This window comes from Pavona decussata, unplaced genomic scaffold (genome assembly GCF_977016875.1).
Source record: "Pavona decussata unplaced genomic scaffold, jaPavDecu1.1 SCAFFOLD_235, whole genome shotgun sequence".
NCBI lineage: Eukaryota > Metazoa > Cnidaria > Anthozoa > Scleractinia > Agariciidae > Pavona > Pavona decussata.
Genome location: NW_028145640.1, coordinates 197,203 through 252,251, shown reverse-complemented (window position 1 = coordinate 252,251; position 55,049 = coordinate 197,203). Strand labels below are relative to the sequence as shown.

The window sequence follows — 55,049 nt, the reverse complement described above, 5'->3', positions numbered from 1 at the left end:
GGAGGGAAGAAACTGACGATAACTTTAAGCGAGCGGAAACTGTTAAACAGCCTTTTTAGTAAGCTACAGCTGCTTCTATACGTTGTTTATTTAAAGACTTGTCTGAAAATTGTCGCTTTTAACCAAACGCTCGCGTAGGTATAATTATCAATAGTTAAAGCGACCCACGGGTTAAATTTGATGACGGTCTGACGATTGCGATTTCATATTAGAAAATATACAAAACTGTCCTAAACAGAAAACTCGTCGTTAAGACGCGAAACTTATTGCTTGTTTAGTACAGTTTACGTGATTCGTTATTTAAAGACGGGATATTCACCGTGCTTGAATAAAAAATCCATGGTTTTCTTACAATTGAAAACATCTTGTTGGAGACAAGTTTTCAAGCGCTTTGTAATTTGGATTCGGGCTACAACACAAAATGCCAAACGAAACCTTTTATCAGTGTCTTCTTTATTAGTTTAATTTGTCTTGTCATAACAGTTGTTTAATTTGCCTCAAATTATAACCACAGCCGTCTGAAGTTGAATGATTTAAGGCCAATTTCTGCCAAGTCGGTAGAAAGTTTACCGACGTGAATACAACACGAAATCCAAAACGCACTAGACGAATTATCTAACTTTTGAACAATTTCAACAGTCGAGAATAGAAATGAGTGAGAAAAATATAAACAGGAAGAATAAAATATTTCGTCTTAGCCACACGCCGGACGCACTGTAAAATCAACGTTCAAAACATTGTACTGAACTACAAAACGTGCACTTTGAATTCGCCGTACAAAAACTGAACAATTTGATGTAATTTTATACGGCAAACGACTGAATAGTCTTGAAGAGTAAAATGTATTTCGAATTGCAGTGTTTTTATAGTTTTACATGATTTCAAAGTTGGTTTTACAGCGCGTTGAATGTATGGCTAAGAGAAACTGTCTCAGCAGGAGAAACGAGCTGTTCGCGAATTATGTAAATGAGACAATTTCAAGTTTGATAAAAGTGAAGTTATATTTTTAGAGGCACTCTTTATCCCAAAGGCCCTGACATCAAAACTATTTAATAACGTTGATCACTTGAGGCGCCGTCCATACTAATGCGTTTTCCTTTAAAAACGGATACTTTTTGATACCGCGTTCTACACAAGTCCCAGTCGTTTTCATCGCTATCGAGCGTTTTAGTGTGGACAAGTGAAAACGATACCAAAATGCTAGTGTAGAGGAAAATATTCTGCTTTGCTGGAGATGAAACTGGAGACTTATGAAAACGCCTCAGTGTGGACGGGGCCTGAGCAGCTGTAAAATAAAAAGAAAATACGCATTACAAGTGGGTTGTGCTGTGCACGCACTGCGGACCTCTTTGTTTACGGATACTCCCTCACTCGCTCTTACATGCCTCGGCGACATAGTGAGTAGAACACTACGCAGTGCACTACCCACATCAACCGGGGGTGTGTTAAAATAGGAAAATAGCTAGCTAGAGCACAGTGCAGCATGATTGAGCATTTTATGGGCACTTGTGATGTCGACAGCAAATGAAACTGCAACTTCTCTCCCAACTAAACGCCCTTCCTTAATATACCTCACACAATCTTACTGCCTGGTGCAGCTTTCTACTTTATTTATTTCGACGGCGGACGACTTTTTAAGGACTTTAATTAACTACAACACTTAATATAGAATTAGAAGGAATTAGAACATTCGCAAAAAAATCTTTTACCCCTGGAAGTGTTCCACCTTTTTTTGCTACTGTTAGCATGGTCTTTTGCGTAACTCACCCAGTTGTCAGCATTGATGCCAGAAAGTTTCAGATCAAATGGATTGAATATAGCTCTTATTATCTTTGAAGGAGAGGAACCTCTCCGACAACCTCTCCGTGTTCTTTTCAGTAGTGATAGATAGAGACTTTAAGCATCGACGACGGGAACGGCAACGGCGACGTGAGATTGTGAGGGAAAACCCAAATGTCACATTGCGCATGTCTGGCGGGAAATATCTAGACGTTCCCGACGTGAGAAAGCTTCGTTTGGCGTTGCCTGAAAACGTGAGTAACATTTCACATATTTTACCTCCGTTTCGCCCTGAAAAAATGATATTTTTAATATTGCTAGTACGCGTTGAGTTTTTGTTTTATTCTTTCCGAAACTATAATAACTTCATCAGTCGGCTGTTTCAAAACAGAAAGCTAGTGAGACTAGTGACGATGCCTGCAAAATTAGAAATGACTTCCGAGTCTGACAGTAATTATCGTTGTTTCTCTCTAGCATCAGTGTAACATTACCTTTTCTTATTCAAAACAAGACACACTAGAACTTTTAATTTCCATTTAAGCTGGAGAAAAATAACCAGTCTATGTTGCTCCAAAACGGTGAGGGTAAAAGGCGGAAAGAGTTTGCGGAATGGAATGTGGAAAGACGTGCGGAATGGCATAATTATGCAAAATAAGAATTGCGGAATGACATAATTATGCGAGATACGATTTATGCATAATGACTCACAGAAATACATTAAACTGAAAAAGCGCGCCTTTTTTTGGGCGCCAATTTGCAAATACAGCCTTTTTGTAACCATTCAACCGAAGAATGCATCACAAAAACCCAAACGATGGTATCTTCGAATTCAAACTTTTTTCCTTCGATTCTCATCGCATAGCCGTTGATGCAACATAGCAGCTCGTGGACTTTTATCGTTCGCGAGTGAACACAAGATTTGTAATACATTTGCATTAAAGAGGTTTGTTTATTTACGTAACCTGGTTTCCATTCCACACGAGTCGTCCGCCGTTACGGGAGATGTATACAACTCAATCGAAGGCTGGTTAAACTTGACATGTTTCAAGCTTTCACAGCGCCTCGCAGGAAAAAGACGTGAGTAAAGAACCGCCTCTGTTTATTTTTGAAACGATTTATGTCACTTGTCGAGAATTTATCTGGTTATGACGAATGTGTTGTGGTTCGGTCATGCTCATTTCCGTTGTTTTACGTTTTATATTAATCAATTTATCATACACAGCCGAACACACACACACACACACGCAAAAAATAAATTAATAAATGAAAACGAAAATAAAAATTTAACCGCAATCTATACCGCAGAACTCTTTCCCCGTATTTTGACGTGTAGATTTCGGTTTTTTATTTTCGAAGGAAGGATCTTGATGTAACAAATTTTCAACTCCAACATTTTATAAGAAACTATATCTAAGCAATTCGGGAAAGATTTCCGTACATCTATGCACAACTGTCACACTAACCCACTTCCAAAAACGACGAGCGTGAAAACAGAGTGTGTGCCAAATGTATAGATAATTATGCATGGGGCTGTGCAGATATCTTGACGCAACTCGTACTAAAAATACTGTAAGAGACTAATGTCACTTGAAGCCTCGGTAATTAATACCATACCGTAATTCTTATCTACTTTCTTTTCTTTTTCCTTTTTTTTTTATTTTAAAAAATCGATATAAGCTTGTATTGTACTGGTTATCCCATAACATGAAATCCCGGTTTTAAGTCCCCCTCCCCTGCTAATAAATCGCCTCGATTTTTGGGCCATCTATTTGTAAACGAAAATTTTATTCCGTGATAAACCCCTACCACTCTTCCACCTATAGTTCCATCTTTGATCTTTATATAAACACGTAACACCCCTTCCCCCCTTGCCCCTAAAAAAGCCGTTGACATTTCCTTTTTACGTATCCCCACCCGTAACCGGAATTTTACGGTATTATGGTCTGTGCCTCATTACAAGAGCCTGCGAAGTTTTCCTAGACTCAACCTATTGTTGACTTTTTTGGTTTTCCTTGTTTTATCTGATTGGTGAGTATCACAGGTCTCGCAGAGGTAAACCCATAAATGATTGGATTGCTCAGTAGCTCAACAACAGTAACTCAAGTAGCTCTACAAACATGTAATCTAACCACACTTACACCCCAGCGGAGGGGGGGGGGGGGGGACTCTTACATAAAACTGAAGGGACAAGCCGTTAAAATTGAACAAAAGACGAATAGAGATGGTAGGCTTCTTCAAAATCTATATAATTATCCACATCCTTGATCCACATCCATACATCAAATGCTCCTGTACTGCTCTCAAACCCCGAGCTGCTTTGACCTTCTGTGTACCTTCTTTTGAGGACCGTGAAGAATAGACTCCAGCAATAACAAAACATCATTCTAAGGTACGTTCCCTTACTTGAATTTCGCCTAACCTCTGATTGTTTCTCTTGCCAGTTCAGATTCAGAGAGCTAGCGACTTCCGCATGTAACCAAGCTTTGTCACCAGGGGCCCGTTTCTCGAAAGACCCGGTAACTTACCGGGCCCGATAAGTAATTTTGGTGACAAATGTTTCTTAACAGAAGTCAATTTTTGTCAGCTTTGAAAACTAAATTTTAAAATCATGTTATTCTACGAAAACATTGGCCAAGTACCATGTCTGTAATTGTTCTGTAATCGGCGAAAAACGGGCCCAGTAAGTTACCGGGCTTTCGAGAAACAGGCCCCAGGAATTTCTCAACAATTCAACCGCCAGGCCAACCTTAGGGGGGGGGGGGGGGGGTAAAATTTTCAAACTGTCATTGTAGTGGGGGGTAAAACTTTTGTTTGAAAGATTTTTTGGGGGGTAAAGTTTTCATACACTCGATTTTTTTGCCCCACTATAAGCTAGCATAATGTTGAAACACCTACTTAGATATCCACTTCAAAGATCAGAATAAACAATGTTTGGGGTAACACGTTTTATACTTTGAAAATAAAATACAATGTGACTGGATTGTTCAGCCATTGTGATGGATGATAGCTGTTACAGTGGTGAAGAAGCTTTCTCTATCTTAGGAATATTTTGGGATGTTATCAGTATGATTTATTTGCAAGTTCTTCTAACTGTAAAGTATACACGCTGAAGGTGATTCCATCACTTATAAGTCAGAGGGACATGCACTATTCATGGTTAAAAATGGGCATGGGTGTTATTTCAACACGTTGCAACAGTTATTGCAGTTCCCCTCCCCCTACCCCTCTCTTCTCCAAAGTGGACTGAATTTCATGTTTCCTCTCTAAAACCGAGATTTTACGGTTTTGGATAACCAGTACAATACAAGAAAGTAGGCTTCAAGTGACATTAGTCTCTTACAGTATTTTTAGTACGAGTTGCGTCAAGATATCTGCACAGCCCCATGCATAATTATCTATACATTTGGCACACACTCTGTTCTCACGCTCGTCGTGTTAGTGTGACAGTTGTGCATGGATAAATAATGTATGGGGCTGTGCGGAAATATTTCCCGAATTGCTTAGATATTGTTTCTGATAAAATATTGGAGTTGAAAATTTTATTTGTTTCATCAAGATCCTTCCTTCGAAAATAAAAAACCGAAATCTACACGTCAAAATACGGGGAAAGAGTTCTGCGGTATAGATTGCGGTTAAATTTTTATTTTCGTTTTTATTTATTTATTTATTTATTTATTTATTTATTTGCGTGTGTGTGTGTTTGGCTGTGTATGATAAATTGATTAATATAAAACGTAAAACAACGGAAATGAGCATGACCGAACCACAACACATTATTAGTCGAAATATTAGCCACTAATAAATCTGCCCTTTGCCGTAGTGCCAGCCTTGCATTCAGTTTTGTATTTTCACAACACATTCGTCATAACCAGATAAATCCTCGACAAGTGACATAAATCGTTTCAAAAATAAACAGAGGCGGTTCTTTACTCACGTCTTTTTCCTGCGAGGCGCTGTGAAAGCTTGAAACATGTCAAGTTTAACCAGCCTTCGATTGAGTTGTATACATCTCCCGTAACGGCGGACGACTCGTGTGGAATGGAAACCAGGTTACGTAAATAAACAAACCTCTTTAATGCAAATGTATTACAAATCTTGTGTTCACTCGCGAACGATAAAAGTCCACGAGCTGCTATGTTGCATCAACGGCTATGCGATGAGAATCGAAGGAAAAAAGTTTGAATTCGAAGATACCATCGTTTGGGTTTTTGTGATGCATTCTTCGGTTGAATGGTTACAAAAAGGCTGTATTTGCAAATTGACGCCCAAAAAAAAGGCGCGCTTTTTCAGTTTAATGTATTTCTGTGAGTCATTATGCATAAATCGTATCTCGCATAATTATGTCATTCCGCAATTCTTATTTTGCATAATTATGCCATTCCGCACGTCTTTCCACATTCCATTCCGCAAACTCTTTCTGCCTTTTACCCTCACCGGCTCCAAAATAGCATCCAAACCACAAACCACTGTGTCATATCGTAGGTTTGAGTTCAAATTTTTAGATGTAAAGATAGCGAAATTCTCACGCGTCCTCGCACTGCTAAAGCGTTTCTTGAAATCCCAACCTTCGATGCAGAACATTTGAAGTAAATTAATGTTAATCTAGTTGCTATTTCTAGTTATATCGGTGATTTTTATTACGACCTAAAAATATATCAAATAATCTGAATTGTTTACATCGGAATTCTGCAACTCCGACAAACACGTGCTTGTTTAGGCTGTTTACAGCAGTAAAAATTCTTCATCGGTTATTTCATTATTAAAATCGATTTCTGACTTCTTTTAACGAAGACTCGATGGGTGCTTTCAATTCGACGAAAATTTCGAAAATTTCGGGTGGGAATCGAATGGAACAGCATCTTTTCCGGAAAAGATTTTCGAAAATGTAGGACAACCTTTTTGAACAGCTGTTCCAGAAAAGTGGAAACCGACCGAGATTAAGCCCGTTCCATTCGAGACCGAAATTTCCGAAAATTCAAATCGAAAAGTTTTGGTGAATGGAAAGCGCCCATCCTATTTAATTCTCTTCGAGGGAAGTTGTCGTCGTATTGCGCCTGCTTAACTGCCTCCAATTTCGCGACGCAACCGCGTCCTTCCTCGGTTTCTCCGTCGCCGTTGCCGTTCCCGTCGTCGATGCTTAAAGTCTCTAGTGTCTATAACAATACCCGAACCGGCTACACGCAAGCTTTTTTATGCGAAATCTTCGTCCACTTCGATTCTCAGACCGTCAGTTCCTTAACAACATGGCTATCAAGTTTACTGTTGGAACCCCAAACACCCTCGGAAAAGTGTGGAATATTGATATTGAAATAGAATATCGGAAACTATTAGCGACCTGTTTCAAAACCCTGAACGGAACAAGGGAATTATCACAGAGAGCTTGTAAGACAATTAAAAATTAGCGACCCGCGACACCCACGCGTGTGTCTGAGAAAAATAAAGACACATGACTAGAAATGACCCGTTTGTCTCCTTTTGTCCCTTTTGGCGTGGTTTTGACCTTTCAGGCCTGGTTATGGCCTTTCAGGCCTGTGTTTGGCCTGGTTATGGCCCGTCTGATCTTCTTTTATTTATGAAGGAGAACGCTTAGTAATCCCGCCTTCATCAATTTTCTATAAAACAGACGCGTTACTTTCTGAAGTTTAGTTTCCTGCCAGAACGCGTGCTGTTCAAACCAAAGACGACGAGCACAAACTATACCTTATACCTACAACAAGGTGCTGGAAATTATGAAGACAGTGAAGAAAGCGATTTCTCCCAAGAAAGCGAAGTCTCTAGTCAAGGAACGGAGTCCTCCCAGGAAGAAGAAACAGAAAACTTAGAGCCGTGGTCACGCATTTTTGATGAAGCCGAGTAACGCCACAAGATCCAACTGGACGCTTTGATCAATCAATACCAAGAAAACGGAGATTCAGAAAACGTGGCTCGTAGTAAAGCCGTAAACGCTCTCGTTCCTGTTTACAGAAAAGAGCTAAGAAAAGTACTCTTAGAGAATCTACAGTGGATGCGTGCAATGAAAAATGATCCCACCTTCAAAAAAGTGACGGAAACACAAAAAGAGCTTAAAGACACAGAAGGATTCGATTGGTTGGAATCGACGGAACTTGCTATCGATAAGCGAAAATTCTTACTCAATCGATTGTACGAAAAGTAGCCCATTCCACAAGATCAAGACTAAACTTGCTATGAATGTTATGGAATTTTTTTTTGATGGCCTTTCTGGTCTGTGTTTGGCCCTTCTGACACTATATAACCTGACTATTTGCGAAAAAGATGTCAAATGTGTTCAGTCGCCAAACTGTCAACATGGTTTACAAGAGAGTTTGCAGAAACTGTCCGATTCCATCGTGCGGGGCGAAGTACCTTTTCATATTAGCTAACCATCTCGCGGATGTTCATCAGTTAGACCACATACAGCGAAGACAGTATTTACAAGAGGCGAAACTGCAACCTAAAGTTAAAGCCGTAGTTTACGAAAGTAGAGCGGATAATTCCGGAAAAAATCACCATCACAATCCAGAACAGACACAAGAAACGGTGTACGAACTGTCAAGACATCGGAGACTGAATGAGGCCTCTTTTAAAGCAAAAACTAAAAGACCGACTATAAAGAACAAGGCAAACCGCAAGAAACAAAGAAAGTCGAACTCTTGCTCTTTGCTTAGAGGCCATAGGAAAATTGTGTAGACACGGAAGGAATATTTATTATTCCTCGAAATAAAACGAAAAAAAACGGATTTGTAATAGTCAGTCAAATGATTCATTTTCATTCCTTTTCCTTTCAAATCGCTGTGTATTTGACTCTTTTTGTCATTGTTTTTTAATAAAGTTTTTAAAACGGTATCTCTTGTCTGGTTCTATTGCTAACAATTATAAGCCGCGTGTTTCCATTGATCCTTGTTAAGTTATATGAAATTGATTATAAACAAATGCGTTAAGATACTCCCTTGGGGTTTTTCAGCAGAACTGAACTTATTTATATGCAACTTTAGGCTTGCGAACTAGCATAATTAACTGACTAACGGTGCGTGACTGTAATGGTTTTTTATTTTCTCGAGATTGATAGGAGAAAAAAAGACACACAAAGATAGGTTTACGCATCAACGGTTTATTAGGACTCAGAAAATGAGCTTAACACTGATATAACATCAAATTGTTTTTCAAGAAAACTGTCAGCATGAGTATCGCAAATCAAGTAAAACGCATCTTTTTTCCTTATGACTGCTCTATAACCCCATTTTGTCTTTGCAGTTTTGGTCGTGAACTTGTCTTGGGAATCTCGATGGTTAGTTTCGGAGGGTTTCTTCGTTCGACTAAGAATTCGCTGAGAGCGTCTTTGAAAGGGGTTCTCCTTTTATAGCAATGGCGACTTTTTGTGGTTCTCCTTGTTTTCTTGCTTGGATAGGGGATACCAGGCGTGCGTTTCTCAAAACTCCCGAGAACTTCTCGGGCCCGAAAAGCTCCCCGTAAAGCTCCCGAAAACGCTCTCTTGTGTTTCTCAAAGCGCACGAAATTTTCGGGCCCGAGAAAAGTCACGTAATTTTCCCCGATAATTTTCGGGTGCTAGAAAGCTCCCGAAATGCGTTTTCGGGAATGCTTTTTTCAGTTAAATGGTTGTATTGCGTTACTATTATCAAGGAAAAAGTTATCCAAAACGAGAGTTTGAGTTAATTGACAGATACTGGGCTAGACTCAAGCTAAAAATGTTTAAAAACCAAGAGAAAATTTCTGAAAATCTCACAGGTTTACATGCGTTAGTACACGCAAGAACTTCGTATAGATGAACTTAAAGATTCTGTTGATTCCAGTAAATTTACGAAGGTAACTCTTATAAATCAGGTATTTTCAGTTGAAGTTTCAAAGAATGACGACTGACAAGGCAAAAGAAGTGAAATTCGTACTTAAAAAACTTGACAGTTTGATAGTTTCCTCAGTGGTTCGCATATTGCCGAGTTTGATAGTGTGGTTAAATTTTATATTTTAAGTGTATAACGGTCAATTAATTCTGTCTCTTTTAACGTAAATCGGTTGAGAAGAAGCTCAACTTCAAAGCCTACAAATGTAGTCAAATGTTTTCAAACTGAAATTGGCCTATTTACTCGCCGAGATTGCGTAAACTGTAACTGATTCATGCTTTAAGAATTATTAAAGCCCAACTTAAGCTTATTTTATTGTAAAATAGAAAGCTTTCACTAAGGATATAAGTCTTCATACAGTGGACAACGTTGTCCTAAGGTTTGTGTTGACTTAAAACATCTCGATCGCTTTAATCACGAACCGCAACCGAAGGCCTCATTCAAACAGTTATTACCACTCCCCGTTTGTGCATGCATCTATGGTGCATGGTAAGTAAGCGCTAGCTTAAAAGACACAGGCTACTGAAATTAATCCTCAGTGACTTATATCTAGACTTAAGCATCTCTTAATTTATCATTTCATCCTCAGGTAATGTAGAAAAAGTATTCGCCAAATAGATTGTACAGCAACTTCGTAAAAGAAAATCAAAAACAAAACCTAAAAAGACATGAAAGATACCCACCTTGTCTGATTCTGGAAAACTTTCATCGGACAACGCTAAGCTGCAAATGTGATAAGCCATTTTCTTGCAGTACAACTTAATTCCTATATAATTATCAGTCTCCACCTCGAAATTTCGAGTTCATGGTAATTCTGTGTCCGAGGACACTAAAACTTGCTCAAAACCAAAACATTCCTTGTATTGACTTGTTTTTATTTTGGGGGGATTTTCGAGCAACGTTTTCAGTTCATTCAAACGAGTAGCCAATAGTATCATGGAAACTTTGACAAGTCTTGACGGTTTGACAGATATATGGAAACATTGACGAACTGCAACAACGGTGAATTTGAAAGGTCAAGATAAAGATAGAAACCAAACAGTCTTCACGTTGTGAACCAGTTAGCTCAGTAGTATCTGCGCTGAAATCTGTTTTTAGGAACAGCATTTACTCGTAAATTTATTTTACAAATACGGTTACAGTTTTCCGCTGGAAAAAACTAAAATTGTACTATAAAAAAAAACCGTGTTCTAAAATAATCTTTCCAGCTCTAACACGAAAAGATTCCCGAAAATATCGGGAGATAATTCGGGACACTTTCGGGTGCTCTGAGAAACACTTCTTGGGACCCGAGAAAAACACCCGAAAAGCGCCCCGAAATGTTTTCGGGCCCGAAAAGTTCTCGGGAGTTTTGAGAAACGCACGCCAGGTCTTGTAAAACATTTCTCGCCAGGGTCATTATCACCAGGTCCTTTCCTCTCAAGTGAGAAATCATCTAGGCCACATTGCTCTCTTGTGAATCTTTTAAGCAGAAGGACTCCTAATTTCTTCACCAAACCTTGCATTTGCAACCACAGTGTATCTTCCACGCCTTTCTCTTTTTGATTAAATAACAATTTCTCGAATTGAACGACCAGAAGTTGGACCGCCTTCCAGCAACACACAGCTGTGCTCAACACGCGGCTGCTGCGTGCATCGTGGTGCAGTAATAATGAATGAACGGTTAGATTCCAGCTTAAAAGTCCAGCGTGTTCCTTCCATCGCTTTAAACCTTCAGTAACAGCTTCCAGATTACGTTCGGGAAATAGAATCAGGGTAGAAATTTCTTGAGACACGCTTTCTACATCGTACCACGCTTTTATGAGGGAGTTCCATGAAGAAGTAATCATTGCATTTTTGATAGCGTTTAGGTCAAAGTAAGCCATCTCGAGAGAACGTTTGAAATAAACCGAACGAGAACGAAGCAAATATAGCTTGAGATCGAATAGTGAAATGACACGATCAACGAGAGCTCGCTTTTATTGTGAAAACATAATAGATTTTCATGATCCAATCAGGATGGATATAGAGCGGGCAAGCCTAGGCATGTCTATTGTTTTCTTTGTATTAGAGTGACGCTCATTAGTAAACCTAATCCAAATTAGTATGCTGTGACGCCATTGACAAGGCACCCAATCAACCTAATCCATAGGCACCTAATCCACCTAATCCTAAACGGGGGTTAATTTTTAACATCTATCACTACTGTTTTCACTTTCCAAATACCGTAGTCGGTGAGGCGTTTCCATAGGACAGGACAGCATCGTGCTCGAGTAAACGATGAAGGCAGTCTTCAAAAAAGTTCTTGAGCAAACCACAGCTTGCATTTAGGTTACGAATTGTGAGTAACTAATTCGAGAAAAATAAATTCTAAAAGTAATAAAAAACTAATCTTAGTGGAGCGCTAGCAAATGCTGCCTGCTAGGCGCTCATGCATAATAGACATGAATAATAGGCCAGTTTCATGATGGCGTCATTTTACTACAACTACCAGAATTCATTTCGTTTTCCTTTTCAAAAGTAAATTTTGTAATCCCAGTGGACAGCAAAGAACAATAGCTCTAATTAGCATTAGAAAAGAAAAACCAGAAGGATTCTGGTAGTTGTAGTAAAATGACGCCATAATGAAAATGTCCTATTGATTATTTTTAAGCCTTCTGCCAGCTGACGATATACAGGCTCTCTGGGATGCGTCCGGGTTCTATCCGTCGTATGTGGCCCAGCCATCTCACACGACGGGAGCACAGGAGAGCAAACATGTTGGGGATGTCTTCACGATCCAGCACCTTTGTGTTGGTCACCCTGTCCTGCCACCGAATGTGCAACATGCAGATCAGACACCGAAGATGGAAAGTGTTCAGCCTCTTCTCGTTGCTTGCGTATTTACTCCATGCTTCGCTACCGTACAAAAGAAAGCTGAGAACTCAGGCGTGGTAGACGCGTAGTTTGGCGGTTCACTGCCTGGTGGTTGTTGCGCCAACCCCCTGATTCAATAGGGCCATGAAAGACGCTGTCTTGGCAATTCTGACCTTCACCTCTGCATCAAGGTTCAGAGTGCTGGAGATGGTGGGGCCAAGGTAGGTGAAGTTGTCCACCACGTCAAGGGGATGACCGTTGATGATGATTTGTCTGGCAAGGAGTCGGTGCTTGAGCCAGGATGTTTATCTTTCTCAGACTGATGGTCGGCCCGAACTCCCTGCAGCCGTCGGACAGGTGGTCTACCAGACGCTGAAGAGTGACATAAGTGCTGCATCAAAGCTGTTATCCAAAGACTTTGGCCTTGGAACGGTGTCGTGCGATGTTGAAGAGATTCTCCTCGATTCTTGTGTCTAGCCAGATACTCCATGCCCTGCTGCAGCCCGCTGCCCACTGGGGAATCTTAAGACGTTCCACCGTTGAAACAAACTGTACTGGGCATATCTTCATGAAAGTATGTGACAATGCTCAGCAATGTTGGTGGGCAGCCAATCTTCTACAGCGGTTTTTAAAGTCCACCCGGGCTCATAAGATCGAAAACCTTCGTCAAGTCTAGAAATGCGATGTAGAGGGTCACCATCCACTTCTGCTGGTGCTGACGTAGGGAGAAACTCATACCCATTGTTAATCTGCCTGATCGTAACACACATTGTGACTCTGGGACTAAACGATTTGTGGATTCTGCTACGTTCACTCCTATTCTGGAAAGCACGCAGATAGATAATTATATATTGATGATAGATGATTATATATTGTAATTTCCTTTTGTTGTAAACCATTGAAATAGTGCATAATAATAAAAACCTTAAAACCTTGATAAGGTTCAGTTTCTAAAGAAATTGTGGTGCTGCGTCGGTGGGGGAGTGGAAGCGAATGTTTTGTTTTATTAAGAAAGTTCATAAGGTAATTTGGCCACCGTAAAGAGATTCGAGTGCTCAAGATTCGGGGCAGTGTCACCTATTTATAGTGTCACTTTGCATGACCAAAAACATATTTGTAGCAATGGAAACATTGAAATAATGATTCAGTTTTGTTAACAACAACTCTGCAAGGAGACAGAAACTGGTATATATTATATTTGGCTACGGATGTCCAGGATTGACATGGATTGCAACTTAAAAAAATCTGCCAATTTGGATAAGTTTCTCCTGTTTATTTTGGAGAAATCGCCATAAACCTGATGAGTTCGTTCTTCCCTGGAGAAATCCCATAATATTTTCTTCTCGGTGCTCTAACAGCAGATATCTGAGAAAAGGCACCCAGTCTGAAGTTAGAGATACCGTGCAAATGTGCGCACTTGCGCCATGTTTGCTGCAGCCATTGTTGAGAGCCCGGTCATTCGAAAGCTAATTAACGCTAACCCATGAGTAAAAGTTTGCCTTTCTCTTGCTGAAAAGCGCTTCTACTGAACACTAGACTTCGTGACGGTATTCAAAAGCATCCAATTTTTCTATTTTGGAAATGCTGGCCTGATTCTTTGAGTTTTCTTTGGCAATTTTGATGACCAAGACGAAAACTTGTCTGCTCGCCCATCCCCCCCGCCAACCACTACAAAAAAACAAAACAAACAACAAAATGAACAAACAAACAATGAAAAGAATACCGGTGTTATCAACTAATAGATCATCACTCTTTCCCAGGGTCTCTCCTCTTCTCCTTTGTACGAGAAGAGGAGAGACCCTGGCGACGAGGTTGATAGATCGCATGTACAAAACTTCAGGAAATCGCTGTCATCGCCTGCGTAGCTTTGGGGATGTTGCGCTTACGAGAAAAGAAGCCGCAAGGGGAATGGGGAAAAGGCGATAGCGGTTCCGTCACCAAAACTTCGCATTCGCGCCCGCGTACAATACCGTCAGCTACGCAGGCTTCTGGTGATAAAAATTTACCTTGACAATAATGATGGATCAGATAGTTAACTCTACAGTGTATGTTAAAGTGCTTAATTTTAAGTGAACCAATGAATTTCCCACTGACGGTTAGCCCTGGTAAGGAAATCAGGGAGATCGCACGACGCAAAGGAAAAAACACATCCGACCTCGGCGGGTATCGAACCCACGACCACCGGATTTGATCGTCCGACTGAGCTACGAAGCCAGAAGGTAGCAAGTATAAGTCGTGGGTGATTATGGTGCTAACTGCGGCAATGTGAATGTGAAGGATACAAATGAATATTGTGCCGCAAGTACATTCGTTTGTACTTTCCTCTTTGACAATAGAACGACAGAGCAAGAGCCACGAAGGCCTCCCGATATTACCAATAATACAGTTGCGAAAGGGAAGAAGATTTTGCAAGGCTTTGCACACTTGTTTTCCTAACAAAATATCTTTATTTTTAATTATTTACAAAACGTCATAAAATAAATATACTATTTACAAACCATTCTCTACATCCAAATGTAGCGATGTTGTTTTAAGTATCACGCAAAGGAAGGCGTCGACTTAAATCATTTCACAATCCAGGATTCTCTTGAAGGTAATATTTTTAATATTTTTTTATATATATATTTGCCTCAGCTCAAGAAAGTTCCAATTGCGCGTAAAAAGCAGAAAAAGACAGTAACAGAAAGTTAATTACTACAACTATATAAAAGAAGGCTTGATATGTTCTAAAGGACAATGATGCATGCTTGATGATTGAAATAGCCTGTTCACAGCCTGCTATTTCCTTAAGAGATCACTTAGCTTCCCACGTAGTCGATTTTAGGTAGTCGCATTATCCTCCTTCCCACAAACAATAACAACAACAACTGCGTGGGAAGCTACTTGATCTCTTAGAAGAAAACTTATATCCCATAATAAATCGACTTTGTTGCTGTCGCCATCCTCATTCCGTCCGTCCGTCCGTCCGTCCGTCCGTCCGTCTTTGCTGAATGTGTAACGCGAGCTGCCAGTTGTCGAAACTGCCACCACCTACAAACGACAGAAATGCAAGTCAATAAATTTGGCGTCTGTTTTACTTCTTTGCTTGGAAGTAAGATGCCAGAGGATCGTCGGACTGCCTGAAAGCCCTTAAGAAAACTAAGCCACTGAAGTGCATAGATAACACGTCTCGGAAAGCAAACTGTGCAGATTTGACAACTGAACATGTGATTTGTGGATTCTGCTACGTTCACTCTTATTCCGTAGGGAAAGCATGCAATTATCAAACATCTGTCTAATAACACTGACAGATAAGGGAGTTAGTTTCTAAAGAAATTGTGGTTCTGCAGTGGGGGAGTGGAAACGAAGGAGTGGGCGTGATGGTGCTATTCTGGATCGGACCTATCCTCGGAGACCCAAAGGCAGATAGTTGAGTCAAATGTCTGCCCCACAACAAAAGAATCCTTTTAACGTAGATGTGACAGCTAGACAAGTGCTACTTACTGCGCTGTAATTGCAGTGGATGCCGTGGAAGGACTACGACACTGTACATCCGGGGTCAAACCAGTTTGCCTTTTGTTAGAACAGTAAGTGTGCTGCTGGCTAGAGACCTACAACAAATCACGTCAAGTTACTCAATCAATTCTCCTTCTTATAACGTGTAGTAACAGTCAACACAAAACCCACCAGATCGCTCAAATTCGCCATTTTGAGCCGCAGAAACGACAATACACAATAACTGAGGTAGGTTTACGTTTATTATGAGCTTTGAAATAGACATTGCTCTATATAAAATTTACGATATTAAGACTCTTCAATATTCCGATACATTTCTTTATATTTCGAACATACAAACAGACACGCCGCTTGTGCGGATCCCTGTGAGTAAAGTTCTAAAAACGTCAAACCTAGCATATACAATGCTGTTAGTACAGGGACAAATTTCGCCAAAAATATCGCTTTCTATGTGCCTATTGGCTGTTTTAGGTTCGCAAGGTATTGTGGGAAAATGTACAGCTGCTATCTTTTTTCCGCACAGTGGATTTCTTGATTGTACCAGTCTCAGAATCATTTTGGAGTAACTCGAAGTTCTTCAACACTATGTTTGGCTAAGTGGATGAAAAGTGATGGCGAATTGCAGTCATTTACCTTACAATCACGGAATTTCATGCCACGTTTTGTTCCACTTCCAAATGGCGCATTATACGTGACAAAGGATACATGGGAAGTTTCATTTTGGTTTTTGACCTCTTTTGTTAAAAATGGTGAAATAAGACCTTCACCTAGCCACAAAATAATTATAGAACAACGAGAGGAAAGAAATGAACTCAATTCTTGATGAACAACTCGTGATCTGTTCTAGCGCATTTTGGAAACAAAAATGCGAGAACTTGAAAAACGTTAGCCGACATTTTTCAAGTTTCAATCCATACCGGCCTACTCTTTCTCTGGCTAAAGGCACTTACATGTATAATCGACAGTTTTAGTGCATAGGGGTGATACTTTATAACGAAGCTAGAAAATTATTATTTTTTTGTTTCTGTTGACACACAAATAATTTTTGGTTTTTAAATGACATCAAATTCGCGTGATACTTCCCCTTTAATCAGGCTATGCAAAACAATATAAACCTACCCAAGAGCATAATTAGGAACATCTGGAGAGAAGAGTAGGAACAGTTCATGTGTTGCATTTCTTATTGCATAACACTTGTGGTCACTACTGCACATGTAAGTTTCCATGGCTTGATGAGGGAGACTGTCGTGCAAGTCACATGAAGGCTCACCTAAAAGGAACCACAGTTATGCTTAGCATGATTCTTTACCTTCTAGGTCTGTAACAACTTAACCTGCCATGTCCAGTAAGTCAACTTTGCTTAACAAGGGTGACACTTAACAGTCTGTTATGACTGACCAACCTTTGGCCCTTAGATTCCGGATCAAATTGTAATTTGGAAATGTTGGTTTTTGAGGAGAGGGGAAAACCGAAGTACCTGGAGATAAACCTCTTGGAACAAGGACAAGGACCAACAATAAACTCAACCCACATGCTTCCCTGCTTACCACCAATTTCCAATGTTTCTCACACATCCAGCAATGAACTCAGGACAAACAGTGTTGATTGCCCCCTCCCCCCCACGCACTACTTTGTTCTTCAAACAACTACTTTGCTACTTTGCTCTTCAAACGCTAACCCTATTTCAGACCAAAATATACAATTTTCCGGGACCTTTTTCCAGACCTAGCGTCTAAAATTCACCCCCCCCCCCCCTATGGAAGAGGGGGGGGGGGGGCATATGGGGATGGGCCATACCTTGAACAGATGTGGCTGACTCCTGGGGTGGAAACAATGTTCCTACTACTGACTTGTAAAATGCCACCAAGATGGACTTTCTCTTAGCTGTGGATACTCCACCTCCTGTAGAAAAAAAAAAGCAATTATTGGGTGAACTTCATATGTTCCTTCTGGTCGTCAATAACATTAGACTACAAACATTCACATATTTTTCTTCGGCATAGTAAAGTGAGCGAAAACTGTGTGAGCGCATGAGAAAATTGCCTCTTCCCTCCACAAGGAAGGTAATATTTCTGCACTTACTCACTATGGGACTGTTCATAGACTAGAATGACATTCTCTTCTTCTAGGAAGATACAGGCTTGTACAGTGAAAAAATAAATTTTTCATAGACTTTGGTTATTCCCCTAAGCCTCATTACCAAGTTAATATCTTAACATTATATATCTAAATTGGTCTACAGCTGTATTTTGTGCAAATTTTGCTCAAGTTCCAACAATGCAGTTGCCATATTAAAGGAGAAGGATCTCCTTGTTTTAGTATCATATCTGCAATGACAATGATGGTGAGTGATGTTGCACTCTATCTCCAGACATATTTCCAAAAAAGTAAAAAGCTGACGACACAAACATCTCAATATAATTTATTACGACTACTTAACCCTTTAAAACCTAGTGGTGATCAACATCTATTTTCTCCTAACAATGTTGCTGCTTGATTAAACATTTAAGTCAGGAGAATAAAGGAAATAATCACCAAAGATGAAACGCTTTAATTTTTAGACAAAATCTCCCAACTAGTAGCATAAGAAATATAAGGAGGGCAGTGAGGAGAATATACAGGTTGATATGTTGATATTGGGGCTGAAAGAGTGAAAGCTGTTTCACTGTACCTGATGAGCTGCTCTGGTCTACACCAGTCATCACTCCTGATGGATGCACACTTGACAAGCACTTCCTTTCATCTGTATTCACCAACAAAAACCTTCAACAAAATCACAATCCGATTATCATGCAATGCTAGCCACTGAACTGAACATACACTGTATATGCCTGGCAACTTTTTGAGTTTACATTTCAACCTTGGCGTTTGAGGACTTCTACTGATTTCAACAACGATACAAATTGTATGAACAACTGGGTCAATAAAGTAGTGAGCTGTATTTCCCTAAGTCTGCTGTCAGGCTATCAGAGAATCTTAGAAACAGACAACTGAGTGATCTGAAGTCAATGATGATGCTCCTGTTGATCATCTATCAGTGAACACAAAGTTGGAGTGTTGCAACATACCCTAAGATTCCACTATCAAGAACCATGTCAGCAGGAAGATTTCTTGGGTGTGACCTGCGGCTGGATTTCAGTGTGTCTACTGCAAGTCTCCAGTACTGATCCAAGAACTACACAGAGAAAAAATGCATCATTTTCAAGTGGCACAGTCAGCACTTAGAATTGACACCATGTTTAGTGCTGCTCACTAAAATTAATTAAAAATTTTGAATCAAATGTCCATTTCAACCACAGAGACATAAAAAATTCATTCACAAAGCAAAGATGTGACTTTAACCATACAGATGCCCAAAAAAAAAAACACCTAAAACTGTTTTAAAGTTGAAAAAGAAATTCGTATTGGATTGCATGCCTGTCATACTCCTTCCCCAATTAACTGATGTGTGTGTGTGAGGTTGGGGGGGGGGGGGGGGATGGTGAGACTACTCTTCAGAGGGGCTTCTATCTAAACTTTGGCAGTATGTTTATTGCGAACTCCATGGCAACGGCTATTTTATCTGACATGCAGTAGAATCCTTGCTTTATTCAGCTGCCCACATGTGTTGAATGAACACAGTTTGGAGGGGCTTATATTCGAAGTTTTGGAATGTGTTGAATAGAAACTCTATGTAATGGGCTGCTTTACCTGGTATTCAGTAACATTATTTGCTTAACTCAGTCGTGCTTGTGTGGTATATCAAAGATGCCAACGACTAGTACCACAATGGTTGAAACAGCTTGTCCTAGTAAGCCGAAACGTCACAAAAAGATGGTGTGACTTTGTTTTGTGCCTTTTCCGTTACGTATACTTGATACCATGTGGAAGTTGTCTTAACAATGATGATATTTTTAACTGAGCACAACTAGGAGGCATGGGGTAGGCGCAGAATAAATTGTTTTTTAGGGCTAGAAGCATTGTTCTGTTGTTTGTTCTTTTCTCCTCTCCACCAACCATGTAAGATGTTGCAAACGGTGCAGGTCTCCCCAGAGCTGTAGCCTAAAGTATTGTACCTTAGTCTCAGTGTCCTGGAGTGATGGCCTAGGCCCACATATTACACACACCTCCACACCTTCAATGAGCTGCAAAAAAATAAAAGACAGTGCATTAATTAACAAAATAAGACAAACTGTTACCTGTATAATTTACTAGATCATATTTTCATGTAGCAGTACAATTTTATATTCAAAGGCCACTTCTATGAAACACAGTTAATTCAAGATGCATGTAACTTTGCCAATTACACAAACACATTTGGAATCATGTTTGAAGAAATTTCAAAAAACTGAAAACAAAGTTCAACAACAACATAACTACACTAGAACATGGACACTCAGGTAGAGTCCCTAAAAAACATTTGTTGTTTTTTGCTGTTTTTAATGAGTGGATATAGATACCTGGTTTGAAATCAAACAAAAAGTACATTAACTTACTTGGAATGTTAGAAGCCTGTGAGGAACCTGAAAAAAGATGAAAGTATTACAAAATGCCCTGAATTCAATTCTAAAATGTTCAACTTGAAGACAATGTTGGTTGCAAGTTGCTATACGTTTACTAGGTATCAAATCACGTGCTGGTTATCTTACCAGGCAAGAACTTTTAGATGAGGTGAACTTTTATATAAAATGTGCAGTAGTTATAGAGAAAACAATTTTGCCCAAAGCCATTATACACTCAGGTAACATTGCCGGGTTCAGTGTAAAGTTTAGTCCAAGCACCTGGCACTTAGTTAACAAAATGCCGAGACCTTTCAATGGAAAAGATTTTCAAGAAATAGTCTTGAACAGGTTCGGCAATGGTGGATTTTTGTATCAGACTGAGTGGGAGAAATTTCTCCTATATGGACCTCTGGTACTTATTTGAAGTCACATGTACTGTCGAGTTTGATGTACATGTATATGAGTAATGTATTTAAAAGGCAGTGTAAAACTGTAAATGAATGAGCTCAAGTAAAGGGACATTTATATTGTTTTTGTATTTTTCATTTTTTACAATGCTTCTGTAAAAATTTTGGTCTGGATTGGGCCTGCAAATACATAATTGATACATCAGAGTATGTACAGACAGAGTCAGACTATTGGATGCTTTTTAACAATTTTATATATTTTGACTCAAGGATGATGCCTCCTAATACAGAAGTACTTTTTTGAGAGGTTTATGACTACATGTATGTGGAAAGAGAAAACCTTAGCAAGGGCTTTTGGAATCCAAAAAGAAAATTGAGGGTAACCACACATTTTTCAGAGATAATTAATCAACAATGATTATAAAGAGCTTTAAATTACATAAGAATGTATGGCATTTTCTTCCAAATTTAAGCTTCATTATCTTCAAAAAATGGGTAGTTACCTGTACCTCCAATTTTTTTGGGTTTCCAATTATGCTTGCTAAGATCTGGTTTTGCCACGTTGTCATAAACTGTGCAAAGGCACCTTAGTTTGTACTACTAGGCACCATCCTTCACGAAACCTGTACTTCTTGGAACTATCCTCAACTACACAGAACATATGTGATGTAGCAAAAGGATTCACCATCCTTAAGTATTTGAAAAGACAAACAAAAGGTGATGATAGTGGCATTTAATTTTACTGTGATATTTTGCCTGTCTATGTATTAGCAAATCATTCTTGTTAAGTATTTCAGTGACTGAAACAACTTCATAGAATAACGCTATGAGTGATAATTTATTGATCATTACCTTTGGACTACCATAAGGAAGATACACTGGGATATCTCGCGAAGAACAAGGTGGCAATGATCTAACAAGAAATGATAACAGCACTGTTTCCAGGCCTGTTAACTCCCACCTAAGAGACAACAGGAAATAGAAGTCACATTTTAAGGACAGTGCCTACTAATACCACAGTATTTTGCGGGGTTAATGACTATGTGGGAAAAGCAGATCTTAGCAAGGGCTATTGGAATCCAAAAAGAAATTGGGGGTAACCACGCATTTTTTAGAGATAATTAAGCAACAATTATTCTATAAAGCCGTAAAATACAAAGCGACGTATGGCATTTTTTTTTCCAAATTGAAGCTTTATTCTCTCTGAAAAATGCATGGTTACCCCCAATTTTCATTTTGGATACCAAGAGCACTTGCTGATTTCTACTTTCTCCACTTTTAAACCGTGCAAAAATATTCCTGTATAATTTACTGAGGACTATCCATAGGAAACCCGAGTATCGCATCGAATCACAAGATGCACAGAATGCATGTGCACAGAACGTATGCGCAGTAGCAAAAGTAGGCACTGTCCTTAAAACAACATACAGTAGCCATTGTTAGAAATTTTGCTTGTCCAGAGATTGCTAAATTACTGATTATTATCAATACGCCTTTGTGCAGAAGATAATCTAATCATTGTTTGTAGCCTGTGTAACAGCACTAGCATATCTTTTTTGTTCATAATCTTTCAACAATTGAAGCGTTTTTGAAAAGACCATCTGAAGTGTGTTTTGCCTTGAAATTGAAATAACCCAAAAGAAGGTCTATTTGGGCTTAAAGCCTGATTGTCATGTGACAAACGTTGTTGCATATTTACATGTACACTACAGTACAGCTGTAAGAGTTTATATAGTAAGCTAGACTGGACATCCATGTTGCTTACCAACGTTCTGTTGCCACAGCCACTTTGCCCATCACAAGCAGACATCCAAACTCACTATTAACTGCTGTTGCAAAGGCATCAAGAAATTCCTGTAAACAAAGAAAAATGCTGTATAATTTGTGTGGTTTTCAATTGAGTGTTGAAAGTGATTCACATTTGCTTTGGTTTCGCTTTACTAAGCGCTGTGATTGGTTGGCAAATCTCACGCCACTTTCTCGAAACATTTAAATAATAGTTACATTATAGACATAAATGAAAACTTTCCATTGAAAATTTTCCTACCAAAAACAAATTTAAACCATAACATAAGGGAAGGCAGGGAGCAGGGATGGTGCAGTGGTGAGAGCACTTGCCTTCCACCAATATCGCCGGGTTCAACTTCTGGACTTGGTGTCATATGTGGGTTGACTTTGTTGTGAATTATCGTCCTTGGCTCCGAGTGGTTTTTCTCAGAATGCTCCAGTTTTACCCTCCCATCAAAAACTAACACTTCTAAATTCAAATTCAATCTGGAAAATGTCCCTATGATGCAATTAGTGCTCTGCACCAAATATATTGATACTTAAATAAAGTGATTTATTTTTATTTATTTTTCATTCTATGTAATAGGTTTTAAAGGACTGAACCTGCAGAAAGGACACATCAGGGCAAAGAATGACATCAACTGCTTGAGCTATGTTTCCTGTTAAATCTGTGCCTTCCAGAAGGCTGTCAATCAAACTGTAACAACACTGAAAAAAAAAGGACGAAACAACAAGATATACCCAGACACTTGTGAACATATTATTACAATGCATCACATCTATCCTAGATTTCCATGTTGAGTAATTTGTACCTATTTTTTTAAAAGGAGAAATTATTGTGCAGTTGTAGGTGCTCATCAGTGACCAGTTGCTTAAGGTCTGGTTCCTATTACACTTAATATCAAAGAACAAACTCTCTTGTCTTCTCCCATACTTTTCTTATAAAAGTACTAGGTAAATGTTTTTTAAAATATCAAGAAAATTCACCTTGGGTGATCATATCCTTAATTCTCATGACCTTATTGGTTGAACAAGCATTGATATTACAAGGAGAAATTTGATGCTGATGTCCAGAAACATTTGCTACTTGCCCTGGCAAAATCAGTCACACCCTTCACTGTGATTGGTCAATGAAAACAGCTTGATGTCAAGTACTAACAAGAGGTCGATTAAATCACAAATCTCACGTTTACTCACCCGCAGCTCCCTTTTGAGGAGTTCTACATTCCTGATAGATGTGAGCTCATCTATTCCTAATAATAAAACCTGACAGAATGAAATAATGCTGGTCAACAGTTATATTCCTCCAATCCTGTCATTGATCAGCCTTTCTTGCTGCTGTACAGTATAATCTTGATATAACATAAACTTAGACACCACGTGACTCTGGAGAGAAGCCAAAAGCTATACTTGGTAATTTAGAGGTTTTTGTTTATAAAAGTTACAGCATTTTTATAGTTATACAGTCATGTACACGTTTTGGATAAAACTTCATCTATCTTCAGTAAAGAAAACCTGCTGGTGGGTGTGAAATAAATACAGTACAAGGAGTATACAATGAAGCTAATTACAGTGTAACAATAAGCATAGAGGGAACAAGTGATTACAAAGGGACAAGAAAAGTAAAAATATAGCTGATTTTGGCATAAGAACAGAAGAAAAAATACATGCTGAGCGTACACTGTATGTCGTTACTAGCGCGATGAAAATTTGGTAATTCAGGTTTTCCAGTACAGAATATTTACAGATCAGGAATACATTTAACTTTACATTTCTCTAATGTGGAAACATGTATCATTAAAATCCAGCAACTGTAAACATGTCGGGATTCCTGAGTTTCCATCCATCCAGCCAAGAATGCAAGAACACGGACAATGGCACCAACCAATGAGAAACACATCAATAGTTAAATAACATTTGTTAGCATTTAACAGCAAAATTTCTATAAGGATTTAAAAAATTGAGGAATTCTATTCTAAACAGACTTAAACATAATACTCACCATGGAATTAAAGACAAATTCCAACAGTCTGTTTAGATGCAAGTCGCTTGCGCTGTCATCAGAAGTAACTATTATTAAGGTGATCCTGCAAATAATTGTAACTATGTAATGCAAGTCATCTGCTGGACATGCAGCAAATGAGAGTGACCATGAAAAAAGTAACACCACATTTTTCAACAACCTTCGTTTATACTTTCTATGAAAGGCCCAAATATGCTATTTGGTGGAAAACTATTTTAACCTGGATGAGGTTGCCATGCATACTCTGTGTGTACAGTCAACTCTCACCTTGCGAACACATCGCTATGACGGACACTCCGATAATATGGAGAACAGCTAAATCCCCAGTAAAATAAATTAGAGACGTTAATTTGACTGAAATCAACTTCCGCTTTCATGGACTCGCCTTATGAAAGACACTAACTTGCAGTCCCAAGGGTGTCTGTAATAAAGGGATTTGACAGTACAAGCATTTAAATTAGACAGCTCAGTAACATGTTATGTAAGAATTACTTCTCATTGAAGACCTTCCAGACAACTTTGGCATCCTCTGTTACGGTGTTTAGTAGAGATACATCTTGGTTGTTTGCGAACATGCAGACGCCATTGAGTGAACCAATCACAGGGAAAGGTAACTATTAACGAACAACAAAATCTTGTCACTTATTGCTGTCTTAGCCTAGTCACTAATTAAAATTAATTAAAATCAGTGCTTAAGATATGCAGTGTCCCAAACATTACACGAAAGCTAACCATCCAAATTCAGTGCTTAACCCTAACAACTAAAATCATATTAATGTGCCAACCAGAGGTGTATTCATTTGGCTTTTGAAGCAAGTTCTGATCTCTTGTTTCAATGGTGGGAACATTTGAGTAACAAAAACAATCTTTGTTAACAGTTAATAAATTAATAATAATAATAATAATAATAATAATAATAATAATAATAATAATTTAATAATAACATTACATGAGATTTGTTATACACTGTTACAGTAGCTATAGCGCAAGTATCCATCCAATGATCAAATGTACTGAAACATGTCGACTAATTAAAAACTTGGTACATGGTTAAACAAAGCCACATATTTCACACTTAACCAGGTGAGCAGTTAGATCGTTATCCTTTTACATACAATGTTTTGATCTAATTTTTCCATGCAATCAAAATTTCGAGATGACTTGCGCATACAATTTGCAGAATTTGGCACTAAAAGTTAAGCAACAGACGGCATCCATGGCATTTGAAGACTGCAGGGGCCATGCACAAGTTACTTTTGTACAAGTTATAAGTTCAGGTTACTGTGTTACTGATATACGAAAAAAGAAAAACTAAACTGCCCCCACACTAGTACTGTTCAATGTCTTTAATACGTGTTACTGAAACTTTGTGGAACTTGATTTGATCATTTCCAGGACAACAATTTAGAACTTTGCCGCTAGTATTTACAGAAAATATTATTACAATCAAGTTATTTAATTCAAAGCAGTTCACCTGCGGTAGATTCCCCTTAGTGCGAGTGAAAAGTGGAATTCCACCTTCCGTTGTCAAACAAACCAAATAGGCCGCCATATTGAACTCCCTCCACGCGCATGCGTCCAGGCTTCGAAAGAATGGTGTCAACTAAAACAAAGATGGCGGAGAGTTGTAGCTTATGTTATGTCTAGCATGAAATTTGCCAAATGGCTACGAGATTGGCGTGTAAGGTGTTGTACGGAGGTGTGGTGACTGTTAGCTGTTTCTGCTATATTAACTGTATCTTGGAACATGTGGTGGAATGTACCGTGGTACGTAAACTAGTCTCTAGACTGTTCAAATTCATTCTCGACTGTTAATTATTTTTAAGCTAAGGTTCCGGGTGATGACCCGAGCTACTACTCATATGTAGTCGATTGCGATATAAAATATTAGACTGTGTGTCGCCAGCGTGTTAAACTTGCATAACGAAACTAGAGGACTCAATGCGGTTTTAAAAGAAATTCTGATAGCAATGATCGATCGATGATCATATCATGATTCTTTGGAAATAATTTGCATATGCGACATTACGCTAGTCAATATCTTTTTAGATATCGGGTACCCTAACTATCTACTTTGGTAAAAAAAAAACTAAGGTCAGATATAAGATTCGAAAATACAGTGGTAAATGCACCAACATTTTCACTCACCGCGTCCATGTTGAGGTATAAATTCCACGATTTCGAGATAGCGATCGTAACTCTTAATTGGAATTGCAAGACCAAGGCATTTGTTTTGTTAAGGTGGCCACTCAAATTGCAAATTCCTTGCTCTTATCTCCAATTTCATCTCCGCGTACAAAAGATCAGGAAACTTCATATTTGGAATTTGATCTCTGACCCCATTTTTCTAATTTCTTTTGAAAACATTGTTATTTATTTTGAAGCAACATTGCTATTAGCTCAATATAACTTAAAACACTTACGTTAACGAGGTTTCTTGATTAATAACTGTATACTGAGAGTTTGACACCCTAAGGACATCCATTGTGTGGGTTCAGAATGTATTAATTATTATTATTATGCAATGCTTTTATTTATATGTACTTTAAATTCAATTTTCAATAAACAAAGGTTTGTTTGTTTTGCTCTTTCCGCAAAGCTGAGTTAGAGCATTTTACCAGAAATTAATGCTCTATTTTAAACCTGTTAGTGGGAGGGAAGTATTGTTCAATTTGAAGCCACCTGGAGGGGCTTATCAAAGGGTGGAGACTAAAATTTTCGAGAAATTGCATCACTGGTTACTTGAAGATGTCTGCTTTTGTCTGTCTAATTGAATGAAACCATTGAATACAAGTTTGGTTTAATCAACAGAGTTGATATGGTAATTTGGCTGCTGTAAAAGAGATGATTCACTCTGAGGAAGACTAACACTTGAAACCTTAGCATTCCAATCTTTTTATAGTAGCCAAATTAACTTTAGTTATCAACTCTGTTGAAAATACAGCACAGCAGTCTTCAGAAACTAACCCCCTTATCCATTGAATACGCAAACTGACAGAAAATTTAATAGTGAAGAAGTCTTCCCTAGTTGGATACTTTATCACTGAGCTCTCGATGAGACTATAAGCTCTCATATTTTCTTTGAGGTCTAAGTGTCATTACGAGGTATATGTGTTTTTGAGGCTGAATTCATATGTTTTTGTCCCAGTGCAGCTGTTTGGGCCTTCTATGATCCCTACTTTCAATGTGAAAAAGGATGGAGATCTAATAATCACAGAGCATTTAAGTGCACAGCTGAGGACTATAAAAAAGTAAGTAGTATACACACATACACAATGAAGATGTAGACAAAATTTACTTTAGAGTCTGCATGTACATCAGTACAACGAGAACTTTTTTCAGTCAAAAATAGTAAATGCGTGCATCAAAGGTACATATTAAGCATTTTTGCACAATGCTAGTTTTCTCAAAATGTTTTTAACTATAACAGGGAAAATAACAGTAGAATATAGTAGCAATAGTTAAGAATGCAAAAGTGTAGCGAGGGGAGATGGCAAACAAACAGACAAACAAAAAACAACAGCAACAAAATAATAGAGAGACCACTTGGGGTTGACCACTTTAGATTCCTGGTCAGAGGTTAGCATTTCTGGATTGTTAACTGAAGGTAGAAAAATTGCTATGCAGCTGCTGACATACAGATATTTTGAGACAGCTGACAATGCATTTACCCACTAGTCCATTCTTGTTATCTGCACTTAATATTATGATACTTGATAGATCAAGATTAAATGTTAACGGTTGTTTCATTAAATTCTAATGTATGGGGTAATTATACATGTTTCACCAATAAAGATCAGGTTTTTGCCCCTTCAGACATTTTACAAAATGGATTAAAGAATTTATTGCTGCATGTCGATGCTCTTTCATTGTTCATAGAATTTTAACTATTATTTACAATCACTGCTTATATTTTTTACAGAGGTGATGTTGTTATAGTGCGATCTCCAGAGGACCCAAAATGCTTTCTGTGTAAGAGGATTGCTGCAATGGTTGGTAAACTCTTTGTCAAATTTTCCATTTACTGCTAATGACCATAGGCAGTACCTGTCTAAAAGCTAAGTTGAACTTCATGGTTGTTTTGTTTGGTAAAATATCTGATAGTATAACCCAAATGCTTCTACCTGTACAAACCTCACTCTTTTTTTACCAATAAGATATGCCATTTGTCCGTGAAGGTTTACAGGGTGTATAATTATGATAATTGGAATGCATAATTTGAGTTGAGTGCATTGTTAATGCCCCACCCATTGTTCTCCAGTTGTGTTGCCTAGCAACCAAAGGTGGCCATCTAACATCAATAAATTAGTTCAACATAGTTTTCTAATGCTCACAACATACTCTTTACATAGCTTAATGACATAACATTTACATAAATATTGTGCATAGTGTCTGATAATTATTTTTGCAAGGGAAGCTAGCTTCCTATGATTTCATTGAGTGGCTGCATAACACATGGAAGTCTGTCCTCCAAAATGTATGTGTATAAATGCCTTCCCAAATTGTGAGGCCTATTGTGGGTAGACGGACAAGTAGTAATTGTTGTAGACCACGGAAGTGAGAACCGAAAGATTGAGCTTTTGTCAAGTACAGTTGAACCTCTCCACAACGGCCACCTTGGACAGAAGAAAGTGGCCGTTGTGGAGAGGTGGCCGTTATGGGGAGGTAGGGTAGTAATATGACACCTTTTTTTTCGGGAAGTACAACATGTTTATTGTGCCAAGTTCATGCTTACTGTAGCCTATAGTGGCAATCCAATCTTAAATAATATATATAGATAAAATACAAAATAAAACGTAAATAATGTTTTGAATCAAAATGTTAACAAGACGAAACGAACAAGGTTCGCAACATTCGCTACTATTATTGTAGACAATTTATGCTTACTGCAGCATATAAATGGAACACAATCAAAATACGTATATCATTAAAATTGATACAGAAACGTAATGTTCCGAAGACAAATGTTGATTACTGCATCAGCTTATAAAAAAAAGTTTTTACAAAAAAGAACTGTACTGGCCATTGTCGAGGGGTTATTTTGGCAGTTGAGGACGCGCTTTAGTGGCCGTTGCCGTTGTAGAGAGGTGGCCGGTGTAGAGAGGTTTAAACAAGAGCTAATGTATGGACTGTCCACCAGGACCAAAAAATGTGGCCGTTGTAGAGAGGTGGCCGTTGTGGAGAGGTGGTCGTTAGTGGAGGTTCGACTGTACAGTATGTGCATGCACAAACTGCACACTGTGCACCACCTGAGCTTTAATGCTTTGCTTTCTCGGTCACTAATTATCACTTATTATAATTATTGTTATCACTAATTATGTATTTCTATTGTTTTTATTTATTTCTGTATTTCAATCTCCATTAAGGAAAATGCTGTCTGGAGAGTAGCAAACCTTCACTCCCCCTCTCCCTCCCCCTCATTCAATGTTGCTTGAAAGACTGGACTTTGGGATGACCCAGCCTCTTTTACAGTGGTGGACCAACCTTGATGAGGGGGGAGGGGGGTGTGGGGGGACTGAGTTGTTGATTTATCACCACAGCAGTCAAATTGGCAGTCGACTAAAAGGTTCTTAACAGTTTTGTCTACAATTGTAGGTGTCCCCAATTAGCGGAGGGTCTAACCCTTGGCTGTAATCTTTGCGTGATAATAAAGTTAAATGTACATTGTATCTATGTTATGTTAACATATGAATGCATATCAGAAATTAACTTCAGTTAAGGATAACTCAACATGTGCATCTAATTGTATTCTCGTGTGTCTGTCCCTTGTGGTAACCTTTTATTTCAAGTGTTTTTTTTTTTTAATTTTGTTTTATCAGAGTGGGGAAAGAGTCATAACTGGCACAGATGAGCAGGATTTCAAAGTATGTTTTTACATTTTTGCCATCATACAATTGTCATAGTTTCACTATACATTAATGTGGTGCATGGGTACCTCCTCAACTAGTGGGATTAATTTTTCGGGTACCTCCCAGCACCTGGATAATGCCTTGTTATTGGTATACATTGTTTGCAGTTGTCCCTCATATTGTAGATAGATGCTGTGATGTAAAGACATGTACACTACATGTACGCTGTACACATACAGTTGTGTGTACAGAGTACGCAGAGGTCAAATGACTGACTTAATAATTACAATATCTGTTTATCCAGTTTGAACACAACTCATTAAACTGTCCTATACTTACCGTATTCATTCGATTAACCGCCCTGGGTGCTTATTTAATTTTGGGCGCTGATTCGAGGTGGGCAACTTATTCAAGGGTGGTTGCTTTTAATTTTCCCAACATTTTCAGCAAGCGAGGACATTTTGAGAGAATTGCAAAACAAGGCATAACAAGTTTATTTCGCTTCAACAAGACAAAACAAAGTGCAAAAGCTATCATAAAGAAGGCACAAACAATATAAAAGTTCATTGACCACGGTATCTATGCAAAATGAACTTTGGAACACAACTGATGCTCCTCTTACTTCGCGATCGGATAGCGCTATTACAGAAATGTTTTTTTGTATTGGGAGGGGGGTGGGGTGGGCGCTTATAAACTTTTAGGGCTTTCAGGGTGGGCGGTTATTCGAGGTGGGCGCTTAATCAAATAAATATGGTATTGTCAGTATTACCTTTTCATGTGGTAAAACATTTGAGGGGCCTTCCTGTACATATGTGGGATTTTAGATCATTTTTGCATTCATTTGCTTCATTTTTTTGTATTACTTTGTTTCACACTTCGTTCTCAAAACATACATGTGTAGCTCCCTATTTTTTCTGCATCTAGTGAAAATTCCATGGACGAGGGGAGGTTTTTCTCCATTGCATCTCATGCAGCTTTCCGGGCTGCTTCAGTGTGGCCCTTCATAATTGTTTTTGTTCCCCCAAATTCCCATTCAAAGTGATCGAAAATGGGTAAAAAAAGAAGGAGCAAAGTTTTGGGCAAGCCACATGTGAAAAGTGTAAAAACTGAGAAAAAAATTCAATAACGTCAACAAATGACCTCAAATTTGACATGAAGTAGAATTATGCTGTCAGTTCTAAATCATGTCAACCTTTTTCATTTACAGTGTAACGAACTCAACCGGGGCCACCCAACATTGATCAGTCAATCACAGGTCATGTTTACAACTAAGAAGTCTGGCTTTGGTAATTTGTAAACCAATCAAAAACGAGAACATTTCTTTAAATTTCAAAGTGTCCCTTTTTTCGGTGGCCCTGGTTGAGTTTGTTGCACTGTAAGTAATACTGTTGGACTTTATAATACCCTTAAATGCATTTTCTTTTTTCAATGCAAGATTCCAAAAGGACATGTTTGGCTTCTTGGTGACAATCCAGAATGTTCAAAAGATTCCAGACATTTTGGAGCAGTTCCTTATGGGCTCATCCAAGGACGAGCGTGCTTTAAGGTTAGCATAGTCGGTTGTATATTTCCCTTGTACCACTGTTCTTGACCGATATCTTGCTATTAAGAGTTAAAACAAAATTTTAACACAAATGTTGTTTGTTCAACAAATGGTAAGGTAAAGTCAAGCTTTAAACCCAATGGTAAGTGGCCAGGAGCTTAACCAGGTTTCTGTAGCAATAGACAGCTACACTGTAGAAGTAGTGCTCCTTTCCTCTGGATGAGATACTGGTCCATCACAGGGTTATCCCTGCCATTATCCACGGTGAAATGTAGAAAATACGAAAGGTCTGTAAAAGATAAGATTTTATTTTGAGAGCTCAGAGCTGATAAGCTTCTGTTTTACGTAAAGTGAAGTCTGTGGAGACTGATTGGCCCTGTGTGTCTGTACATGTATTTACCATTTGAATGCATGTCACCCAGATAACCGATTCACCCGATGGTTCCTGAACCTTTTTTGTGGGGGAGATAACTGTACTTATAGGGTTCTAGCTTCAGAGTCTGCAAAACCCCTAAGCACGACCATTCAAATCAAAAGTCTAGTAACCAGAATGCTCTCATGTTTACCATTCAATGTATTTCAGAATTTGAATATATCTTTCTTTTTATTTTGTTTCAATCTTGTGTGCCTTCGCGAGTGCACACAGAATTGTTAACGCCTAGGGTATGTGCTTAATTTCAGGTTTGGCCTCTTGCTGAGTTTGGAAAAATACAAAACCCATTCGACATTAGGTGACACTTGAAGGGAGAGAAGATTTCAACTGTACAAGATATGCTGCATGGACAGCAGGATGGATGTTAAGTTTGAGCTCACTTTGGGAAATCCCCAGAATACAGACATCTTGTTGTTATAGACAGTTTTTTTTATCAAACATTTACTAAATTTAATCACAAAAATCTTTTTTGTGGTTGCTATGGTGTCCACTGAGTAATAATGACATTTTATTCTACTAAACTTTACATTTTAAAACAAGTCTGACAGGCAGTCAAACAGTTTGTTCCTGTGAGTGCAGAGCAATGAGGTGGCTGTATTTAATAGCCACAGGTGTCTATGAAGTGCCGGTGGGTTTCGATTGTACCAGAGTAGTTGCTTGTGGTTCTTCAAAACATCAAAGAAGTTGTTAGCAGTACTGTTCAAAGAAAGTGCATGCATACAGCAACTGCGCATTATTGCTGCACAATGCACGTACCCTACATGAACATAGTCCATGCATCGTAGTCAAGTCATGAGTTTGTTCTCTCCCAATTTCATAGACATTATTTTTATGTAAAAGAAATTAATTAACTTGCTGATTGTGCACTGCAGAACCGTTTTTCAACTGACACCATCCTGCTTGTGGACTTACTGCTGGTTTTCATCAGATTACAGTGGAACACTGACTTATGGCCACCTCATTAATGTGGCCTCTTTTTTGTGCCCCAAACGAATTGAAATTCAAGTCATTTCCTTAGTTTAACAACATTGTTAATCCGACCACCCCGTTATTGCAAACACACTTTCACAGCCCGAAGGTGGTTGTATTAACGAGGTTCCACAGTATTACATCTTATTTGTGGTATTGTGTTTTTTGTTTGTAGATTTTAATCTTCATAGCTCCAACCAGAAACTGTGAGAACCACAGTATCATAGATAATGTGCTTTTCCCTGCTGTTTCTAATCCATAATTCAACCATGCATTCAGTCAAGTTTTCTTTCCTTTGGTAGTTAGTGCTGTTGTGAGAACACATCAGAGTAAATTCACTCAATAGCAAACGTTTGGTTACATATACATACCAGGGATGCCAACCTTGGGAAATATGAGATCTGGAGATTTTCTTTTGAGCCACCCATCTATCATCAACCTACTACTCCTCCCCCCCCCCAAAGGCCCAAGTTAACCCCACCCCCCTTTCCTTTAGTTTTTGTAAATGTCTGTGATGGATTGGGTGAAAGATGTACAGAAATCAACCAAGGAGCTGTAACATGCATTTGGAACTTTAGGGAAATTCTGTGGATTTTGAGAAAAACGGAGGTTAAGATTTTCGTTTATTTTAAAGGAAAGATCAACAGTCCCTTCTATCTGGGAGATTTGGTAACCTACGTATATGGGAGATCAGAGAGATGATCATCCCATATCCGGTAGAGTTGGCACATCTGACATAGAGCAGTAATGAAGTAACACTGTGGTTACTTCCACGTCAGGACGACTGTATTGTTACACGTATGATTGACGTAATTCATTTAAATGGAAATGCTAAAAATGTAGAGTATTTGTCCTAAAAAAGAAAAAAAATAACAATGTATTGTATATATGAATCACATAAATAAGTATACAGTCATCTGTTTTATATAAAGCTAAGTACAGTAAATTTGTAATAAATAATAAAAGACAAGAAGGGCCTGACTGCTTTTACGCCCTTTTAGTTGCTGGTCTGAAGTGCACCCAGCTACCTCAAGCTTTTTACAGGCACTGCAATGTATGGCAGTTTTTCCTTAAATTGAAGCTTCATTATCTCTGAAAAATGCATGGTTACCCCTAATTTTCTTTTGGGATGCCAAGAGCACTTGCTAAGTTCTGCTTTCTCCGTATAGTTTTAAACCGCGCAAAAATATTCCTCTATAAGGGTCTATAAGTGAGCACTACCTATAGGATGCCCAAGTATCTTGAGATGCACAGAACGTATGTGCAGTTACAAAAGTAGGCACCGTCCTTAAACAGTCAAATATCCCGACTGAAAAGAGGTAGGTCAGATGGCTTTTCACAAGTTTATCTAAGGAGTTGGATGGAGTGAAACTTGAACCTGGGAACTATGGAATACAATACAAGTTAGGCAGCCTTACAACTTGCCCACCTGCCAATAATAATTATTTATGATTGAACCTCAACCTTCGTTGTGCATGCAAGCGTTTTTTTTTTCCTGCATAATAACTGATCTGACTGTTTAATCAAGGAATAATACATCATCTGCTTCTAGGAACCCCTTTTTATCCTTGAGTAGTTATCCTAGGAGTTATTGGTCAGGGCCCAGTTGTTCAAAGCACGATTAAGTGTTAACAGGAACTTTGATTCAAGTTTGATTACTTGGTTGTTGGTTCTGGACTTCTCGTCCCCACTCCCAGGGTTTTTCTCCGGTGCTCCGGTTCATCCTGACCTCGGAGGGTAGACCTAGGGGCAGTTAGTGGGGCCGAAGACAAAGTCAAAATGGGCGGGAAAAAAGTACGAAAGCACTTGCTCGTCGAATTTTTTCCCGCCCGTTTTGACTTCATTTTGAGCCCCACTATCTGCCCCTGGGTCTCCGAGGATGGCTCCTGTTCTGTTCCCTCCACAAAAACCAATACTGTATTCCGAAATTCCAATTCGACCTGGAAACAGTGGAGAGAAAAGCCGTTCTGTGGATTCCACTGAAATTCCAATTTAATTATTATTTCATTTTATTTTATTTATTATTGAATCAAATGTCAAAGAGAGCACTAGCTGTATTGGGTTAGGTAGACGGTGTAGCTTGCAGTAACAACGGAAAATTTTAGACGTGCGGATTTTAATTTATATAGGGAATTTTAAAATAGGATTAAGGGTGTGAGGATTTTACTGTGTATATATTTTTGATTTTTTATATATTTTTTTATTCTTATTACTTTGCACGACCGCACAAACTGCAGAGCTTTAATTTTAATCGTGCTGAAATAAAGTCAATAAAGGCTGTATGTCTGTCTTGCGTTGCACATGGGGCGAAAAAAGAGCGGGGCGCGGCCCGGGGGGTGGGGGCTGGGGGGAGGCAAAAGGAAACCGGTATCGCAATGCATTGTTTTCTTGACTCGTGCCCAAAGTGGCCCAGAGTGAAGTTGACGATGGGAGCAGTGTGAGGTATATTTGTATCGCGATTTGTACTTGTTTCTGAAGGCGGGACATGTGGCATTTTGTTGGTGATTTATAGAGACACTCATTACTACCGATGGTGAGTTTAGTGTCAGCTCTTTGTCATTGCGTTGTTTACTTTTAATCTTAGCTGGGTTTCCGCGCGCGAAATGTGGGACTCATGATCAACTCGGCGAAATGAACAAGGTACCTTTCAGTCTTTCGGGACGCAGAAATATCCCGAATTTTACAACTGTTTTGGATGTTCTGTCTGCATTTTGACAGCTTCTAAGCGTTCGTGAAAAAAACAGAACGTTAGTTCGGCTCTTCACGCGGAGAATTGTGAGACAATTTGGTGTTCACTTGAAGTGCGCATGCTCTACTCGTTTTAGGGCACGTAAGCTTTCGTAAGCTAAGGTTATTTTTTCGTTCAAGGGACTTGAAGTGAAGAAACGCTTGTCTTTGCAGAAGAAAGGAGAGAAAAAGGAAAGACTGAAGGATGCTGCAAGTCAACGGCGCTAAAGATGAGGTGAGAACTGGATCGATGTTTGGTCATTTCGCTCCTCCATAAACTCGCACAAATCAATAATTATCCGTTCGTGAATTTAACTTGACTGTAAGTCAATAATTAGTCTTACTTATGTGTGAAACACAATTAATTTTTAAACATTTTACTGCTTTTTATTTAACATTGTGCAATGAACAGTGTAAAACTCGCGTTTTGATTGCTGGAGCGGAGTTTGTTATTGGAGTAAAGGGATGGTAATTAGGGGAGGGTCCCAATCACGAATCACGAGCCAATTTTTACTCAAATCACGATTCACGTGTGTATTTTATGGCATTTCACGAATTACGTATTTTATGTAAACAGCACAGAAAATGGGCATCGCAAGTTACTCGGAAATGTCTCAGAAGTAAATCATGGTTTCCTCAAGCAGTGCAGTAGTGCACAAGGTCTGTCCTGTTTTAAAACGACAGGGATGACATTTTCAAAAATGCAAGGGAAATCGTTGTGATTAATTTTCAACAACAGGCTTTTCAATTTATGGTTATCGCCCTACCTTATTTAATGATGACAACGCTCTATTCACAATGTAATCGCCCTTCATAATCGCATTTCCATATATTGGGCAGTGGTTCTGTCCTCAGTTAAAAGGTCTCTACACTGCTGCCATATGCCTCATGCACTTGTGCAACTGTAATTTCAAGGCTTTTTCCCAAGCCTTTGTTTAGCGCTATATCTCAGTTTGAGGCCATTTATGGTGCTCTGCTGAGGTGGGCACATTAAATTTTTCTTTGTGAATGAACTGGCCAGAAGATTGTTCAGATTCTGTGGTAAGGAAAAAGGACACAAAAATTCAAACTCTTTTTACAGGGTCGTCGCTGTTTGCTGCTCGTAATTGTCAAATCATGCCAGTTTTGAGGTACACGTGGAGTTAACAATTAGCCAATAATTTTTGTGACATACTGTACATGTATTTAATTGTAAAATATTGTAAAATACTGCAAAAATGATTTATCGGTGTCTCTGTTAACTGGTAATACCAGCCTACATGTATTACTGGAAAGTAATGTATGCAATAAGTTTATTGATATACAAGCCACTATAAGATTTTCAGTTTTCGCGAAAATTTTCTCATGATACACGAATCATGGGCCACAAGACAAGAAGATCACGTATCTTGCTAGGCTATCAATTCGCTGATCATGACTACAATTGAGCTCTTTTCACGTGCTTTTATTTTAGCTCAAATTACCATGCATAACCCCTTTACCACCCTGTAACGACACAAATGATGTCATAAATAATGGCGTCATTTGTGCATCTTTACAGGGTGGTAAAGGGGTTATAATGTGTTATTGGTGTGACTGGCACGCATGATCAGTCCAGCCAGTGTCTGGTCAGCAATGTTTTGCAAACTTTTTTGGCGAATACCGGACAAACAAGGAAAATTTTTGCGGGAAAACAAAACTGTCCAATGAAAAATTGGACAAAGACCGTTGCAAGTGACCTTAACCAGGTTAAGAAAAGCTAGAACTTTGTTATGATGTTAAAAGGAAAAAGAACCAAGGAAGAAATATTTGTTCAAATACGTCGCCAATAGAAATCTGGTAATGGCAAGTAGTAAATCACAAATTGCATTAAAGCGAGTGACGTGCTGTAATATTTTGGGGTCAGAAATTCGTTCTGGAATAAAGGTTATTTTTGAAAATATTTTTAATGAAATTCTTTTGAATCACAATTGTATGTGTGTAGTAGTCTAAAACTTTGCTTGAAAGCTTTTGACTTGGCTCAGTCAACATGATGCATGCTCACCAAATGTCTTCAAATGTCTCTGTTATCATTAAAACAAAAAGGTTTTATTTTGTCAGGGGTCTGTACTCTGATAACGCACACTGTCGCATTTGTTGTGCGAATAATATCACAACTAGTTCAAGAACTAAACAACAGAACTTTTAATTTTTTTTTTTTTATTATTTAAACACGCTTTATTTAAATACGCAAATACACTAATACACTTAGGTTGCTTACACTTATATAAATTACTTACACTTATACAGTATCTGAATTTTACAAAGTACTTTTCTGCTAAGTTAAAAGAGAAAAAAAAGACAACTAAGTAATAGAGAAAAAGAAAAGAAGAGACAAAAAAAAAATATTAAGATAACAAAAGAAGTTAAACGAAAAAAACTACAAAATCGAGCCTCTGCATTAGCTAAAAAAATGTGAGTTACGAAAAAAAAAATGCATCGCATCATCCATTTTGATTGAGAGCAGAAATTCCATTTAAGCACATTTTTCTAATTTCCATTGAATAGTAAGTTTGTTTACAAGTTCATCTAAAGACAATTCTTTCTGAAGGTGTTTAGAGGAGTAGATATATTGTTTGACACTTTGTACACCGTTTTTTCACATTTGGGCCAAAATTGAAAGCGTTCAAAGCTTTAGTAATGAAATCCCATTCAAGGCTATGAAAAGCCTTTTCGAAGTCTATAAAGAGAAGCAATCCCGAGGTCTTTTTAGCATCTAGATATTCCATTATATCACTTAAAAGTCTTATGTTTTGGCCTATGTATCTTCCCTTGACAAATCCGGTTTGATCTGAATTAATTAATTTTGGAAGGTATTTTTCTATTCTTTTTGCCAAAGCTTTAGTCAAAATTTTATAATCGATGTTAAGTAAAGATATTGGACGCCAATTAGAGAGTTCAGTCAGGTCGCCGTCGGCTTTTGGTATTAAAGTTATTATTCCTCTCCTTTGGGAAATAGATAGGGACCCGCTTTGAAAGGCTGCATTATAAGAATTTAGCAGATCTCTCCAAATGAGATCATAAAAGGACTCATAAAATTCTTTAGTGAATCCATCTTCACCTGGAGTTTTGTTGTCCGAGAAAGAGCTCACCGCCTCTTTTAATTCCTCATATGTAAAATCATGTTCTAATGAATCTCGTTCCTCAATATTCAATTGAGGGATTTCAATACCCTCGACAAATGACTCAAAACTCTCGTTTTCACCTTGAAGTTCGCTATTAAGATTTTTTTTGGATGTATACATATTACTATAAAACTTTTCAGGTTCTTTCTCAATCTGTTTTGGATCTGTTATCGTATCTCCATCCTCTAATTTCACCTAGCGTATAAGTTTTTTTTCATAGTTCGTCTTCTCCAAGTTGAAAAAATATTTTGTCGGTTTTTGTCCCTGTTCAAGCCATTTTGCTTTGGATCTAAAAATAGCTTCCTTTCCTCTATTTTCATATATCTTTTTCAATTCTTCTTTGGCGGCTTCGTACTCTACAAGAACATTTTGGTCTAAGGTTTCAAAATTCGTATTGCAAATTTTATTGTCAAGATCTTGTAATTCCTTTTGAAGTGTTAATTCATGTTTTTTAAGTTTGTATCTTTTTTCTTTAGAATATCTAATTGCTTTCATACGCATTTCCATTTTGATTAATTCCCACAATAATTGTTTATCTTTAAGGTCGGCGTATTTCTCATGTATTTGAGGATAATAGAATGCAATCTGTTCTTTAAAATCATCATCTTCTAGGAGAGAGTTATTGAATTTCCACGTGCCCGGGCCTCTCTTAAGTTCACTTCTTATGTTAATCTTCAAGAAAGTCGCCTTATGATCAGGTGCAACTGACATTCGAATCTCAGCATTTTGGACTTCTATGGAGATCGAGCGGGATACCAAGATAAAATCTATTCTCGATTTTAAATTAATAGTTTTAGATTCGTAGGTGAAAGATCTTGTTTTGGGGTGCAATTTTCGATAGATATCAATAAGATTCAGTTCACTCATAAGATTGCCAACAGCATCCCTGTAATTCGTAGATTTCCAGGCTACACCCCCACTTTTATCTGCTTTAGTAAGTGTACAATTCCAATCACCCGCGATAATTAACCTGGAGGTATCCGTTTTCTTTAAAAGAAATTCACTTAAGTTTTTAATAAATTCATTTTGGTCTCGATAATCAGTGGGTGCGTAGATATTTACAATGAAAAATATTTCCTCAGAGATTTTGAGTTTTGAAATCAAGATTCTGCCTTGATGATCAGTTTGACCTAGGCCAAGATTAAAAGTAGAGTTTGGGTTTGACAGAGTACATACGCCCTTAGAGTGTGCAGTTCCATGGCAGAAGAAAATTTTTCCGCCCCATTCCGCAGACCATATTTTTTCATCATCCGGTTGTGAATAGGTCTCTTGTAAACAAAAAATATTGGCTTTTTGCTGTTTTAAATAGCAAAAGATTGCTCTCCTTTTGTTTGGATTTCTTATACCTCGCACATTTAGCGAGATAACTTTTAGATTAACTACCATTATTATGTGAAAAAATTGGTTGCATACAAAATATTGTTAGGTTAATGCGAAACCCAGTAGCTAGAAACAGTACGTAACAGGAGACGAAAGAGAATGTAAAACTATTCACTTCTGGGAATAGAACAAACAACCATTCATTCAGACAAGTATGAAAAGGTCGAAAAAAATAAGAAAACATAGATCTGAAGGCCGAAGTTGTTAAAGTTGTTAAAAAGGTTCGCAAGATTCACACCTTTAGTGCGACTTTGAGGGCTCCGGACTATTGTTTGAGAGAAAATGCAAACTATGGCGTGCAAATTAATGCATTTTAGCCTGGTGAGGTAGTTTTATGTAAATTTTAGCAAAGTTTACACAAGCAAAGACAAAAACTGACCGGAAAAACAAAAATATTTAAGTATATATATGTATATATAGATATCCGTACGCAGATAAATAATTTATCGACTGACCAGCGAAATTTAAATTATTGAAAAGAAAAACCATAAGCTAATAATGCTAAGACTAATAAGATTTAGGTAAGCTTGGATGTAAGCTAATCACTGACATGTTGCTGTGGCAAAAGATAGTCCGGCAGGTTGTCTACTGAGTAGACAGTACTATTGACTGATATATTTTTACGCGGGATGCCCTGAAGGGGCATACCGTGTCTAAAAACGGGTCGATTTCTTTTTTTTTTTCTTCCTCGTAGCTACAAATCGGTACATTAATTTATTCATTAAACTCACCCCTCTCCTACTCGGGGTGTATTGTTCTGATTGTCTTCAACAGAAGCAGGCCAATCAAAATCCATTCTTGTCGCTTACATCGCGAAGGGGGGGGACCCACTCACCCCTACCTGTGTGACGTCAACGCATCATTTGATCTATTTATTAAAAGCAGATTAAATTTGGCGCCATATTGTTAACATGTTCTGGACTCAAGTGTGCCGTTTTCAAACGGAAATTTCACCATTTTGAAGAGGCAAATCGAAAGAATAACTTTTAACAAGCACCCGACATTTAAAACGGTGGAAATTGGTAAATTCCTGGCGAAGGAATCGTGCTTTGTTTGACAGTCTTAGACCACGACGCGAGACTGGAAAGAGGTCATTGAGAAGCTTACGTTATCGCAATGGAATCCACGCAATTTCCCTTGAAACCCTGAGTAGCGTAACACAAGGAAAACAACGTAACGCGATCGTCGTGACTCAAGCTATTCCATTAGCAAGGATAGTTTTATCAATCGGCGAAGCATACAGTTGAAATAAATAAATCAGCCCCAGCATCTCGCGTAATGCCAGTATAGCAGGCATCTTGTTACCTTTTATGAAAACGTTACCGATGATCAGTTCCTTGGCTTTCCTATATGCGGTGCGGAGCTTCCCATGTTGCCTTGCTGATTCCGTGGAGAGATCTTTGTCAATGAATACAGATGAGAAGCGAGAACTGTCCATAAGTTTCTTTTTGTTTTCCCAAACCCAATTGCTATCCATTCTTAAGACGAAACGAACTAAAATTGGTCGTGGAGGTACAGGTCGTGATGCCCCTTCTCTTGACTCTGTCGAAACTTCGTTGCTCACAGCACTGTTCGAAGAAGCTGTATTACTTGGATTTCCCGTTTGATGTATTGGGTGGAACATAATATTTTCTGGGTCGGCGCCGAGTTCAGATAGAACATCTATCATTTTACGCGAACACTCCACACTGCTCTCTCCAGGATTTTCAGGGATGTTATAGAAACGAAGATTTTCTCGCCTGGAGTAATCTTCCATCTTAATAAGACGATTTTTAAGAGCGCTAATCTCTTCACTTAGTTTGCTATTTTCTCTGGTAGTGGTGTCGCACTGGTCTTGTAAATCTTTGTTCTTCTGTTTAAGTGATTGTACTTCTTCCCATACGGCGTTCAGCGACTTCGTTACTTCGCTTAATTCTAATTTGACTGCCTGGATTTCACTTTTCAGTTCGTCTTTTGATGCTTTAATGTCTGCGTGGATGCTGGACAGCTTTCCCAGGATCATTCTGTCTGTTACTTCATCTTCAGGGGACGAACTTGATCCACATGCACGTTTCTTTTCTTGATTTTTAGGCATTCTTTGGTCCGAAAAACTTAATTTGTTGTGAAAACAGCTTCCACGAGTCAATAGGAAGTCATTCAATACTAAACCAGTACAAGTAAAAAATCCTCCATGTCACGAAAAGGCCATAGTTTGTTGGACAGTTAAAGAAACATACTAACCGCCATGACAGTCAGCCCCAGCCCCCAACAGAACTTTTAATAACAAAGCGAGCTACCATGCTGTGTTAAGCGACACGACTCTCAAGGCTGCGAGTGGTTACATGGCTGGAGCGGACCTGGTATCCAGCAGTCTAGCAGTGAATGTCACACTATCTGGGGCGTCACGCATGACATGGCACACACAGAGGAGGTCAATACATGGTTAGAACATCAGTCATGCTACTCACCTGCAGATCATAGCATACCTCTTTGGTCTTACCATGTTTTGATGGCATCTGTGCATTATCAGAGGATGGACACATGGCAAAATGAAATCTATTTGTTAAAAAATTTACTTTCTTTGTATACAAAGAACTTGTTAAGGGAGGTATGTCACCCCAGGTGCCTGCTTGTGTTGATGAGAAGCACTTTGAAATTGTTGGCCGAACATTTTCAAATACTATTGGCGAGTTCAGGAAGCTGTTTTTGTCTGTTTGAATCACATTTTTTAGTAATTAGGGAAGCTGTTTGTTGTGGTACTTTCAAAAGCTTTTGCTCTTGGAACTTTATTTACATTGATTTGTAATGTCCACTTGTGGCGGTTGTTGTACTGGCAGCAGCCAGAAAAGAATGTACAACAGCAATGCCACAAAGTTTGGAATCAAGGACATGAAAGGATTTGGCTGGGTAGTATTATTTTTTCCTGTTTGATCTTGGCGAAATCAATGTGCAGTTATTCCTTTGACTCAAAGTTTGCAGGCCATCTTCTCTTTCTGGAGCAACAAAGAAGGAAAGCATGCTTTGTCTTAATTTTGTATTTATTTTCACTTCACTTATTTCCATGACCCCAAGGGGGGAAATGGGCCAGAAATTCTTCCTTGCCATGCCACATGGTCATGTGCAACCACTGCCACTTCACTCCATGACACAAAACCTAAGGCTGTTCTTTCTTTCTCTGCGGTTGTGTAAATGGTGGATTGAAATTACCATCTTTAAGCAGACCTGTTTCTGTTAATGATAATGGTGAAGCATGGCACATGCAAAAGTGTAACCAAAGATCAAAAGAATGGAACACCAGACCGGTGAAGGTCTCCAAAGACTTTGATTACATGTATATCAATCTTTATGGCAAAGATATTTAAATGAAGAAATGATGACAATAAGCCCAATAGATCACCACTTTTCATTATGTGAGGATGATCCAGCAAGAATTGTGCCATTACAACTTCACGCCGATTTAAGTGTGTCATTCAGAAATGGGAAAAACTGCTGGATTTTGTAGCTTGAAGGCTCGTTTTTAGTCCTTTGGGCATTCACTTCGGAGCCACCGAAAACGTGTTGAATAAGTTCGGTTTCATTCGTTTGGAAAAAGGTGAGATCTTTTGGATGAGGACCTAAAGCGACTTCAAAGGAATGGAACAATAGCGCAATTATGCGACCACGAGCGGCAGAGTTTATTATCGTATCCTTTTGTTCTTGATGTGTGAATAAACTGCATAGAATGACTTGGGACTTTACATGCATTTAGTTTTTTTCGCAAAACATTTCCAAGTTCGATTTGTATTTATGAAAATAGAGCATTTTGAGAGCTTCAAAAAGAGATCTTGAACGAGGGTTTTTGGTCAACGTAGGCCGAAGTTCGATGTATGTTTGTTGATCGGCAGTTCGAACTGCAAAGTTAATTTATGCGAAGCCGTCTTCGTCCGAAGTGTGTGTGAATTCCCGGAGGTACATGTATTATTGCAGAGAGTCCTGAACGAAAATTCATCCCGAAAACGTTTCTTTTTTATTTGTATTTTTTTTAACGAAAAGGTCGATTTGACGGCTGTAAAATGTGGTCTGAATGAATTTCTGTGGTCGAGATTTCTCAACGACGCGCCGTCTGACAGTTCCGCAGCCGACTGCTCCTTCTCGTTTCGATTTTGAATCATTGAAGTTATTCCCTACAAAGTAAAAAAGTTATTAGGTGAATTTCACTTTCTTCTTTAAATAAATGAGGCCTGGATTTTTTACATTACTGCAAACGCTGAGCATCCTGAGTTCTTGATATTAACTGAAATAACAGCCGTGTTTACGTTTGATATTCGAGATCGTTCCGATAAGCGCGTGCTTGATCATAAGCACAAAATAAACTTTAAAAGTTTAGAGATTATCAAAGAAAAGTTGCAGTCCGACAGCTTTAAAAAGGTTTTTTTTGTGAATCGAACTGAGCTATTGTTCGTTCTCAGATGATAAACAAAAGGAAATTGTCACACATTTCCTCAAAGGGCCTTCCGATTTCTATAGTTGTCTTACATTCCCGAGTGACATCCGACGTGAACACCGATGAATCAGCAATGAGTCTAAACAATAGCATGAATATATGAATACTTAACGACCCACAAAACGTGGGTACACACTTAAATCGACGTGAAGTTGTCATGGCCAACTACTGCCCATGTCCCACCCATGTCCTCTAAGGAGTTATTTATCAGAATCCAATCAAGGTTCTTGAAATGTAAAACTGATTTATTTTCAGTAAAACAGTCAACAGAAACCAACAAAGAATAATCAGTTTTCTGTGGCAGCAAACTTCACCATACTATACCGTCCTGTGTATATGTGCAATAGTTTCAAACCTTAACTCTTTAGGCCTGATATGAAAATTTGTATTCTCTTTACCTATCTTTACACATCTGTATGGAACTGGTAAGGAGAATTTTCTCAATATCAGGTCATTTTATCCTTGGTGATTGTTCCCTTTCTTCTCATCACTTGAATGTTTGAACAAGCAGTGATCATGTAAGGAGAAATTTCATTTTCATCACTGTTAGGGCTTGAAGGGTTAATGCATGCATGTCCTTTGGTAAGGTAATCACAGTAAAAAAAATTATATCTTTTGCGTGGTGAAATGGATAAAATTTCTGTTCTCAACAATCTCTTCCCATGAACCTAGTTTAATGGCCTTAGCTCCCATGAGTCTCCTGTAGCTCAGTGGTAGAGCATCCAAATTAGTAATCGGAAGGTCTTAACTTCGACTCCTGATAGGAACACTCGGAATTTCTTTTTCCGAGTGTGCCTGTGTCGTTACTAAATAATACATCATTCTCGATCTCTTCCTATTGGTATGAAAACATGAGCAACAAGGATGAACTGTCCTATCTTTGGTCTGGCACTTATCAAAATCAGCATTCTTTCCATTTTAGGGTGTGTTAGATTTTTTTGTTTTACTGTAGAATTGAACTACTCATATCTAAAAATGTGCCTGGTATTCTCTTGAGGTGGAGACAAGTCTTAGCTAAGTCTGAAAAGGGATATCTCGTTTTTCTCATATGGCTTATGAGGCTCTAATTGGTCAGGCACCTAGCTACATCACAAACCTGACTGACTTATAGGAACTCGGGCCACATATTAAGATCCTTAAACAACCAGTTACTTGACAAGCCTGTGGTGAATATGAAAATGTATGGCAATAGGGCATACTCTGTTGCAGGACCGAAACTATGGAACAAATTACCATTGGACATTAGGAAACATCATCAGTTACCTTATTTAAAACTAAGCTCAAGACTTATCTTTATAATTTTTATTTATTGGTACCTGATTTTGTTGAATGATGATGAAGTTTTTTAACCTAATTTGGAGTAATTGCTGAGTTTAATCGTTTGTCTCATGATTGAGTCACATCGATGTGGATGGCAATGTTTCGACTGCTATACTGCTGGTCTTCATCAGGCGATGGTGTTGACTGATTGCGTAACAGTATAAGTAGCACCTTTGTTTGTGTTGATTGGTGTGTTTCGATCCTCTCTTATGCTGTTGTTGTTTGGAGGATTTCAATCCTTGTTGTTTAGACTAGAACACCTTTCATATTAATAAAGAGTAGTTAGGTATTGTAAAGCGCCATGGACAATTAGTGGAATGTTGCACTCTATAAATGTATTTTAATTTTAATTTAATTTATAAATGTATTTAATTTAATTTTAATTTAATATGCACTCTTTTTAGAGTCCTTTTTTCAAGATATAAATGTATGCCCCTGGGCTGGTGGTTATAATGGTATTGTTTTAACTTTTGTTTGAAATCAAGGACAGTTTAATAAAAGTGAAAACTGAGCATAAAAATATTAACAGAAACCTTTGATGAAAAGCGAGAAGACTGGAATTGCATTAAAGCTGTAGCTAGTTGTGGATGAACGTGCAACCATGCCCTGGATAATAGCCATTATACAAAGAAACAAAGAAAAAGGAAAACTCAACCAAGTGTAAAAGTGTGGCACAATATAAATTGAAGCTTCATCACAGTTGTACATTATTCTGGGCTGAACCTCATTTATACTCAAGGTGGTGAAGAATATTGTCTTCTAACTCTGATCACTTCTCAAGCTGGGGCTACCTTGCAATTACCTTTTTCTAGACAACCATACTTCATTTCCAAGATAAATTGCCAGTAAGTGGCTTCAGGGGGAAAAAATGTACTGTTATCTTCATGGTCATTCCTAATATCTGCCCATTTCCAATGCACAGTCCAAGTACTTGATCCAAACACAGCTTTTCAAAACACTTTCTTATTGTTATACATTTTTTTTAGTCCACAGCATTTAATAATAAGCTTTATTCACCCATCTAAAAGTAAATATACAAAGGATTTACATATGTTAGATTAAAGTTGAAAATTCAATCATAAACAAACAAGCCTTGCGGCCCGTGCCATAAAAGAGCTTGCATGTCCGTGGATTCTAGACCTTGGTATTCCTACTGGGTCTGTTACCGATCTTAAGACCGACCATACTTGGGTTGCGTAGCCAAGATGGCACCGGACGATAGAAAGGTACAGTGTACGACGCGTTTGGGTGCTTTGGATGTATCTAGAAGCTTGGCACACAAAGCCGAGGAGTTTGTTGGCTTTCGCACACTGTTAAGTCACTTTACAGTCACAGTCATCGGTATCACTACCTGCCTCATGCAGAATGTCAGTGAGTGGCTGGTCTTGATATGGTGTTATTTACTCTTTATAATCTCCTATTCCTTGTCTAAAGCAAGCACTGCACACAGTAAATGATTGTAAGTCAAGTGTTGTGAACAACAACAACAACAACAACAACATTTTATTATTTGACAATAAATCCCACACCTGTGAATGAAAAAAAAATTGTGTCATTTACAGTTTAACAGACAAACTTTAAAAACATGCAGTCATAACTCAAAAATGTAAATCCATAGGCTCAAACTACATTGCTGTTACTTTAAATACTTTGAATCTGCAATCTTGGCAAAACAGCTTAAACAGTTTTTGACTTCCCAAGGGGTTAACATGCTTTGACTTGAGTCGTCATCTCTGTGCTGTAACAATGCCACCAGTTGCGTAAAACACTCACCCTGCTGGAACTGAGGTTGCAGGAGTGCATAGATACTGCTGCAGGGTATCTGTAGCTATGCTGACTCCACCTGGTGAGAGGATTTTCTGTAGTGCTTATGGCTGGCTCTTTTTTGTTCAAGCAGACGTCTGCCTCACTTACCTCTTGGTCTGACTTTGGCTTGTGAACAGCTGTTATGCAAATGTATCCAAAGAGAGTTGACAATGCGTACACACATACAACTTATATTTATACGCAATGAAATTTCAAAGCGGGTATGTGGGGTCGTGTTCAAACAAAAAACAAATAAAATAAAGCAATAATTAAAATCATCTACCAAGCAGCAGATTCAGGATAAAACGACAAGGCTGGACGAAGAGGCCAGACGGGTGGGACTCAAAATCAACGGAGAAAAGACAAAAACGATGAGGATCAATGCAAGGAACCAAGAAAACATCATAATAAATGGGCAGGATATTGAAGATGTCGAAGAGTTTGTGTACTTGGGGGCGAAAGTTTGTAAAGAGGGAGGCGGTATGAAGGACTTGAAGAACAGGTTATCGAAAGCCAGAGGTGCCTTTAACAAACTAAAGAAGATCTGGATCTCTAATAACATCTCGAGGAAAACAAAACTGAGGCTGTATAAAACACTGGTAGTGCCAGTGTTACTCTATGGATCTGAGACATGGAAGATGAACAAAGGAGATGATAAAGCAGTGAATGTGTTCCATAATAGATGCCTACGTAAGATCTTCCGAATCCGATGGCAAGACCATGTCAGTACCAAAGAGCTACTGGAAAGAGCAAGCATGAAGCCACTGAGTGTGGAAGTGATGTCTCGAAGATGGAAAATGATTGGCCATATTCTTAGGAAAGATCGCAATGATGATTGCAATGTTGCCATGAGCTGGGCACCAGAAGGTAAAAGGAGAAGGGGAAGACCAAAAACCACCTGGAGACGGACAGTAGAGAAAGAAAGGCAAGAAGCAGGTTGGAGATCGTGGGAGGAGGTGCGGACCGCAGCAACCAATAGAGAGGAGTGGAGAAGCTCTGTGAAGGCCCTATGTGCCACGAGGCACGAAAAGGATATATGAATAATTAAAATACATCAGCAAGGAATACAATCTAAAGTTCTTCAAACTACAAAACAATTAAAATATATAAAATTCCTAGTACATTGCCGATGATGGCCCCTCTGAATGTATCAGGGTTTTGCATATATTTTGAAACAAAACTTGCTGTTATGCACCCAAATTTCAGTCTCAAAGCAGCTCTGCTGTTACGGTCAGCATTGCTCTTGCTTAACCATATCACTGTCGTCAGTTTCCTCCTGTTGGCTCAGTAACTTGCTAATCTGTGATTGGTTTTGCCTTGACAACAGCTTTTGCATTGAGGCAAGAAACAGTCCCTAATGTTAGTTCATGGTAGGCATCCAATAGCTCCTCCTCACAGAAATGGAGTCTTCTTGAAGGATAGCTCAAGAAGGGATGGTGGGGGTTAAGAACCGCTTTGTTTTTTGTCCTGATATCTTGTTGACCATTGTAAGTTTTGCTTGTTTGGTTATCAGTGTTTAGTCAGCTTTCTCTGCCATGGTGCAATTAAACAGTTGGTGTTGTAGAGGTAAACAAGTGAAATAGTTGGAACACTCACACTCTCCTCACCCAATGCTGTTTTTGCCACTTGAAGTGATTTATACTCAGTAAAGTAGAGTTTAAATAACTAATGCTGCCTCTTTGGGGAACAATGTAATAACAACGAAAAAATGTACATTTTATTTAAACTAACACATGATTCCTGCACCAAACCAAATTAGCGTTTTGCCATTTGTCCAGAACACGGTTTACGAGATTGAAATTGACAAGATAGTGTGGCTATAAAAGCTAGATCTTAATTCAAGGGATGAGCAAACTAAAAATATTTGCTGAGGGTGACAAAAGGTTGTTTGTGTTTTCTTGAAGTTGCCAATACCAATAAATTCATCAGAATCCTAGTACATGTGAAGTTGGTTTCTGTCAGGAATGTTTAGGTTGAAAAATGTTAAACTTCCGCAAGAGTTGTCCTGAATTTTTTGTAGTCTTTGTGTCAAGGTTATGCAATGCTATGCTGGTAGTTCTATGGAAGTAATTGCCACTGATGAAAAGCTTGAAGAAATCGCTTGCTGGAGTGTTACCTCCAAGGTCTCGTGTTGGGTATGGCACACAGAGAACTTCATCTACTACAATTTCTGATAGCATAGACCGGCACTGAATTGAATTTCGAGCCAAGTCAGCCACATTTTCAGCAGGTTTTTTTTTCATCACTACCTTCTTCATCTCCTCCCCCGCTGTCATCTACAAAGAGCTCTACATGTAAAGAATTGGCATTTTTTTGTTTGTATATCACTAATTTGGTCAATGTCATTGTCCACATCGTAAAATATTGTTTTTCCCTACTTCTCTGCTGTTCTTGTTGAATGTGAATGAATTCTTTGATGGTGAAACCCGTGGAAATTTCTTGCTTTTTATCTGATGTGCGGGACATTGCTACATCTCCTAGAAACCATCACCCAAAAGCAAAATTGAAAAAAATTCAAGTAAATTCGATTATAGAATGGAATTTGTCAAGTGTGCCCTGAAGTGATTGGTTATTTCTTGCACACCATGTTTCACTGCTTTCAACACCCAGGGAAAATTTTTTTTTTAGTGTCAGCCGATGAAAACATGAGCACCATGGGTAAACATACATTTCCTTCAGGGCCTTTCATACTAACAAAATTTTCACCTCCTTGAACTCAACTTCCCCTTGTGAAATACATCTAGGAATTCCTAGGAATTCCTAGGAATTTTTTCTTAGGAATTCCTAGGAATCAAAGGTGTGAATTTTCACGGTAAATTCAGACTTGGAATTCCTAGTTTAATCAGTTTTTGTTATGAATTCCCAGAAATTCCCAGTTGATATAAAATAGTACTTGGAATTCCCAGGAATTCCAAGTGTGTAGTAACTAATAAGCATCCAACAATTATGCTGGCTTACCCAAACATTCTCAGAAATTCCTAGGAATTTTAAAGAATTTCTGGGATTTTTTGGGAATGTACTAGGAATACTTAGGAATGACTGGTTTTCTTATCTCAGGACCTGACATCACAGTGATGGTCTTAAAGTGATGTTCTAAAAGCATCATTGGTTAAGTTTTAAATTAAGTATTTATCTTATGAAACGACTGGGTTTTCAAAAGTGCAAAAAAGTTTTATTTACAAATTTTAACTAAAATACTACTGCATATTCATTTTTTTGTCATGAAGAGAATATATGAAAAATTAAAACCATGCAATTTGAATATAAAAGACAATTAACAGGATATGTAAAAACTTATGCACAGAAAAAAGTCATCATTACAGAATAAGTCATTTTTGAGATAATAAAATTATTTAGAGACAACATAAAATTAATCAAAAGCAATAACAATCAAGTACAATATTATTGTCACAATGAAACTGAAACAGCAACATCAGTATTGAAATGAAATGGTTTCTAGAGTTCTTAGCTGCTTGTCAATTTGGCATATTGCTGGCGTAACTTCCTCTGCTGTCCGCGAATTAAGTAATCAACTGGCAGCCTCTCCATTTTGTACCATTCCTCTATGGCAACTGAAAGAATGGAAAAGATTTCATGAGGGGGAGGGGACACTGCGATATGGAAAGGCAAAGACCCTTTTTTAAATAATTGCGGACATGTTGATCACATTAAAAATATTATGCTAACATTACTATAGAACTTACAGTAGATCAAATCCGGCTTTTGCTTATGGAGGCCCACATTTTCACCGCCAGTGCCAGTTGTTCGCCCTTTGAGGGATGACTGCCTTACTTCATCAGGAGTGAATAGGTGGTAAAGTAGTGTTTTCAATCCCTCAAGGGGCTTTGTGGTATTTTTTACCATATGTAGCAACTGTGCCTGAAAGATGAGGTAACAGATTTGATTTAATGTATGGTAGTTAATCCCATCAACTGACTTATCTAGTATACAACTGTTTTTGAAGTTGGAATTTTAAGTGCTTGAAATTAGGAGTGGTCCAGTTGTCTGAGACCACCAAAAAGCATTCGGGGCTATTAGTTCTTTGCAAAGTTAAGAGCCTGGCCACTCATGGACAAATAGATGGACGCGGAGTAAACGAGGGAGCAAGCGACATGACGGCGCAGCGAATGTTTGCACGAACGAAGGGACAACAACACAAGAAGCTGGCCTACCTTGTGACGGCTGTCCAACAGGAACTGTACTGCCCGAAGCCAAGAAACTCGCTGTTGAAGTATCCAAGGAATTTGAGGCAGGAGCGCCCCCAGCATTTGCGGTCGCCATAGCACTTGGTAATGCTTGAAGTGGATCAGATACAGGAGGTTTCTCAGCCGCCATGGCCGCTCGGACCGTTTGCGTAATTAAGGAAATCATCTCAGGCGATAAGTGGGCACCGCTGAAGCCGCCAAAGTCGCACTAGCGGTCGTGGAAGGCAGAGATGTCCCACCAGCAGTTGAAGTTTCACAAAGAGTACTCGACGAACCATCCCCCGTAGATGGCGCGTCGTTAGCGAAAAGCCGAGCCTGTAAGCTATTGTGAGTGTTTCGGGACATAACGAAGACGTAAATCGAGAAAACTGGGCGAAAAAGAAGCAACAAACTTAGCACAAGCTCCAGCAAGCAAACAGATGCGAAATGAACTGGCACAAACATGTGAGCTGTAAGAACCCAGGGGCCCCTGCAAAATGGAGTGGCCGCCCCCACATACATTTAAGTACAAGTTTGTGTCGACCCCCATATACAGAGAAACGTCCAACTTCAGTTTTCCTTGGCTGCATGAATTGCGATTCTTACCCCACCCATTTTTACATTTACCCTCCCCTTGTCATGTTGGTCATAGGTCCCCAGGCTAACAAATTCTGGCAGTAACAAGAGAAGAGAAGTAGAAGATGACACTTTATTTGAATACATTGCAGCCTTACTTATATAACATATCTCTAATATATCAGCATTAAATTCACAAGTTATAAGAAATGGAATTGCGAAAAAATCAACAATATTAAAAAAATATAAATATAAGCTAAACATTAAACGTATAATATTGGCATGGATTGCTGAAGATATAAAAGAAGCTGTTCCTAAACCTATTGTTTTACAGCATGGTACAATGTGTGCACATGCCTTAATGGTAATTTTCACAATATAATTCTCAACACTCTTTTATAACATCAAGTCAATTCAACTCTATCACTGTGTTAGGCAGGTCTCAATGATTCATTTGCCATACATTTGGGGTGCATCTCTCACATTCCTTAGAGCCATACCCATTCTTATAACCAAACCCATTTCCGAGGGTCTAGAAGTTGGGTGTTCTCTTGAACACAATATCTCTACTCTGCTTTATGCTGGAGAGTTGAAATTTAGCAAATGTTTTTATGTTGTCAGAGCTAAGTATTGACGTACTATTATGAAAAAATTGTGTTTTGATCAGGAATGAGGCCTTCACTTAGAACACTTAACAAAATTTGAAATATCGTCATTGAAAAAAATGTTAATATCATGATAGGGTGTCACAAACCATGTCAAAGTAGGTCATGCACAGATCTATTTCTATCCAACAAAATGTGAAAATTTCATTGAGTTATCTTAAATAGTTTTTGAGATGTTCTGTGTACAGTGGCTGAACATGTCTAAAACATGGAATCTGGGAAAATAGCATTTAAGTTAATTCAAGTTAATTATCAGCAAATTCACCAGGTTCAGTCCCAGAAGGCTCCAGCCTCGTCCTTCAATAGCCTCCAAATGGTCACTGTAGCTTTTCTTCAAGGTTCTGATATGTTTTCTCCTCTCCTTGGACTGATCAGAGCCCTTTCTGCAGGCATGATGCAATCTATCATAGTCCAGCTTTTTTTGCAAGCCTCGCTGCAGTGGAGTCCTGGAGTAATTCCTAGCTCTTTAAGGGCAAGTTTGATAGATTCTAACCCATCATTGAAATGAGACACTCCAATGTCAGCGGCAAGTTGCCAAATGACTGCATTTATTGCCTCATTTCGGTTTTGCTTGCCACCATGGAGACAGCGCCATAACAGATTTTGGTCACTGGGGGCTTCTATAGTTGAATGAACTGCACTGGCAACAGCAGAAGGCAGTGGATGTGTGTGCCTGTAATCTCTTGTTCCCTCCATGAGTTTTCTTCACGGGGACACAAGTCATGGTCTGGGTTTTCATCACTGGATCGAGTATGTTGCCATACGGTCATGATAACATTTGTTTCGGATAGCGTTGCCATAATAGACCTGTAGCTGATCTATTTTGTTGTTGGTCAGCCTTCCAATACCACTGAAGCAAGCAAAGGCATGACCCCAGAACATGCCCGATGCACTCCAGCTTGGTGACCTCTCTTTCACCATAAACAGCTTCATCTACAATGAGCTTGTGGGCTTTGCTGTTCCCATCTCCCACAAACTCTGTGTAGCGGACTGCATAACTTTCAACTGACCACTGAAAAATGGCAAGAAGGCCAGTGGCCTCCATTGATCCAGGTGAACCAAGGTGATTAGCCTGGCAAAGATGTCGGTGACCTTCCCACCAATCTTCAAATTCCTGAGTGCCTTCATTGTTCCTCCACTCTGTGCACTCCTTGCAGTCTTTTGACTTTTGTTCAATGTCAATTACTTTGCCAGTAACTGTGGATATCACAGTGACTATCCCATACAAGGAAGAGTAGCCTCTTCTCCAGTTGCCATCGCCTGAAATTCCAATATTAAACACACCATCCTCCTCTGGTTCGTAGAACCTCTTGGCATCATCGTGTACA

At 38.6% G+C, this 55,049-nt stretch overlaps 2 protein-coding genes and 1 pseudogene across 3 annotated transcripts; 1 reads left to right on the top strand and 2 right to left on the bottom strand.

Moving 5' to 3' along the window:
* Window positions 1-15,365: 15,365 nt before the first annotated feature.
* Window positions 15,366-26,970, bottom strand: LOC146457942 (protein fuzzy homolog). Its single transcript, XM_085091386.1, has 16 exons — window positions 26,813-26,970; window positions 26,139-26,267; window positions 25,157-25,278; window positions 24,644-24,728; window positions 23,839-23,907; window positions 23,245-23,349; window positions 22,619-22,707; window positions 21,706-21,814; window positions 20,441-20,467; window positions 20,021-20,089; window positions 19,034-19,140; window positions 18,637-18,728; window positions 17,763-17,867; window positions 17,085-17,235; window positions 15,954-16,060; window positions 15,366-15,500 (listed from the first exon to the last, which is right to left on the bottom strand). The coding sequence occupies exons 1-15, from the start codon at window positions 26,819-26,821 to the stop codon at window positions 16,009-16,011; spliced, it is 1,320 nt and encodes a 439-aa protein (XP_084947512.1). The 5' UTR covers window positions 26,822-26,970; the 3' UTR covers window positions 15,366-15,500; window positions 15,954-16,008.
* LOC146457941 (uncharacterized) lies at window positions 26,182-34,448 on the top strand. Of its 2 annotated transcripts, none has more exons than XM_085091387.1 (6): window positions 26,182-26,431; window positions 27,818-27,915; window positions 28,587-28,656; window positions 30,484-30,528; window positions 31,949-32,059; window positions 32,738-34,448. In XM_085091387.1, the coding sequence occupies exons 1-6, from the start codon at window positions 26,327-26,329 to the stop codon at window positions 32,789-32,791; spliced, it is 483 nt and encodes a 160-aa protein (XP_084947513.1). In that variant the 5' UTR covers window positions 26,182-26,326; the 3' UTR covers window positions 32,792-34,448. The 2 variants fall into 2 exon arrangements, with proteins under 2 accessions (XP_084947513.1, XP_084947514.1); XM_085091388.1 differs by having other exon boundaries at window positions 26,270-26,431; window positions 27,813-27,915.
* Window positions 34,449-53,956: 19,508 nt separating this feature from the next.
* On the bottom strand, window positions 53,957-54,766 carry LOC146457940 (uncharacterized; annotated as a pseudogene).
* Between the last annotated feature and the right edge of the window lie 283 nt (window positions 54,767-55,049).

Excerpts from the sequence above, each read along its gene's own strand:
- LOC146457942 (XM_085091386.1), bottom strand. Across the intron at positions 24,729-25,156 it reads TGGAAGGTCTTCAATGAGAA|GATCACCTTAATAATAGTTA; the intron begins GTAATTCTTACA and ends AATTATTTGCAG. Across the intron at positions 23,908-24,643 it reads AATTTGTCTTTAATTCCATG|GTTTTATTATTAGGAATAGA; the intron begins GTGAGTATTATG and ends TCATTCTGTCAG.
- LOC146457941 (XM_085091387.1), top strand. The coding sequence starts at position 26,327 with ATGGCTACGAGATTGGCGTGTAAGGTGTTGTACGGAGGTGTGGTGACT. Across the intron at positions 26,432-27,817 it reads ATGTGGTGGAATGTACCGTG|CTGTTTGGGCCTTCTATGAT; the intron begins GTACGTAAACTA and ends GTCCCAGTGCAG. Across the intron at positions 28,657-30,483 it reads GTAAGAGGATTGCTGCAATG|AGTGGGGAAAGAGTCATAAC; the intron begins GTTGGTAAACTC and ends TTGTTTTATCAG.